This window comes from Eumetopias jubatus, unplaced genomic scaffold (genome assembly GCF_037043125.1).
Source record: "Eumetopias jubatus isolate StellerSeaLion01/CBP00866 unplaced genomic scaffold, mEumJub1_p1.0 scaffold_11, whole genome shotgun sequence".
Taxonomy (NCBI): domain Eukaryota; kingdom Metazoa; phylum Chordata; class Mammalia; order Carnivora; family Otariidae; genus Eumetopias; species Eumetopias jubatus.
In genome coordinates, this window is record NW_028274817.1 from 42,227,394 (window position 1) to 42,298,687 (window position 71,294).

At 42.2% G+C, this 71,294-nt stretch overlaps 3 protein-coding genes and 1 pseudogene across 5 annotated transcripts; 3 read left to right on the plus strand and 1 right to left on the minus strand.

The window, feature by feature from the left end:
* Positions 1-11,346: 11,346 nt before the first annotated feature.
* On the minus strand, positions 11,347-14,968 carry ZCCHC18 (zinc finger CCHC-type containing 18). Of its 2 annotated transcripts, XM_088028693.1 has the most exons (4): positions 14,860-14,968; positions 14,374-14,467; positions 13,952-14,007; positions 11,347-13,739 (listed from the first exon to the last, which is right to left on the minus strand). In XM_088028693.1, exon 4 carries the CDS (start codon positions 12,978-12,980, stop codon positions 11,769-11,771), a length of 1,212 nt encoding a protein of 403 aa, XP_087884819.1. In that variant the 5' UTR covers positions 12,981-13,739; positions 13,952-14,007; positions 14,374-14,467; positions 14,860-14,968; the 3' UTR covers positions 11,347-11,768. The 2 variants fall into 2 exon arrangements, with proteins under 2 accessions (XP_087884819.1, XP_027952761.1); XM_028096960.2 differs by having other exon boundaries at positions 14,374-14,968.
* Positions 14,364-24,247, plus strand: SLC25A53 (solute carrier family 25 member 53). Of its 2 annotated transcripts, none has more exons than XM_028096962.2 (2): positions 14,364-14,861; positions 21,705-24,247. In XM_028096962.2, the coding sequence occupies exon 2, from the start codon at positions 21,736-21,738 to the stop codon at positions 22,654-22,656; it is 921 nt and encodes a 306-aa protein (XP_027952763.1). In that variant the 5' UTR covers positions 14,364-14,861; positions 21,705-21,735; the 3' UTR covers positions 22,657-24,247. The 2 variants fall into 2 exon arrangements, with proteins under 2 accessions (XP_027952763.1, XP_027952764.1); XM_028096963.2 differs by lacking the exon at positions 14,364-14,861 and adding an exon at positions 20,110-20,993.
* A 22,113-nt stretch (positions 24,248-46,360) lies between these two features.
* Positions 46,361-49,341, plus strand: TMSB15C (thymosin beta 15C). The gene is made up of 3 exons (XM_088028959.1): positions 46,361-46,435; positions 47,874-47,990; positions 48,904-49,341. Exons 2-3 carry the CDS (start codon positions 47,891-47,893, stop codon positions 48,939-48,941), a joined length of 138 nt encoding a protein of 45 aa, XP_087885085.1. The 5' UTR covers positions 46,361-46,435; positions 47,874-47,890; the 3' UTR covers positions 48,942-49,341.
* A 4,373-nt stretch (positions 49,342-53,714) lies between these two features.
* Positions 53,715-54,110, plus strand: LOC114203945 (histone H2B type W-T pseudogene; annotated as a pseudogene).
* The last annotated feature ends 17,184 nt before the right edge of the window (positions 54,111-71,294 follow it).

A 71,294-nucleotide genomic window follows, 5' to 3' on the forward strand; every position in this document is an offset into this window, starting at 1 on the left:
TCATTCACTTAATTCTCACTAAAACCCTACGAGGGACTTCTGCTACTACTCCATTTTACCAATGAGGAAGCTGAAGCACAGAGAGGTTAACTACCTTGCCCAAGTTCACACAGCTTGTAAGGGAATGAGCCAGAGTTTTAGGAATGAATGCCCAAGTCATGTCCCTCCTCTCTTTATCCAACTGCCCAACTTTTCCATAGGCAAACTGGCTGTACACTTTTACATAAAGTGCAGTATTCAGATTGGAATCACAGTAGCACTATGTGAAGAGCTCAGCCAGTGCCCCACTCCCAAAAGCTGGACTGAGGAACATGGCTTAGTTGGTACAGTGTAGCAACATGTGTCACTTGAAACAAATTTGTGGTTATCTTATTTTTCATCAGTGTGTTATTGAGAGCAGTTTTATCCTTACAAAAGGATTTAGGATAGCCCAACACAGAAGGGAGTGATGCAGTATCATTCCAGAAAAAGTGAGTGAGGTCAGATTTTTTTCTTTTTTTAAGACTTTATTTATTTGAGAGAGAGAGAGCATGCAGCAGGCAGAGGGAGAAGCAGGCTCCCTGTGGAGCAAGGAGCCCGATGCAAGACTCAATCCCAGGACCCTGGGATCATGACCTGAGCCAAAGGCACATGCTTAACTGACTGAGCCACCCAGGCATCCCGATTGAATACTGATGTGGGAAACAAAGGCAAAAGAAAAAATTAAATTTCCTTATTGCCTACAGCCTATCAACAAGTCCTCAAAACAGGAAGAGTGGCCTTTCTCTAGGGACTCAGCTGCCTCAGTGTTAATGCTTTGCTAAGGGCAAAAGGCAGTCTTAGCCCCATCCCCCAGGATCCTGTAAATCTACTTTAACGTAAAAAAATTCCTGTGGAAACTTCCTTTATCCCTACCCCCCTAGATACATGTTGGCAATCATTCCCCAAGTTTATGGTCCACTGATATATATCTGAAGGGTCTCATGATTAGGGTTTTACTAGACAGTAATAAATGACCTTTTCCTAACAATAGCTAGCCCCGGGCGCCTGGGTGGCTCAGTCGTTAAGCGTCTGCCTTCGGCTCAGGTCATGATCCCAGGGTCCTGGGATCGAGTCCCACATCGGGCTCCCTGCTCAGTGGGGAGCCTGCTTCTCCCTCTCTCACTCCCCCTGCTTCTGTTCCTGCTCTAGCTGTCTCTCTCTGTCAAATAAATAAATAAAATCTTTAAAAAAAAAAAAACAATAGCTAGCCCCCTCAAGGTCCTAGAAACCTTGCTTCCAAAATTCCTTAGAGACTTGTACTATCTCTAACCCCCTCCCAACTTGAAAGTATATAATGGTCCACTCATGACCCCAGTGCAGCTTTTTCCACCCATGGGTCCTGTCCCCGTGCTTTAATAAAACCACCTTTTTGCATCGAAGATGTCTCAGAATTCTTTCTTCGTCGTCCGCTCCAAACCCGAACATTATCTACATCAAGTACCTCAAGATATAGTATTCAGCTAGGGTGAACGGTAAGTGTTTGGAGCTGTGAATCTGGAAGTTTACAGAAGTCTGTGTCCATCTTGAGACTAAATTCTGCCATGAGTCTTCACCAGAAAAGTGCCTGCATTTGCTGGAAATGGATAAACATGTAGAACTGAGTAATAATGAAAAATCTGCTTTTCAGCCAAGCTTGTAGAATGCACCTCAAACAGTACTCAAAAGCAAATTTAAAGCCAAAGTGCATATATTTAAAGTGAAGAAAGACTGAAAATATATGTTGCAAATGTCCAGTATAATAATCTAGGTAGGGTAGAAAGGAGGATGAATAAAGAGTGGAAATCAATGAGGTAGAAAACAGAAGAAACAGTAGAAGAGTCAGCTGAACCAAATGTGAATTTGTCCAAAGGATTAGTAAAAAAAAACCTCAAGAAAAACTGACCCAGAATAAAGAAAAATGCACAAATAAAACGAATTGAATATGTCCTAAATGCCACTGCATTATACACTTCAATATGGTTAAAATGGTGAATTTCATGTTATATAATTTTACTCCGATAAAAGAATATTTGGAATGAAAAAGGGGAGACAGAACTATGAATAAAGTATAGAAGAATCATACCATTTGATATGATGTCTATAATTGATTTAAAGTACACTATTAAGGGGCACCTGGCAGACTTCGTTGGAACATGCAACTCTTGATCTCAGCGCTGTGAGTTCGAGCACCACATTGGGTGTAGAGATTACTTAAAAATAAAATCTTTAAATGGGGACGCCTGGGTGGCTCAGTTGGTTAAGCCTTCCATTCAGGTCCTGATCCCAAAGTCCTGAGATCGAGTTCCACGCCGGGCTCCTTGCTCAGCAGGGAGCCTGCTTTTCCCTCTGCCTGCAGCTCCCCCTGCTTGTGCTCTCTCTCTCTCTCTCTCTCTCTCTCTCTCTCGACAAATGAATAAATAAAATCTTAAAAGAAAAACTGTTACAACTGAGCAACTTTAAAAAAAATCTTTAAATAAATAAAGTATCCTATTAAAAATGGGGGATTATAGACAAAACAAGATACGCAGTGTTGATAATTCTTGAAGCTGGGTGATGGGAACGTGGGGGTTTATTAAACCATTCTCTGTACTTTTGTGTGTGTTTGAAAATTCCGTTAAAAAAAGTTAAGGAAAAAAACCTAAATTATTTGAAAGTTTAAGTAATTTGGTGATTTCTTAGATCGGACTCGATCTCTAAATATTACATATTAAAGTCTAGGGGTGCCTGGGTGGCTCTGTTGGTGGAGCATGCAACTCTTGATCTTGGGGTTGTGAGTTCAAGCCCCACATTGGGTGTAGAGATGATTTAAAAAGCATAAAGTCTAAAAAACAAAAATAAAAGTCTAGTAGCCCAGAGTCAAAGAGTATTATAAGAATATTAAGAAATTGGGGCAGCTGGGTGGCTCAGTCAGGTTAAGTGTCTGCCTTCGGCTCAGGTCATGATCCCAGGGTCCTGTGATCCAGCCCCATGTCAGGCTTCCTGCTCAGCAGAGAGTCTGCTTCTCCCTCTCCCTCTGCCCCTCCCCCTGCTTGTGCTCTCTCTCTCTCAAATAAATAAATAAAATCTTTAAAAAAAAACAAATGTCAGAAAATTCCTGTTTAAAAATATATATATTAAGAAATGAAGAAGGGCCCTAAATGTGAGCCAGTGCTACCAAAGTCGGTCATGTCATGGGCCAACTCCCCTTCTGGTTCCTGTGGAACATAGTCCTTCATTCAGCAGCTCTACTTCTAGGAATGTGTTTTCAGGAAATAATTGGTCACATGTGCCAACCTGTATGTGACTGAGGATGTTCTTCTCAGCAGGTTTATAATAGTGAAACATCAGAAACATGAATATACAGATGCTGGTTCAACAAACCATGGTCATAAGCAAATAACTGGATATAATACAGATATGAAGAAGAATCTATTTAAACATCTTGGACCTCAGTTTTTTTGTTTGAAATGGGGAGAGCCAAAGGAAGAGAAAAAAGAGGTTGTACTCCTCAGCTAGTTTTATGAGGTCAGGAAATCTTTGATACTAATATCTAACAAGGACATTAAAAGAAAGGAAAATTACAGGCTAATATTTCTTATGGACAAAGATACAAAAATCCTAAACAAAATATTAGCAAATTGAATCCAGTAGTATACAACAATTATAGTAAATCAGGATCAAATAAGTCAAGACCAGGCCTCTGGGTGGCTCAGTAGGTGAAGCGTCTGACTTCAGCACAGGTCATGATCCCAGGGTCCTGGGATGGAGTCCCATATCAGGCTCCCTGCTCAGCAGGGAGTCTGCTTCTCCCTCTGTCCCTCCCCCCTGCTCATGCTCTCTCTCTCTCTCTCAAATAAGTAAATAAAATCTTTAAAAAAAATAAATCAGGACCAAATCCAGGAATGCCTAGTTGTTTTATTATTAAAAAAAAAAAACGGGGCGCCTGGGTGGCTCAGTCGTTAAGTGTCTGCCTTCGGCTCAGGTCATGATCTCAGGATCCTGGGATCGAGCCCCGCATCGGGCTCCCTGCTCAGCGGGGAGCTTGCTTCTCCCTCTCCCACTCCCCCCCGCTTGTGTTCCCTCTCTCGCTGTGTCTCTCTCTGTCAAATAAGTAAATAAATCTTTAAAAAATAAATAAAAATAAAAAACAAACAATGTAATTTAACATATCAAGAGATAAAAGAAAAAAGATATCATCTTAATAGGTACAGAAAAGCATTCAATAACATTCAACATCCACTGAAGATTTTAAAAACTCTTGGTAAATTAGGAATGGAAGGAAATATCTTTAATCGGATAAATGGTATACCAAAATTTGTAGCCAGTGTCCTGCTTCATGTTAAATTGTTGAAAGTGGTCCTCTTGAGTTCAGGAATAAGACAAGGATGTTCCCCCTCACTACTTTTGTACTCTAGGTACTTGACGGTGCAGTGAGGCAAGAAAAAGAAATAAAATGACTATGGATTGGAAAAGAAATAAAACTATTATTATTTGCAGATGAGATGCTTGTGTATGCAGAAAGTTCTAAAGAAGCTATAGATAAAAATTTACAATCATTCAGAGAGATTATAAATCAGTATACACAATCAACATCAAAAGATCAATTAGATTTCTATATACCCTCAATAAGCACTTAGAAAATGAAATTCACAAATAATACATTTACAAAAGCACCCAAAATCTAGTACCTTGAACTAAATTTAATAAAAGATGTCTAAAACCTTAAGTGAAAGTTATAAATATTTGTTGACAATACCCAGTATTTGTGAATATGTGGAGCAACAATAACTCTTTTTTTTTTAATTATGTTCTAGCCCGCATATAGTACATCGTTAAGTTCTTGATGTAGTAACAGGAACTCTTAAACACTGATGGTGGAAGTGGCAGTTGGTACAACTTTGGTAGATAGTTTGGTAGTCTATAGTACTAAGTTTAAAGTACACATACTCTATGAGCCAGATTCCACTCCTAAGTGTGGGGTGCCCTGATCGATGGGGGCTGTCAGTGCGGGCAGTGAAAAGAGTTCACCCAAGGCAGGACAAAAGAGCTAGAAGTTTATGGAATACACCACAAGGGTCGGAGAGGAAAGGACAGCAAAGGAGAGACTGTCTGCAAGGAGGCTGTGGCAAGGGGCCACAGTTATAGGGTGGAGTAAGGGAGGATGGGGATGATGAGGGAACAGAAGGCTGGCTGAAGATAAAGCATAAGCAGACACCCTGCAACCTCCCCCCATCCCCCACTCCTGGGTGGGACATGTGTGACATTCTTCCAGGAAGTTCCCAACTATCTTAATGTGAATGCCTACTAGAGGGGTAAACAACCTTAACTTGACAATGGCAAGGCCTCGGGTATCCGGTGAGTCTTCTTTAACATAAAAAAAACCTTTTAAAACCTCCCTTTTCCTTACCTTCCCCAACCCCATAGTATATAATCAGCCACCCCTCACAACCAGGGGGCAGCAGCTCTTTCTGCCCTCAGGTCCTATCCCCGTGCTTTAATAAACCACCATTTTGCACCAAAGATGTCTCAAGAATTCTTCCTTAGTCGTCAGCTCCGGACTCCACCCCATTGAACCTCATCTATATCCCAAAACCCCATCAGGGACTTACGGAATTTTCTTTTTTGGTAATCTTAGGAACTGTGCCTGGTTGTAATTGGTCAGTTAGGGCCTATGGCTATTTCCAGGTGGGTTATTTAATAAGCCAGTTTGCATTCAGCTCGGTGGGCGGTCACAGCCTTTGGCTGTTTTGCCTTGCTCCCATTTCCTTTGCTCAAGCCTGTTGCCTTAAAGTGGCCTCGACACTAGGTATATGCCCTGTGTGTGCACATGTGCACCAGGAGACAGAAAAAAGATGTTCATAGAAACATTTTTCATAATTGCCCCCAAACTGGAAACAACCCAGATGTCCATCAACAGCGGAATGGATCCTTTCTTGTAAACTCCTAGAATGGAATGCTGTAATGCAATATGCTGAAAATGATGAACTAATGCTACATGCAAAAAAAGTTGAATCTCAGAAAGATCCAGGATACATACATTACAGTTCTATTTATATAAATTTCTAAAGGGGCGCCTGGGTGGCTCAGTCGTTAAGCGTCTGTGTTCGGCTCAGGCCATGGTCCCAGGGTCCTGGGATCGAGCCCAGCATCCGGCTCCCTGCTCAGCGGGAAGCCTGCTTCTCCCACTCCCCCTGCTTGTGTTCCCTCTCTCACTGTGTCTCTGTCAAATAAATAAAATCTTTAACAAAAAATAAAGTTCTAAAAACAATATTGTTTGGGGATTTGTTTTTGAATGGTAAAACTCTAAAGAAAAGCAAGAAAACAACAGCCATAACTCATGAGAGTGGTTTGATGGGCAGGGACTTGGGGATTTCAGGAGTACTGGCAATATTCTATTCCTTGATCTCTGTGGTGGTTTGCTTTATAGTAATTTGTTAAGCCGTATATTTACATTTTTTGCATTTTCTGGGTTTTTCTCCCACTTAAGAAAGAATGTTTTAGAACCTGGAGATAATATTAGGATCTATCTCAGGGTTTATTGTGAAAATGAGATGAAGCCATGTAGAGCTCTTAGAATATGCCTGGCACTTTGTAGGACTTCAGTAGTGTTAGCTATCGAAACGCAATAGAACATTGCTGTTACCATGGTTTTCCTTATTTGTTGCCCGGACTTCTCAGCTTGCAGTTTCTCTTTTATTTCTATTAATGCTGTCTTCTGAGTTACTGGTGCTTCCTTTATCACTTCTGTCATCACTCTTAACCGCGGAAATCTCTCTCCAATCCAGAGATCTAATAAATATTTCTTTTCTTGCAGAATTAAAAGGGGTTGCTTTTGAACATTTGATTCTTATTCCTTTCATAACAACAACATATATTATTTCAGAATTAGTACACATTTGCATAAAATCTACATTTATTTATCAAACTGACCTGGAATTCATATTTAGTGTCATCAGGAGGGAAAGCAAACTGATCCTTTTTTCCAATCCGGTAGTGAAGTCTCCCTAGCACCACTAATTGTACAATTAATCCCTCCCCCACAGATTGCTGCTGCTTTCTCCTCTTGCATATGTTAAATTCACAACTATTTGCACCTAAGGCATAGGTGGGAAACAACACAGTGCTTGAATGGAATGTGATAATGCAACCGAAGATGGGGGATGGGGGTGGCTGCCAGGCAGCAGGAGATCTAGCTGCAACCCAGAGGGAAAGAAAAAGGTAGAAAGCCTCCTTTCTGTCAGAGGAAACGTTCTTTAGAAGATTCCATCCTTGTGTGTGACACGCAAGCCACTTGCTCTTATGACGTTTGGCCAAGCACTTCATATGTGTAGACCTGGTTTTGTGCAGATAGTAATAGCACCTGGGTCATGTGCAGATACATGTGTCATATGCAGATAGTAATAGCACCTACATCAGAGGGTGTTGTGCCTGAGAACTAACCTTAGGAAGGAGCACTGGCTTTGGAGTCAGTCAGCCAGGCATCTCATCCCTGGCTCCACCACTAATTAGCTGCATGACCCTAGGTAGTTTCCTAATTTTCCAGCTTGTTTTCTCATCAGAAATCGGTGGCAATTAATAGTAATTGAATTAGGGGTACCTGGGTGGCTCACTGGTTAAGCATCTGCCTTTGGCTCAGGTCATGATCCTGGGGCCCCGGGATTAAGCCCAGCTTCCCGTTCCCTGCTCAGTGGGGAGTCCGCTTCTCCCTCTGCCCCTCCCCCTGCTCATGCCCTCTCTCTCTCTCTCAAATAAAAAAGCTTTAAAAAATAGTAATTAAATTAATGTCATCTAGTAAATTAGAGGGGGCGCCTGGGTGGCTCAGTCGGTTAAGCCTCTGCCTTTGGCTCAGGTCATGATCCCAGGGTCCTGGGATGGAGCTCTGCATTCAGGCTCCCTGCTCAGTGGGGAGTCGGCTTCTCTCTCTCCCTCTGTCCCTCCCCCTGGCTCTTGCTCTCTCTCGCTCACTCTCTGTGTCTCTCAAATAAATAAATAAAATCTTAAAAAAAAACAACCCCCCCCCCAGTAATTTAGAAATAGAAAGTGATAGTAATAGCTATCTTAGTGGGTTACCAGAAGATTAAAGAGCTACTATATTTAGGGTGCCTGGGTGGCTCAGTTGGTTAAGCGACTGCCTTCAGCTCAGGTCATGATCCTGGAGTCCCGGGATCGAGTCCCACATCGGGCTCCCTGCTCAGCAGGGAGTCTGCTTCTCCCTCTGACCCTCTTCCCTCTCGCGCTGTCTCTCAAATAAATAAATAAAATCTTAAAAAAAAAAAAAGAGCTACTACATTTAAAGTGCTCGGCACAAGGGTACCTGGCACATAATAAGCTTTCAATAAATTACAGTTGTGGTAGTTTTAATTTCTATTGCTGTTTTGGAAGGATCAGGAAGAGAAAGAAGATTTAGCAAAGGAGACTGAGAAGCAGGCACCAAAAAGATCTGGGAGGGGGCTGTGAGACAGGGGTGTCAGAGACCAAGGGAAAATAGTACCTAGAAGAAGGGGAGTAATGCACAGGAAGGTCATGCAAAGGCTACTTTCTCCTGAAAAAAAGACTCATTTCATCTCTTAGCAATTACTGAGAGTGAAAGGAAAAGGAAAACAAATTCTCAAATGAAGGCTTTCAGACACAAAATTCTCTAAAAGGCTTCTTTCGGCTAACTCCCTTAGTTTGATCTGAATGCCCAGGTCCTGAATACTGGAAAAGCCAATGTTACACAAAGTGAAATAAAGTATCAGGTTTGCCTCGTTTTGGTGAAATAAAAAATTCAGACAATTTTAAGTGTACAGGACGAAGAGGAGGATGGGGGAGGGAAGAAATGGGGATGAATCATAGAACGGTTTTACAAAGCGGTGGTCTATACTGAACCTCCAAACTAACACCGGTGAAAAGGAGGGCAGTGGTAGGTGTCACGTTTATTTTTCTTTTTTCCCTATTTGATCCCAGAAAGAAGTTATGACAACATAAACTGTTTATTTGGGTAAATTATTTGACAAGCATTTATAGAGTAAAACTGAGAGAAGGTGATACTTTAATCTAGGATAGATGAGTGGGCAGATTCCTTGCAAGGGAAGATTTAGAGAAAGGGAGGAATAAAGGGCTTACAAACCAAGAGTCAGGGAATGTTGGCAGCCCCTGTGGCTTTGGGGCCTGAGTGGAGTTACCTTTGGCCTGGGGGTGGGGGGAGAGTCTCTTTTGGCTCTGGAGAGATGGAGGTGGCCGACAGGGGCCCAGCAGTGCCCACAGAGGGATGCAAGAAGTGGGCCTCGTTGTTACAGGATTTATTTTCCTTTGGTGCCCAGGGTTCTTGGTCATGCATCTTCTGAAGAGTGAAGAGGTAGACCAGATGCAGAGTAGTGGGCAGCAGAGCAAAGTTCATTGAGCGATAAAGTTTATTGAGCGATAGTAAAGTTTACTGAGCCATAGTACAAAGCTCCCGAAGAGGGAGGGGACCCAAGAGTGTTGCCACTGGAGTTTCTGAGTCTAGGGGTTTTGGGGGCTTGCTGGCGGGCTGTTTTAATCTGATTAACCCTCCATGCACCTGTCACACAATCAGGTTTTTGTCATCTACCTATCACATGGGAAAGGGTGGAGGGCTCCTTCCAGGGTGGTGTAAAATCCTTTTAAGGGTGGTTTCCTCTTAGGGCAGGGGCCCCTTGTCCCTGCCTGCCTGTCTTCCAACTATCCTTCATCACTCATGAGCCTTTGCTCTGGCCAGTTCTCAGCTAAAGGGTCTGAGGCAGAAGGGCCCTCCCAGTCTCCTTCTGCCCATGAGGTTAAGGAGGGGAAGCTTGAAGCAAACATGGGGTGCTAGGGTCAGGGGAGGGGTGCTGACAGAGCACAGGAGGCTGAGCCTCCACCTCCCTCCACTGGGAGAGTGTGTGTGGCTTGTGGGGGAGGCTGTAAGGTCAAATTAAGGGGTCAGGGATGGAGCAGGAGCAAGAAGCCAGGGAGGAGCTGAGGGGGACAATTCTGGAAGGAGAGGCACTTCTTGGCAGGTTCTAGGTGTGGCAGCCCAGAGAAGGCTTGAGTGGGCTTCTCGCATTACCTGGCTTCTACCCCTCCCTCGAGGCCCGAGGCCTGAGCCTGCACCCCTTTGTCCCTGTTGAGGGGCCATCGACTGCGAGCATAATTAGAGCCCCAAACACCTCCCTCCCCTCAGGACCACACGGCCCAGGGTTCTGTGTGAAAGCTCCAGAGTCTGCCATTCCTACCAGGCTCGATGTGAATCCCCTGCGCAATCAAGGTGTCCTCTCCGCCCCTGCCTGTCTTCTCCTCTCCCCTCCCTCTACAGCTCTGTGCTGCCTCACCTCCACACGCTGTCTCCTCCTGTGGCACACTCTGTCCTCTCAGCCCTATCTCCTCCCTGACAAACTCATCGGGTCTGCATTCATTGCACTGCATTCCCTGCCTTAAATAAAATCAGCCCCAATCAACCTTGCCCTGCTCACAAGGATAGGGACTGATATACCTACAAAGGGTATATAGGGTATAGGGTATAGGGGACCCTGTTCTTTGGACAGAGGGTCATTTTTTATCACCCTCCAATCTGAGGCCGTGAGATGGGCGGGAGCAGGCGTCCAGGAAGGTTCTTCTGTGCTCTCTTTTCCTATTAATGTCCTCAGTTCTAAAAGGGTATGTGGACTTTCTGATTCCCATGTTTTTTCATATGCCCTGGCACCCAGATGGCTTTTCATCCTTCCTTGGTTATTCCCATTTGTTGGATCAGGACAAGGTTAGCTGAGACTCCTTGAGCTCCTTGGTGTCCTCTAGCCTGTAACCAGGGGGAGGCTTGGGAGGTGCTGAGCTTCCTGGTACTAAATTCTCATGAGTGGCTGCTTTCTCAGTACTAAGGGAGGAAGCAGAGGGTAGTGTCAGCCCAAAGGACAGTCTTATTGATGCCACCAGCTGTTCTCCAGAAGCAGCAGTAGCCACAGTCTAAGGAATCTACCCTGCTCCTTCCCTAAGTGAACAGGAATGGAACCCTCCTAAAATACCCGTTTCCCACTTTTGCCCCCACCCCTGTCCATCATCACATTTCTCAGGATACATTAGAGAAGAAAGCATTGGAATATCAACTAGTGGGTGCAGATTTGACCCTGACCCTAGGAGACAGGTCAGTTGTGATAAGGGCCTTTTTGGGAGAAATTCCGCCAATTTCAGCTTCCCTTTTCCTCATCTGTAAATGAGGTTGGTGAAAACTCCACTTCACAGTATGACCCTCCCCCACTAAAGCTTCTATATTTGATTCTTGTTTATTTTTCCTCTATATTCTTAAAAGTAACATCAAACACAGAGACATTGAACTTGATGCTTATATATATTCATTGACACAGAACTCCACAATATATAGTTTGGTAAAAAATACACAGTATAGAACAGCACTTTTATTTGTTCACTTTTCTATACATATATCTATCTGGGTACACAGTTACAGGGAAATACCTAGAAGGGCATTCATCAAAGGACTGACAATGTTTATATAAGGATGAAGAGTTTTGGGTAATTTGTATTTTCCTTCATTTTGTGAAGGTTTAACAGAGTTCTACTCCTTTCATAAAAAGAATAGTCATCAAGGAATCAGACACACACACAGAATAGACCCTTAGGCAGACAGAGGAGGGAGCAGGGACAGAGTTCAGGCTATCCCCTCCACTTTGGTGATATCCAAGACCTCTTCTGCCCACAATAAAGCCACTTTGTGGATTAATTAATGCAGATAGAAATCTACTCCCACCCCTGCTCTTTTTCCCATCTGAATACAGTTAAGGGTTCACTTAGGGCTCATTCTAGCACCTTACTAGAGGCCCAGAGAGGTCATTGTGTTCACCAGGAATCTCTTTTGACCTCTCCTCTATATGTGTCAGCTTCTGCAGGGTGATGATCAGATTCTCTATCACCTGGGCCTTGTTGCTCTCACTCTTACAGGTTTCCTTTGAGTGGCCCTCCTCACCACAATAAGAACAGAAGATTGTGTAGTTTCGCTTCCTGGCTCTACGCGTATCCCCAGGACCATTATTCTTATACCCAGAACCCTCACTGGTGGGAGATTGAGCCCGGGAACTGTTGGAGGAATCAGTGACCAGTATTGGATCGAGAGGTCTGGCCCTGCCTCTGAGGGGCGGGGCATCGACGGATGTAAGTAGAGGGTCCTGAGACTCCACCAGGATCACATCCTCATCTGAGTCATCAAGGGTATCATCTACCTCTATCACGTTGCAGTTGGTGCTGCTGGTTGCTATTGGCTGGGGGCCCTGAAATGCTACAGGGCTTGCTGCCCTCTCTAAGATTAGCTCAGACCTTTTGGGCCGTTTCGGTTTCATAAAAGTGTCATTCCAATCCTCTTCTTCCCTTATCATCTTGATTAACTCCAAGAAATTAGGAAGATGCTCCTGATCATTTGCATACATCCTGAGAAGATGTTTCAGCCTAAAGTGCAGGTCCCTATTTAGCTCAGCTCCTAAAAGGAGCTGGTGCAGGTGAGTCTGGTTTGCATCTTTCTGACCTATGATCCCTGCCTGAATAGCATTCTGGAGCTGCACTTCTAAACGGATCACATAAAGGGAGGCTTTCTCCCCTTGTGCCTGCAAAGTGTTAAAAAATTTACCATGGGCGGTGACACTGCTTTCTGACTCCCCAAACACCAGTTTCATCGCCTGTAGGAAATCAGCCACACTTAGATTGGGGTTGGCGGCCTGGAGCAAACGCATGACTTCCTGGGCTGGGCCCCTAAGGGTTTTCATCAAGCGCTTGAGCTTTTCCTCCTCAGACATGTTCCAATCGGGCAGGACCCCATTGACTTGGATCAGCCAGTTTTCAAAGGTTTCTTCCCCTTGGGCTGGCACCACTCTCCCGGAGAAGAGCTTCACATTTCTTTCTGCCATGTGGACCCTTAAAGGACCAAGACTCCTCCCCAAGGACCTCAAAGTTGAATGGGCCCAAGGTGGCAAGGGTGTGTTTTGCCGCCGGCTATTACCCACACGTGCAATGATGCTAGCCATGACGGATGACGGTTGTCTATCTGAATATAACAAGATGCTCAGGCTTTTTAGAAAAGCCTAATCTGTAGGAGGAATCCCCAATGTTCCCAGGCTCTGCCTTCCTTGTATCTCAATAGGGACTGTAAAGAAAAAGGGGGGGAAAGGTCAATAATGTAGTAGATTGCAGGGAAGTGGTCTGCAGTCACGTCACTTTAATGAACACCCCGCAGTACATTTTATATTTGCCCACTGACCTAAAAATACCCTGCAGGAGACTGGCAATTACAACTTTCTCGAGCTAAAGGGTATCTTCCTGCTAGCAGGGTACTTTTCCATCCCCTCTGGCCAGTCCTCCAGGAGGGAGGGCAACTGCTGCTTTGAATTCTAGGTGAAATAGTGTATGTGGAGCTGTTGTTGGGCTCTCAAAATAGAGTGCAATGGTCTAAATCTCACAGATTTATGATAATAAATAAGATATCCGTGTGATTGTGTGTCAACTATACTCAAATAAAAAAATTTTAAAGACATCCGTTAAACTCACGTTTCAGATCTTAACCACACACCCTTCTCAAAGTTTCCCCCCTTATTTTTCGGATTATAAAACATAAGCTCGGAAACAAGTGCACGCCTTTATTTCACTTCCAGCCTCTGCAACAGGTGCCCTCCATGAGAAAGCTCGCCTTCGGGGTAGGTCGACCTCTGTCCACTGGGGGGTTGCAGATCCCAGTCTTGACCTCCGTCCAGTGGGGTTTGCAGATCCCAGTCCTCAGGGCGTCAAGACTGTGTCGTCGCGTAGGGCAGGACAGAGAAGGGAAGGGTCAGAAGCAGCCTCATCCCTCATCCCGCTCCCTTTCCCCGCCCCCACCTCCGCTGTAGCCAGATGGGAAAATTCCATCTCCCATCTTCAGACAGAAAATTCCCGCTCCCACCTTCTGAATACAAGTCAAAGTGACCCCTTCCATTACATGTCCCCTGGGAAATTGTTGGCCTACCAGCTCTGCAATCAGCTGCTCAGACAGAATTCAAGTTCGGATTTGGCTCTGATGGCCTGCCACGGAGAAAGGGAATAAGAATTGGACACGCACACCCTCATATTCCTCCCCAGGAAGAGATGGGGAAATGCAAAGGGGATTCAAAGCAGACAGCTTGTGATTATCTCCTCCTTGTCCCTTACGACCCCTACCAAAAACGCCTCCCCCCCCCTTTCAATTCTGGCAAATCCTGAGCCTTTGGCAGTATCCAGCAAAACCCCACCTCCTCCCTCAGCGCAGCGGGGCCGTGGGAGTGCTCCTTCCCCCGCCTCTCAGTTCTCGATTCCCCAAATGGGGAGCGGCCCAGTACTGGTGGAGCTTCCTCTTCCTCTCTGCGCGCCGGGCAATCGCGCTCCCCCCCGCCTTTTTTTTTTTTTTTTTACCTGTGCCCGGCTGGTGGGCAGCGGATGCTCCGGTGTGGACAGCGGATGCTCCGGTGTGGACAGCTGCGGCTACCGCCTTCCAGTCCCCGCGGCCCTGTAGGGGAAAAGGATGACGCCTCCTCCGCCACCGAGCGAACCGGAGCTGCTGGATGGAGCTGCACCGCACAGCCTCCCAGCCAGGGGTAGCGAAGTCGAGGCAGCACGGTTCCCACCGCAGCTGCGGCCTCCCCCAACCACCGGCTGAGCCCTCCCAGCAGCCGCCGCTTCAGTTAGCTTCTGCCCATTGACACAAAAGAGCTTGATGAGCGGGACGGAGCGGCCAATCAACGGGGCGCGGGGGCCGCCTCCCCTCTCAGCCTACGGCCCCGAGGCCATTGCTAGCAAAAGGGGGGAGCCGGCCGGCGGGGGCTGCGGCACACGGGCGCGGAAGCCAGCGCCGTGTCAAGTGCAGCTCGGACGCACCTACCGGGCCGATTTGCATTTTACCCGTGAGTTTGCTGCTTCCCCTTCGCTTTCTTTCTCCCTCACCCCTTCTTCCATCTCGACTCTCCTCCCTCCGCGCTTTGAGACCGGATGCGTTAAACACGAGGTGGGACAGAAATCAAGTGAACAATAAGAGCCCCTCACGTTTGTATAAGGGGAAGGGGAGAAAGCATTTACTGAGCACTTTCTGCGTGCGAATGCGCTTGCACGGACATCTCATTTATTCTTCTCAGCCGCGGTGTGCCAGTTTAACAGAGAGGGCACTTCAGCACTCAGGCAGTGTGGTTAGGAAGGGAAGAGCGAAGAGCTCACACCCGAGTCGACATACCCGATTTCAAAGGACGCCACTTGTAAACACTCCGCTTTAGTCTCAGATTGAGGGTTAGTAGAGAAAAGCCAAAGTGGAGATGGGAGCGCCCATTTGGAACTATATAGAATTAGTGAGCAAGGACTATTAATCTCCATTGTACAGATGGGGAAACAGAGGTTAGGTGTCTTGCCCAGCAAAACACAGCAAGTAAGTTTCAGCATCCGATTTTGCATCCAAGCCTGTTGTTCTAATGCTAACTATTTGCCCAGCTGAGCTGCCTACAGAGTATTTCTCCGTCGGTGGTCTCAAACCCACCAGCAGTCTTGGCCTGATGGTAGTGTTGAGTGAGGGGGGTTGGGGGAGGCAGTAGGGAGTAGGGAAAGCGGTAGGCAACTTTTGCAGGAACATTGTGCAGAAAAGGAAGCTAAGGCACTTTTCTTTCTCATTTTACACCATTTTTTATACTACAATAAGATGCCTGTTTATTTAAAAAGAAGTTAAACATTTCTACAGCTTATGAGCTCAAAGGAAACAAGGCTCAGAGGTGAGATGACTTGCCTGAAATTACAAGGTGAAGCCAAAATTTGGACCAGATCTCTCTGACACCAGACAGAGCCCATGCTGTTAACCAAAGTATGGGTACAAGACTGGCTGCCTCAAAATCATGTTGGAGAGCTTGTTAGAAAGGCAGATTCCTGAGCTCCACCTCTGGGGGATTCAGATTTACTAGGACTAGGGGTGGGGAGTGTGATTTACATTTTTAACTAGTGCTGTAGTTAATTCTGAGGTGTAGAGAAGTTTATGAATCACTGCTGGAAACACCACATCATGCTGAGGGTCATAAGTAAATGGCCTGCTGCCAATGTATCTGCCCGCAGCACATCTGTCATGACACGTAACTCCAGTGAGCAGAGGTTCCTACCTAGGGTCCTTTCTCAAATCGTTTACCAAGAATTTGAACTCTGTATTTTTCTGAGTCCTTCATTCTGGAGATTGTCAAGTAAGTCTGTGGCCCAGAAATGGTTTAACAATCATTCCCCTGCCATCTTTCTTGGTAACATCTTCCTCTTTCAACTTGCACTTCAGGAAGAAGTGTGAGGAATGAAACAGTTTGACCTAACCCCTGATCCTGTGCTCTCAACCGCTGATACAGCTCTTTCATTTCCTGGCTTGAGGACAGGTTGCTAGGTTGCCCTTCTGTGAGCTCTTGAGGGGCCCTCTCCTTTGCTGGATTTGGCATCACTGGCCCCAAAGAAGGAGCAACTCCATGGAAACGGCATGCAGGGCTGTCCTGCAGGCCCGCCAGCTTGAATGGGCTGTGAAACCAGTAGCTGGGAAACCTTCTCTACATTCTATGACTTCTGGTTCTTGGAGAGCAGGTCTTACTTTCCTGATGTAAATTGTGGTTAAAAGGCCCCCTGCGGGGCTTGTTCTGGCCTCCTGATGCTTGGAAGCAAATGAACAATCTAACGCCCTTCTACTGTTCTTGGGTTCGTTTTCAACCTGCCAAGGTACTTCTCCTGATGCTCTTTTCCGCCTTCCTTTTTTTTAAAAAACCCGATACCTAGGGTTCCTTGAAGTAAACACTTCAGATTTGGAGATGAGGACTTTTATCTGAGGACGGTGGCCTTTCTCTTGTGGATGGAACAGTGTGGGAGGGGTGGTGGAGGCTGGGGGGTATGGGAGGTAGAGAGAAGGCTCCCCTCACACAATCGGGGTGATGCTGGTGGTAGCTCTTGGGTTTCCTTCAGACTTCTGCTTCTGCTCCCCAATGCCATGACATCTGACCCTGGGTCTCAGCAGATTCTTGTTCTGTGTTTAAATTAGCTTCACTGCCAACTTAGGTGATCTGCCACTGGTGGAGGTGGGATCAAATAGGACAAAGAGCTAGAGCTCTGACAAAAAAAAAAAAAAGGTGAAAGGAAATGGATTGTGTAAAGGTGCCTGGATTGGACCCTTCAAACAAAGCGAGGATCTCTTTGGGCAAGGGTGGGAGGAGGATTTGGTAAGCTAAGCTGGCTCCATTTGGATACAGAGCATCCCTTATCTTTGTCCTCATGTGTGGGAGTGTGCTCTAATTCATGGCTCTAATGACACCACATTTTCTAATTTCAACAAAGAAATCTTAAAAGCCTGAAGGTTAGGGAGATAAAGTTTTCAGCTGAAACAATAATAGCTTCTCTTGGTTGCCTGCCTCCCCTGTGCCAGGAACTTTCCTTCTGTTCGCTCATTTAAGCTTCTCAGCAGCCCTGTTAGGCATCGTTATCCCATTTTGCAGATAGGGAACCTGAGTTTCAGGGAAGTTAAGTAATTTATATAAGGCACACAATTTAGAAGTGGAGACACTGGGACTCCAGCCCCCTCAGGGCTGTCAAACTCCGAAGCCGATGAACAACTTTGCTCTGCTGTCTCCCAAACAAGCAATTTAAAATGAATTTTGCGGAAGACCCAGAGCATTAGACTGATTTCTGCCTTTAGAAAAAGTGTGGTTGTAATCTAATCTTTATTTCTGGGATCTCTCTCTTTTTTTTTAATGAAACTACTAATATAACTTACGGAGCAATTGATATACTGTGTACTGTGCTAAGAATTTTATATGCTTCATCCTGTGCAAGCTTCATGACGATCATTACACAGATAAGGATACCGAGGCTCAGAGAGGTGAAGAGACTTGGCTGAGGTCCTAAAGCTAGCAGGTGGCACAGTGAAGTTCACATCCAGAGCTGTGTGACTCCAGAGCCTGTGTCTTTATGCTATACCGCGTTGCAGTGGGGAAAACAAATATGGCCCTTATTCTAAATCTGCTCCTCTCTGCCAGCCACAGCTGTATTTCCTTCCCACGGCCTGTCCCCAGAGCTGTGTACCACTTATGCTTTTAGGTCTCTGTGCCTTAGACCTCTTCCTCAGCCTAGAATGGCTGCCCTCACTCCTCCGCCTATTGGTGAAGGATCAAGTCAGATGCCCCTCCTCAGAGAAATTTCTTGGCTGCTCCCTGTCCCAGGTAGCATGAAGTGCTCCTGTCTTTCTGCTCTGACCTTGATTAGTGTGCCGTTTATTTTGCCTTCCAGTATAGTTTAGCTCATTGTTGACCCGTCTCTCCCACTACACTCCCAAGCCCTTGAAGGCAGGTACCAAGTCCTATTCACCTCTAGATTCGTAGTAATTTACCCACAAGTGATTTAGTAGACGATCAATATGGGTTTGTGAGCTGACCAAAGACTGGCGGAGGGAGGCACTGAATGAACAAATAAACATGGGGCTGGATCCTGGGGTGGTCGCACAGGCTGTCCATCTGGCCTAGATGAGCCAAGGCAGTCTGGAATGCCCTGGGCTCACTTTACTAGGCTATAAACATAGGAGGCACAACATGGAGTCTAGGTAATAACTACTCAACGCTGACCCCCGGCGCATTCTGTGGTCTGTACTTTGGAATTCATGTCGAGGGGCCAGACCATCCATAATGGTTTATAGAACATCTTTGTATTCGCAGAAGAAAGGTCTTTGCTGCCTCCCATGCGAACACAGGATTTATTCCGCTGTACCTCTTCATCTGGTTCTGGCTGATCTGAGAGTGTCCTGCAGGAGCATGTGCTCTGTGGAGACAGATGGAGAAGTCAGGAAGCATCTCTCTTTTTTTTTTTTAATACTTTTTATCAAGACCACTATGGCATGGATGCTTAACCACTTCATCTCATTTTATTTTATTAATCTTTGCAACAACCTTTGGAGGTAGGTTTGTTGTTGCCACTTCATGACTAAAGAAACAGAGACTGAGTGAAATGTCTTGCCTAAGGTCACACAACTAAGGGATAGAGACAATTCAGTGTTAGATCTCTGCACCACCCCCCCAAGCCTGGCATCATAGCAGGAGAATACAAGGGGAAAAAAGTGGATTCTCCTTCTCCCCCACAAAATAGGAAGAATTACATTTATAAAATGATGAATAGATATTAAAGCTAAGGTGTTTCTAAATTACTGTTCACTTTTAATTCCTGAAAATGACTGGCAAAAATGGCAGATGGAATTGGGGATGGGAAAGCATGATTCTGCTATCAAATATCGGCCTAAATTCCCCCCATGTCAGCCCCCAGTGACATGCACAATATGAGGATGCCTAGAGAGCATTTCACCCCCTCGGCTCATTTTATAATTGAGATGGACGAGGCTCCAAGATGTCAATGAATTTCTAAAGGTCATAAGGAAGTTGATAATGGAACTGGCACTCAGAGGGCTAGTCTGCCAAATCCTAGCCCGGTGTTTCTGCTAGGTCCACCTGCTTTATGCAGTCAGTCAACACATGTTTATAGGTTACTCAGGAAAATGTGGAGATGTGGAACATTACTGCACTTTGAGATAGAAGAAGGGACAAACCTTTCCTTCACTACCCATCCTTATTTAGGTGCAAGTAAGATTTGGGGGAAGAAATTCTTTGGTAGTAGATCTGGGGAATGTTGGGCATGCCTGTGGTTTTGGGGGCCTGAGTAGAGCTACCTGTGGCCTGGGGGTGGGGGAGGGGTCTCTTTTGGCTCTGGAGAGACAGAGGTGGCCACTAGGGGCCCAGAAGTGTCCCCAGAGGGATGCAAGAGTGGGCCTCATGAGCCTTTGCTCTGGCCAGTTCTCAGCTAAAGGGTCTGAGGCAGAAGGGCCCTCCCAGTCTCCTTCTGCCCATGAGGTTAAGGAGGGGAAGCTTGAAGCAAACATGGGGTGCTAGGGTTAGGGGAGGGGTGCTGACAGAGCACAGGAGGCTGAGCCTCCACCTCCCTCCACTGGGAGAGTGTGTGTGGCTTGTGGGGGAGGCTGTAAGGTCAAATTAAGGGGTCAGGGATGGAGCAGGAGCAAGAAGCCAGGGAGGAGCTGAGGGAGACAATTCTGGAAGGAGAGGCACTTCTTGGCGGGTTCTAGGTGTGGCAGCCCAGAGAAGGCTTGAGTGGGCTTCTCGCATTACCTGGCTTCTACCCCTCCCTCGAGGCCCGAGGCCTGAGCCTGCACCCCTTTGTCCCCTGTTGAGGGGCCATCGACTGCGAGCATAATTAGAGCCCCAAGCACCTCCCTCCCCTCAGGACCACACGGCCCAGGGTTCTGTGTGAAAGCTCCAGAGTCTGCCATTCCTACCAGGCTCGATGTGAATCCCCTGCGCAATCAAGGTGTCCTCTCCGCCCCTGCCTGTCTTCTCCTCTCCCCTCCCTCTACAGCTCTGTGCTGCCTCACCTCCACACGCTGTCTCCTGTGGCACACTCTGTCCTCTCAGCCCTATCTCCTCCCTGACAAACTCCCTCAGGTTCTCAGATCTACACTGAGCATTCATTTCTTCTTGATCCCGAGTGTCCTGGATCCCCAGTTACCTCTCATCTATCTACCCCCACTAGGGCTCCCAGCCCTTTCTGGGGTGGGATCAGTAGTTTGGGGCCCTTGTACTGTGTCTTCCCTCTAGCACAGGGATTCTGAACCAAGGATGATTTTGCTTCCCAGGGGATATATGGCAATGTCTGGAGATAATTTTGGTTGTAGTAGCTGGGCTGGTCCCAACAGGTGCTACTGGCATTCAGTGAGTGGAGACCAGGATGCTGCTAAACGTTCTATGGTACACAGGACCGGCACCTGCAACAAAGAATTGTCTGGCTGATGACGTCACGTGTCAAGGTTGTAAAATCCCTGCTCTCCTATACAGCTACAGGACTACAAGGATAGGCTTGGAAATTGCTAGGTGTGGAGCCCTGTGGTGCTGACCTTCCAGGAACAGCTACCCTTTCGGTTCCTCAGTTGAGAAGAGGGGGGCGGAGCGTTGCCATGAAACAGCCCGGACACGGGCAGGAATCTGCAGACAGAGGTGAGGGAGATTCCTCACTCCCCAGATTTACTACCGGCTTTTAGAGAGAGTATCAAATACAACTTCTGATTGCCTTTCTGCCTCTATGATATAGTGCCGCTCTTTAGAAAGAGAGTAGCAACTTATTATTCTAGTAGTTTATCAAATGCAAAACTTTATGTGGTGACTGTTGAGTGCAATAGGTTTTGGAGCCCTCTTTCCCCAATTTTGTTTTCTTCAGTCACAAACCTTCTTTGAATATTAGAATATTTGATTTGTTCGTAACACATGGTAGGGATGACTGTTCAGGAAAAAAAACTGCCTCTGTTCTAACTTGAGGTTGATGACTTCTTTTTTTTAAACTCTTTTTCTAAATTTTTTTAAGATTTTATTTATTTATTTGAGAGAGAGAGATTGAGAGAACGAGTGGGAGGAGGGGCAGAGGGAGAAGCAGGCTCCCCACTGAGCAGGGAGCCCAACACGGGACTCGGTCCCAGGACCCTGGGATCATGACCTGAACTGAAGGCAGATGCTTCAATGACCGAGCCACCCAGGCGCTCAAGGTTGATGACTTCTTAAGAGTGTGCCTATTTCTCAGAAACTGGCCTAAAGTGTTGCTTTTTTCCTTGGGCTGAGTTTCTTGGGGGCTGTTTCTAACTAAGCCATGAAAATGCCACTGACAAATTTAATGGGTTAGTCTAACTAATCTCTTTTTTTTTCCACTCTTGCCAGTTTCTTCCATCTGTACCCAGTTGTCTTCAGCATGGAGGAACAGAACCACTCTCCTGGAAAGGAACTGCAGCATAGGACACGAGCGGAGTCTCCAGGAAAGAAGAGCTGGCACTCCCAGGCCTATGCCCTTGGGGCCGTTTCCAACTTTATGTCTACTTTTCTGACTTTCCCTATCTATAAGGTTGTGTTCCGGCAACAGATCCATGCCATGGCAGTGTCAGAGGCTGTGCGACAGCTTTGGCATGAAGGCCCTCAATACTTCTACCGGGGAATATACCCGCCTCTTCTCTCCAAGACATTGCAAGGGACTCTGTTGTTTGGGACTTATGATAGCCTGCTGTGTTCTCTCTCTCCTGTTGGGCCACACTCCCTGAGACACCGCTGGGCTGCAGGGCTCATGTCTGGTGTGGTGGAGGCTGTGGCACTGAGCCCCTTTGAAAGGGTGCAAAATGTGCTCCAGGATGGTCGCAAGCAAGCCCGCTTCCCCAGCACCGTCAGCATTCTCAAGGAATTCAACTCTTACGGGCTTTGGGGGCGGCTGTCACTGGGCTACTATCGTGGTTTCTGGCCTGTCCTTCTCAGGAACAGCCTGGGGAGTGCTCTGTATTTTTCCTTCAAGGACCCCATCCAGGATGGCTTGGCAGAGCAAGGTCTGCCCCATTGGGTTCCTGCCTTAGTGTCTGGGAGTGTCAATGGAACGATCACCTGCCTAGTTCTGTATCCTCTGATTGTGCTGGTGGCCAATATGCAGTCCCATGTTGGCTGGCAGAGCATGCCAAGCCTGTGGGCCTCTGCCCAGGACGTGTGGGACACTCGGGGCCGAAAGGTGTTCCTGATCTACCGTGGAGGCTCCCTTGTCATCCTAAGGTCCAGCGTGACATGGGGCCTCACTACAGCTATCCATGACTTCCTGCAGAGGAGGTCTCATTCCAGGAAAGAGCTGAAAGACTGACTAGCTGCAGGAAGTGTGGCTATGGCAACTTTGTTATCCTAAGCCTTCCCAGGTCGTTCTACATAGCTTACTTCTTTGACTTGGTTACCTAATACAATCATTCTTTAGTGTCTTTGAACTGCCAATGCATGGGAGAAGTTCCCAACTACCAGCCTGTTGGGCACAGACAAAGCCCAACAGGGTTCCTTGGTCAGAAAGAGAAAGTCACTCTGTTCTGTCCACAGTTTCAACAGCCTCAGACCAAGGAGGCCCTTAAAAATCTTGTAACCCTGATGAAATGTCATTCCTTTAAGGAGTTCCTTGACAGTAAGAGGAACTGTTGAAAGATGACCTTAGTTAGCCACTGTGAGTTCTGGGATCCCTCCAGTTGTCCTTTGGACCAAACTTAGTGGAGGACCAGGGACTCCAGTGTCAAAGAACTAAGCTTGACACTTAGGATGTGGATTCCATAGAACTTCTCAGATGGCTACATTTCCACGATATTGTTCACTATCCTTAACGCCACCACTCTCACTTCTCAGGGCTGTGGGCTCTAGTTTCAGTCAGGCTGGCAGCTGGGGCTGGAAACCCTAAATTAGACTTGCCTCAACTGATCAGATGTCACAGGAACTGATGGGGCTGGATATAGGAGTGGGAAGAAGTGTTGTCCCTGGTTGGGTGGAAAGAATAGACTGTGGGGGAAGAGATTTAGTTGCATGAGAAAAATTTACTCTAAATGGCTTGGTGTTATCTGCCAGGATATTTCTGATAGCAAGGCAATAACATTGCCTGGAAACCACTTGAGTTTCCCTAGGAAATCTGGAAGTGAAATGACCATATCTCTTCACAAATAATTGCATATTTTATTGCTGTGGATAAATACAGTCACTGTGACAAAAAGATCAGAAATCTTAGCCTGTCCTTCAGAGCCATTCGACATAATGACCCCCATATAACTTACAGCATTTTATCACACCACTGCCACTTACATAGATCCCACACAACCAGCTAAACTGGACTATTGTTCTCTCCCCAAACATGCCATGAACTTTCCCGTGGCCTTGCTTTGGCCCACACTATTTCTCCACTTGGAATGCCCCTTCCTCACATGCCAGTCTGCCAAAATCCTTCCAGTTCCTCAAAGCCTAGCTCAGATGCCACCTTCTCTATGGAGACTCTTGATATCCCACAACTGTGACGTTAGTCTCTTGTGATGCCCCTTTCCAAGAACACTGCATACACGGCACTGATTCCATTATGTCACTGAGTTCATGTGACCCTGTGTTCCTGTTGGTGTTCTTCAATACCTCCTACTAGACTGTAAAACTCCTTGGAAGCAGGGATTCTTGTATACATTTTAAAATCTCCCATTGTGCCTAGGTGCTCAATAATGTTGGCAGAATTATTGAATTGATTATCAAGCTGTGATATGATCTTTATCCTCAGGGTGCTGTCCCTTGTACATGAAAATAATGTTATTGACTCGCTGTCAGCAAGACACATGTCTGGGGTGTGGTTTTGTTTTCTTTTATTAGTGGATTTAGTTTTATGCGAATTATAATGCTGCTGCTGCTGGTAATAATTAATAATAATAAATGACTTTCAACTGGAACATTCGATGACTTTGTGTTATTGATGGCATGTCTGCTATGAGCAACACCATAGGAAGTAAAATTTCACAAGCAGAAACACTGCATAACTGTCCCATTCATTTCAACTCTGGAGCTTTGAAGATTTCCAAGATGACATATGTTGCAGTTTTCCCCTTGTAGATGATAATGATAATGACCTCCACTTGCACCTCCTTACCTAACCGAATTTGTCATTTAAAATGACCTAATTATAGACCCTAGCTGGGAGAATTCCTCACTTTAATTTCCTCACAGAAATTAAAGACAGAGCAGTAGGCAATGTGAGATCAGAATGCATTTGCCAGCAAGGTCAATAGAAAATGGCTGGTCCAGAATAGCTGCAGATGAGTTCCCATGTCTGATCCTTGTGGAGACTTGGACGGGGTAAGATGGTACTCTGGATTCAAGGACAGGGAATACAGGGCCTGCACAAGGAAAGGTAAAATAGAACAGTAGCTAGTTCTGTTTCAAGACTAACTCTTTTAAGGAAGAAAATATTTACAAAAATCAATAGCTTATAGCTGTGGGTTTTTAAAAAATATTTTATTTATTTGAGAGAGAGAGAGTGTGCAAGCACGAGTAGGGGAGGGGCAGAGGGAGAGAGAGAAGCAGACTCCCCGCTGAGCAGGGAGTCCATGCAGATCTCAATTCCAGGACCCTGAGATCATGACCTGAGCTGAAGACAGACGCTTAACCGCTGAGCTATGCAGGCTCCCCCATAGCTGCGTTTTTTAAGCCGAAAAGGAGATAAACTACCATACTCCCCCCACCTTTTAATCCAAGAGATGCATTCATTTATTTTCAAGTATGCTGTGGATTTCCACTTACGTTGTTGTGTCAGTCCATGTTCCTTTCTCCATTTTAACTTCTTATTTAGAAATAATTTCAAATTCATAGAAAAGTTGCCAGCATAAGTCAAGTACAAAGAACACCTATATACCCTTTACCCAAATTCACCTACTGTTAACATTTTAGCCCATTTGCTTTACTGAGTACTCATTCCCTAGCTATACACACACTATTTTTTCCATGAACAACCCAAGAATTGCAATCTTAATATTTCTAGAGTCAATATTTGTATATTCAAATTACTTTTCAAAGACTGTGTTATATCTATGACAATGGCACAATTACCATATAGATGTTTCCCAAATTAACCGTGGCTCAATTTAGGATTTTTTGACTTTATGATGGTGTAAAAGCAATAGGTATTCAGTAGAAACTGCACTTTGAGTTTTGAATGTTGGTCTGCCAGGGCTAGTGATATGTGGTAGATAGTCTCCCGAGCTGGGCAGCAGCAAAGAGCCGAGGCTCCCAGTCAGCCACACGATCAAGAGGGTAGACAATCAATACACTGATAACCATTCTGTGCCCACACAACCATTCCGTTTTTCACTTTCTGTACAGTATTTAACAAATTACATGAGGTATTCAATATTTTGTTATAAAATAGGCTTTGTGTTAGATGATTTTGCCTGGCTATAAGCTAATGTAAGTGCACGGTTAAGTCAGGTTAAATTAAACTATGATGTTTGGTAGGTTAGGTGTATCAAATGCATTTTTTTTAAAGATTTTATTTATTTATTTGAGAGAGCGACAGTGAGAGACGGAGAGAGAGCACATGAGAGGGGGGAGGGTCAGAGGGAGAAGCAGACTCCCCGCTGAGCAGGGAGCTTGATGCGGGACTCGATCCCGGGACTCCAGGATCATGACCTGAGCCGAAGGCAGTCACTTAACCGACTGAGCCACCCAGGCGCCCCTCAAATGCATTTTGACAAAAGATATTTTCAGCTTATGATGGGTTGATCGGGATGTAACCCCATGTAAAGTTGAGGAAGATCTATAGAATATTAGAAAATGAAAATTCATGACCTATTTTAAATTTACATTGGTGGTAATTGTTTAAATTTACTACATTTGCCCTTATAGAAACTTTAGTTTTACATTAGTATGTTAATACTTAAAGCTATGTAATTATAATATTAACACGAATTTACAACTCAAGCTTGTTATAATTTAAACTATAATAGATTTTTACATATGCTTCATATGAGAACCTAGGCAAAATTACATAGACCTATCAACTTTTTCCATTTAAGTTTTCCAAGTAAAGTTTGAGTGTAATAGTTTTCTAGTAATTTTAAATATCAATATTTAGTTTTGTGATGTTAATGTGGTTATATTCTCTGTCATTTAAAAAATGACTTTTGGACTTGAGATTAATAAAATAAGGAGGTAATAAATACCTATGTCTGTTTAAACTTACAAAATGTAGAATTTAATGCTAAAGTTACTTAGTATGAGAAGTTGAAAGAAAAAGAATAAAAATCCCTCTACAAGCTCTGTTATTTTTGTCTTAAATATAAACCATCAGCTTTTCTAAAGCTCAAGGTGAAATAACTAATGTATTACTATTATTGTTATATGGTTTATTAAGACTTAATTTTGTTCTTAAAATTTATTTGTAAACATTAAATAGTATAATCTACATTTTTGGAACAACTGCATATAGTATAGTATATTCAAGCTAATAAAATAATGTTCCATATGAGAGAAAAAGCAGCATAATAAATCACGAAAAAAGTAAAAAGTTTTCATAAAGGAATAAATAAAAAATACCCTATTTCCCTATATTCTCCAACTTCTCTATTTCTTTCATACCACTTTCTTTTCCTCAAATCTTCAACACTTCCTCACCCGTCCTCAGTCCCAGTTGGCGACCTTGCTTTCCATTTCATTAAGAAAAGAGAAGCATTCAGAAGAGAACTTCCAGTTAAAAGAACATTTATAATCACCCATGTAATGACCATCCAAGACAGGAAATAGAACATCGTGATAACCCCCACCCCCTCATTGTTCCTGCCTCCAGTTCCCCACCAATGATGACATTCCTCTCTCCATCCTAGAGGTAACCCTTGACTATTGTGATATCACTGCTTTTCTTTATAGGTTTTTTCTTCTATATAACATTCTCTAAATGCAGTTTTGTTTCACAGATATTTGAACTTTATATAATTTATATATTTGGAATTGTGACTATCTTCTTTCATTCCACATTATTTATGAGATTCACCCATGTTGTTGCAGGTAGCTGTAAATGTTAATTCTTTTTAAAAAATTGTGACAAATTTACTTTAAAAAGTGTTGGTTTCTTAGAGCAGTTTTAGATTCACAGCAAATTTGAGAGGAAGGTACAGAGAGTTCTAATATACTCCCTGCTCCCACATATACATAGCCTCCCCTATTATCAACATCCCACACAAAAGTGGTACATTTGTTATGATTGATGATCCTACATTGATACATCATTATCACCCAAAGTCCATAGTTTACCTTAGGGTTCACACTTACTGTTGTATATTCTATGGGTTTAGACAAATGTATAATGACATATACCCACCATTATAGTATCATACAGAGTAGTGTCACTATCCCTAAAATCTTCTGTGGTTCACCTATTCACCCCCCACTTCCACCAACTTCTGGCAACCACTGACCTTTTAACTATTTCCATAGCTTTGCCTTTTCCAGAATGTCACATAGTTGAGATCATACAGTATGTAGCCTTTTTAGGTTGACTTCTTTTTTTTAAAAAAAGTAAATATTTAATATGCAAATATTAACACATTGTGTAAATATTAACACATTACTGCACAAGCAATGGGCCAAATAAAAAATCAAATGGCAAATCAAAATATGTCTCAAAACAAAAGAAAAAGAAAACATGATATTCCAAAACTTATGGGATGCAGCAAAAGCAGATGTTAGAGTGAAATTTATGCTATAAATGCATGTATTAAGGAAAAAATTCAAAAAAATAACTTAAAATTACACCACAAGGAAATACAAAAAGAAGAAAATTAGCAGAAATTTAGTAGAGGAAGGAAATAACGAAGAAAAAATCAGAAATAAATAAAATAGAGACCAGAGTAAACAATAACACTGAATGTAATGACCAGTTTTTCCAAGAAAACAAACAAAATTGGCAATGCTTTAACTACAGTTAGTAAGAAAAAAAGAGAGAAGACTCAAAAGCCAAAATGAGAAATGGAAAACAATTCTAGACATAACCACAGAAATACACAGTGTGATAACAGATTACTATAAACAATTATATACTAACAATCCAGATAATTTAGAAAAAAAACTCCACAAGATACCAAGACTGAATCATGAATCTTGAATCCAAGAAATAGGAAATCTTCTTAGACCAATAAACAAGAATGAAAGTTGAATTAGGACAGCACAGAAAAACCCAAGACCACATGGTTTCATTGGTGAATTCTACCAAACATTTAAAAAAAAATGATTAATGACAACCTTTATCAAAATCTTAAAAATAATGAAATAGGGGCACCTGGATGGCTCAGTCGTTAAGTGTCTGCCTTAGGCTCAGGTCAAGATCCCAGGGTCCTGGGATGGAGCCCTGGTATCAGGCTCCCTGTTCTGTGTTGGGGGGGCCTGCTTCTCCCTCTCCCACGCCCCCTGCTTGTGTTCCCTCTCTTACTGTGTCTCTATCAAATAAATAAATAAAATCTTTAAAAAAATAAATAAAAATAATGAAATAGAAGGAACACATACAAAATCATTCCATGAGGCCAGTACCACCCTGATAACAAAGCAGGGTAAAAACAATACAAGAACAAAAAAGTCTAGTTTGTCTGATATAAGTATTACTACTCCAGCTTTCTTTTGACATCCATTTGCATGCTGTTTCTCCCCCCACCCCCACCACTTTCAATCTGCAGCTGTTTTTAGGTCTAAAATTCTTCTCTTATAGGCAGCATACAGATGGTTCTTTTTTTTACCCATTCTATGTCTTTTGATTGGAGCAATTAGTCCACTTACATTCAGAGTAATTATTGATAGATACATATTTATGCCATTTTATTACTTGTTTTGTCATTGTTTCTGGAGATTTTCTCTGATCCTTTCTTGTCTTTGTCACTTTTGGTCTCTCCATTCCACTCAAAGAGTTCCCTTTAATATTGCTTGCAGGCCTAGTTTAGTGGTCAGGAACTCCTTTAGTTTCTGTTGTCTGGGACACTCTCTATCTCTCCTTCTATTCTGAATGCTAGCCTTGCTGGATAGAGGCTTCTTGGTTGCAGATTTCTCTCATTCAGCACTTTGAATATATCATGCCAGTTCTTTCTGGCTTGCCAAGGTTCTGTTGAGAAATCTCCAGGTACCCTTATGGATTTTCCCTTGTAAGTTAAGGACTTCTTTTGTCTTGCTGCTTTTAAGATTTTTTTCTTTATCACTATTATTTTGCAAATTTAATTACAATGTGTCTTGGTGTTGGCGTGCTTTTGTTGATTTTCGTGGGAGTTCTCTGTACCTCCTGGATCTGGATGTCTTTTTCCTTCCCCACATTAAGGAAGTTTTCTGGTATTATTTATTGAAATAAATTTTCTGCCCCCTTTTCTCTTTCTTCTGCTTCTGGATCTCCTACAATACAAATGTTATTAAGTTTGATGGAGTCACTGAGTTCCCAAAGTCTAATCTCATGTTGCATAATTCTTTCTCTCTTTTGTTCACCTTCATTATTTTCCATTATTTTATCTTCTAGGTCACTGACTCATTCCTCTGTTTTTTCCAACCTGCTATTCATTACATCAAGCCTGTTTCCAATCTCATTTATTGTGTTCTTCATCTCTAATTGGTTCTTTTTTTAACTCATCTCTGTGGTATGGGTCTCACTGATGTCTTCTTTTCTCAAGCCCAGTGAGTATCCTTATGATTGTTGCTTTAAATTCTCCATCAGGAATGTTACTTGTATCTGTTTTGATTAGATTTCTGGCCATGAACTTATCTTGTTCTTTCATTTGAGATAAATTCCTTTGCCTTGACATTTTGCCTAAATTTCTGCCTTCTTCTCTGTGTTAGAAAAGCCAGTTGTGTCTCCTGCTCCTGAAAGTAATGGCCTTATAAAGAAGAAATCTTGATGCACAGGGCCTGGAGCTTCAGGGAGTGTCTCTGGAGTGTCTCTGCTGCATGTGCTCTGCTATTGTTATGTTTTGGCTGCTCTGTCCTTCAGGCCAGGTGTCTGCAGAGGCTCTCCTTACCTGCTGTTGGCTCTGTTTGCTCCCTGGCTTGAATGTGGCAAATTTTAACTAGGTGTGCTCTGGTCTACTTGTGAAATGAGACCTGACACCAACTCCACCAGAACTGAGGCCCTGCAGAACTCTCTGGTTGGGAGACATGGTGTGGACAGGTGTTTGTGCTGTTGTTCTGGGGGAGAAGCCCACTGCACTGGGACTGAGGCAAGCTTGATTGAGAAGGGCAGTCCTGCCAGAGCACAAGGGTGTGGGGCTTGGTGCAAGCAAGTGACACAGCCAGTCCATGCTGCACAGCCTCCAACGGGTGGGTCTGTTTTTATGCTGTAGGGCAGGGGAGGGAAATGGCACTGGCCAGCTCCTCTGTTCCTGGAAAGGTATCTGTGAATCCTCCCAGGGATGCTTTCCAAGATGAGCAAATAATCTCCCCACTGTGGGCCCCAGCCAGATAACTGTTTCCACACTGTCTACCCCCAGGTTGTTTTCCTGCCTTCTCTCCAGGAGCAGGGTAGTGCCCTCCTAGCTCTATCCCAGCCAAGCCTACTGACCTTTAAAACTCCAGGCTTTAAGCCCTGCTATTTGTGAGAACTCACGAAATTCAGCCCCTCTCATTTTCCAAGCAATGGCTTTGGAAAACCTTCTCCTTGTGTGTTTCCTTGTGTGATCCTCTCTAGCCCTTCTCTGCAACCATGGCTCCCTCCCCTCTGCAGCAGCCTTGATCTGTTTCTCCCCTAAACCGCATCTCAGGACTTCCTACCTTTTTTGATGTGGCCTCTTCTCTCCCTTCAATTGTGGAGTTTGTTCTGTTAGTCTTCAGGCCGATTTTTGGGGTACTTAGGAAAATTTGATAGTTATCTAGTTGAGTTCATGGGACAAGAGAAGCCTAGGGTCCTCCTACTACTCCACCATCTTGGGGACTCTCTAGATACACTTCTTTCACTTAGTAATATTCATTTAAGTTTCTTCCATGTGTTTTTGTGGCTCAATAGCTCATTTCTTTTTAATGCTGAATAATATTCCATTATCTGGATGTATCACAGTTTATTTATCTATTCATCTACTGAAGTACACCTGGGTTGTTTCCAAGTTTTGGCAGCTATGAATAAAACTGTTATAAACAACCACATGCAGGTATTTGTGTGGACATAAGGTTTCATCTCCTTTGGATAAATACCAAGGAGAAAAATTGCTGGATTGTATGTAAGTGTATGTTTAATATTATAAGAAACTGTCAAACTGTCTTCCAAAGTGATTGTACCATTTTGCATTCTTACCAGCAATGAATGAGAGTTCCTGCTGCTCCACATCCTCATCAACATTTGGTATTATCAGTGTTTTGAATTTGGGTCATTCTAATAGGTGTATAGTGGTATCTTGTTGTTTGGTTACTTCACTTTTATTGTTGTACGTACCATTGTGTGAATACACCACAATTTATCCATGATAACTTTGAGGGACATTCTGATTTTTTTCTACTTTTTGAATGTTGGAAAAACAGTACTACCATGAATATTCTTGGTAGCATGCATAAACATAAGCCTCTCTAGGATATTTACCTAAGAGTGGAATTGCTGGTTTATAGGGTATGGGCACCCTCAATGTTAGTAGATTGTGCCTCACTTTTCCTAATAGCATGTACCAATTTACACCCCTACCAGCCATATTTAACATTCCCTATTGCTCCCCCTGCTGACCAACATTTATTAGACTTTCATTTTCACCAATATATTTAAGTGTAAAATGGCCTCTCATAATTTGAGTCTCCTGATTATTAATGATGTTGAAAATCTTTTTGAAAGCCTTTTGGATATTAGGGTTTATTATTTTGTGAATTATTTGTTCAAGACGTTTGCCAATTTTTTTCTTTTGGGTAGTGTGCCTTTTACAAATTAATTTGTAGGAGTTATTTATAGATCTTAACTTTAATCCTTTGTCCTTTATATGTGTTGCATATATCTTTCCCCACTTTGTCTCTTATGTTTTGATAATTTTCTTGATGGTTTCTTTCAATAAACAAGGGTTCTTAATTGTAATATAGTCAAAGTTATCAACCATTTTTCTTTGTACATAGTGCTTTTTGTGTCTTTTCAAAGAATCCTTCTCTATCCCCCAAAACAGAAGATATTCTGATATGAATATGAATAGGAATATGTTTTCTCTATTTTAACATTTCAAATTTCTAAATTTTTGCCTTTTACACTTAGGGTTTTTTTTTTTAAAGATTTTATTTATTTATTTATTTGAGAGAGAGAATGAGAGAGAGCACTAGCAGGGCGAGTGGCAGAGGGAGAAGCAGACTCCCTGCTGAGCAGGGAGCCTGATGTGGGGCTTGATCCCAGGATCCTGGGATCACGACCTGAGCTGAAGGCAGAGGCTTAACTGACTGAGTCATCCAGGGGCCCCTGAACTTAGGTTTTTTAATATATATGGCATTATTTTTGTGCAGTATGTAAGACTAGAGGCCCAATTTTATTTTTTCCTTAAAAATACTCAATTGCTCCAATTATCATTTGTTGAAAAATCTCTCCTTTCCTCACTCATTCACAATGCCAACTCTGTCAAATATCAAGTGTTCATATAGTCTTAGGACTATTTGTGGCCTCTCTATTCTACTCCATTGATCTATTTTTCTAACTTTGTGCCAATATTACATTGCATTAATTACTGCAGTTTTGTAATAAGTCTTGATATCTGATAGGGAAAGTCTTCCTACTTCACACTTGTTCTTCAAGAGTTTCTTAACAAAAATAGATGCTGAGACTTTATTTTCTATAAAAATTGTTTAGATTTTAATTTTATCAAAAGTAACTGTTGAGTTTTAATGTAAGCAAAAATTATGGTTGAGATTCTAATTTTAATGTTTCTCAAAGTTTTACATTTTTCTTAGTGTCTAGCATATCTTTTATTGGATTTTTATTAGTTGCTGAATTTTTTCAAAATTGCTAACTGTAAAGATAATTCTCAGGAGGAATGGGACTGTAATGAGTTTCTTATAGGTAATGCTCTTCTGTTTTGTTTTAAGAGACAATATATATCTTGTGTTAATAAACAGCTTATATGTGTTGATCCCTCATATTGACATTCTTAATTTAGTAAATATCAATTAATATAACATACCATTATCTATAAAGATGCCAATATTTTAATTAAGTCTTCAAAAAATAAACAATACACCTAAAACAAATTACTATGTTAATTGAGAAGAACTGTGGGATGGAGCACAAAAAAACTCAAAATGTCTATTTGCAACTGCTTACTTGACATTTCCAGCGATATCTTATTGGCAACCCAAAGTTAATATGTCAAAGATCAAACTCGCTATTTCCTCTACCAACCTGTCCCTAGTCTTCCCATTTCTAGCAATATCATCATTTTTTGATACTTTCAGCACCAGAGTCCATTTGTTTACAGCAGCATTAATTATAATAGCTATGGAAGCAATCTAAATTTCTGTTGATGGGTGAATGGATAAAGAAGATGTGGTATATATGTACAACGGAAAATTACTCAGCCATAGAAAATGAAAATCTCACCATTTGCAACAGGATGGATGGACCTAGAGGGTATTATGATAAGTGAAGTAAGTCAGACACATGGGGATCTTGACCCTCTCATTCACCACTGTATTTTCAGTGCCCAGAAGAGTGTCTCACACATAGTAGATGCTCAATAAATGTTTGTGGAATAAATGAATGATCCCTGCCCTCAAGAAACATTTGATTAAAAATTATTCAACAATACACACAAAGTAGTATATAGAAAAGGCCAAAGGATTTCTATCCTTTTTTTCCCTACTGTTAGACCTGCAGCCCTTGTTCAACCTTTCATTATTTTATAATTAAACAACTGCTACAACTCTTTTTAACAGGACTCCTTATCACCTTCTAACATGAATAGCTTATAGGATAAAATCCATACCACTTAACATGACATTCCAGGTTCTCCATGATCTGACATCAGTTTCCACCTTATTTTTCCCTACTTAAACATTCTAAATCCTGATGTTCTGACCACACAAGACTGCTGGATATTCCCTGAGTGTGCCCTATACTTCCCTTTTTTCTTATTTCCCCTCTGCCTGGAATTCTACTGCCCCCATTTCTTCCCTCACCAAATGATACCCATATATCATGACACAACTCAATGTCATTTCCTCTATGCAGGTACCCTGGACTCTCCCAGGTAGAATTTGGTTTAACCTCTTTTTCACTTTTCCCTGGTAGTTAGTAACCTTGATTTATCACTTATAATCATAGAAGTCACAGAATCATAATGTTAGATTTGGAAATAATCTTGGTGATCATGTGGTCCAACTTTTTCATGCTGTGGAAGACAAGAGTGAGTACCCAAGACTTTTCATTTGGCTTGCCTCATGATTTTTTGGTGTATGTATTTTATATCTTCTACTTGACAGGTCACTGGGGGCAGAGATAGGGTCTTATTCATTTTTGTGTTTTCCATGATACCTAATACTACCTATTACACATAGTGGATATACAATAAATGTGGGTTTTTAAAAAATATTTATTTATTTATTTGACATGTGGGGGGAGAAGAGAGCAAGCACAAGCAGGGGGAGTGGCAGGCAGAGGGAAAAGCAGGCTCCCCGTTGAGCAAGGAGCCCGATGTGGGGCTCAATCCCAGGACCCTGGGATCACGACCTGAGCCAAAGGCAGCCACTTAACCGAACGAGCCACCCAGATGCACCTATAATAAATGTGTTTTAATTGGCTTGAGAATTAATTCCAGAGAGATGGATAAAGTAGAGGTAACATTCATAATAGTTAATGTTTATTAAGTGCATGCTCTGTGCCAGGCACTATACCAAAGCTTTACAAGAATTACCTCATTTATCACACAATCCTATGAGATAAGCACCATAACTAGTTTTCATTTGCCCCAAATCTCATAGCCAGTAAGTTGTAGAACCTGAGCCAGAATCCAAATTTGTCTGATCCTAGATATTTTGCTTTTAATCATTGTGCTATAATGTAAAGCAATGTGGTGAGAACTCAAAGGTTATGAATCTGAAAGATGGTTAATCTATGAGAGGCTAATTTTTAATTTTTGAAGAACAGCTGAGTTTGGAAAGGTAGCTTGGGGATGAATTGTGTAAGGCTTTGAATGCCAGGCATGGTATGAGAAGTCATCTCCCTTCCCCTGTTTTCCATCTGCACCAGTCTAGATCCTAATTACCTTTTGAGGCCCAACTCAAACACTACTTATTGTATGAGAACTTCCAGAATCCTCCAAGTCACAATGAATTGCCCCTACTTCCATAATACTTTGTTTATATCTCTGTTATGATACATAATATTACTTTCTTAATGGTAATATTTTGTGGATGTGTCTGTCTTCTTCACATTTTGTAAATTCCTTGAGAGCAGGCACACTATTTAATTTTTTTCACACTATTTAATTTATGGTTATATGCCTCTATTCCTTATTTAGCAACTGATACATAGTAGATGTTCAATAAATGTTAATTAAATTTAATGTTTCACTGGAAGAATATAGACATGAATAAGGCATGGTTTCTGCTCTTAAGAGAAGTCAACAATCTATTGAGGGAAACAATACATTATTCCATATGAGTAGCTACACTAGTGACATGTAACCAGGATGTAGAATTCAAAATCAATTAAAAAATTCAATACAAAAATAAAACATTCACGGTAGTCCCCAAATCTATAAGGCAGCTAAGAAGATAGCTAACAAAAATGGACAAGCCATTATGCATAAGTGTAAAATTACACTAAAGGAAAGCTTTGAAAATATCTGAAAGTGGAAAAATGTTTGTTAAGAACTACACAGGGTCGGGGTGCCTGGGTGGCTCAGTTGGTTAAGCGACTGCCTTCGGCTCAGGTCATGATCCTGGAGTCCCTGGATCGAGTCCTGCATCGGGCTCCCTGCTCAGCGGGGAGTCTGCTTCTCCCTCTGACCCTCCCTCCTCTCATGTGCTCTCTCTCTCTCATTCTCCCTCTCAAATAAATAAATAAATAATCTTAAAAAAAAAGAACTACACAGGGTCTGGGATTTTACCCTATTTACAAGCTAACACATTAACTTGCCTAGGTTTATGAATTCTGGCAAAAAACATGAAAATCTTGGGTGAGAGATGAAGGATTTTTATTATACACAGCAAAAGCAGTAGTCAGAGTTTCATGTTAGTTTGTGTCTGTTCCCAATATCCTCTAAGTCCCAGAAGGGACTTGTAAAGGACCCAGGATGGATTACTGTACATATAACTGATTGCATTACAGGAGAGGAACAATGAGTTCGCTTTTGTAGAAAGCAGAAGCAAGCCTACTCTTTGTCTGTGGGGAGATGTTTCCTCATCCCTCAAGGTTGTTCACCACAAACAACTCAGATAAAGAGTTGTCAAGGACTTGCATTTTTTGAATATTCAGCAAGAACATGTAGGGATGCTCAGGGCCCATGGTGGATTGTCTCTCTCAACAATACTGCATTCATGCATGGGAAGACTTCATGTCAGTAAATTAGCAATTCTTTTCAAATTAATCCATAAATACAATAATATTCCAAACAAAATATTAAAATCTCATTTTTTGGTGGAAATTGACAAACTGATTACAAAATTAGAAAAGGCAGATACGGGAAATTGGTATATGAAAGATGTGACATTGCAAAGGGGTGAAGAAAGGATCGATAATTTAATAAATATGATTGACAATTGGTCTCCCATATGGAAAAAATCTAGATCCATGCCTTTTACAAAACAAAATCTGGATGTACAAAAGACCTAAAGTATACAACCCAAAATTTAAAGCCAATTAAAAATATAGACAAAAATCATAATGTCCTCATAGCAGAGAAGAATTTCCTGAACAAGACACAACTTTTGAAGAAAAAGATTGATACATTGGGTTTCATAAAAATTATATAATAAAAGGGGCGCCTGGGTGGCTCAGTCATTAAGCGTTTGCCTTTGGCTCAGGTCATGATCGCAGGGTCCTGGGATCGAGCCCCGCATTGGGCTCCCTGCTCAACGGGAAGCCTGCTTCTCCCTCTCCCACTTCCACTGCTTGTGTTCCCTCTCTGACTGTCTCTCTCTCTGTCAAAAAATAAATAAAAAATCTTTAAAAAATTATATAATAAAAGACAAAGTTAAAGTCAAAAGACAATCAATAATTGTTACACACTTGGGGTGCCTGGGTGGCTCAGTCATTAAGCGCCTGCCTTCAGCTCAGGTCCATCCCAGGGTCCTGGGATCGAGCCCCGAATAGGGATCCCTGCTCTGCGGGGAGCCTGCTTCTCCCTCTGCCACTCCCCCTGCTTGTGTTTCCTCTCCCGCTGTGTCTCTCTCTGTCAAATAAATAAATAAAAATCTTAACAAACAAATAGTTGGTACTCACTTTTTGGAAAATTAGTTGGCTGTACCTACTAAAGCTGAACATATGCATGTCTTATGAGATATATGCTCAAGAAAAATGCATATGTATGTTCACTAAAAGGCATGGGTATGTATGCTTGTAACAGCACTATTTATAATAACCCCAAACTGGAAAAAACCCAAATGTCCATCAACATTAGAATTAATAAATAGTGTTATATTGAAATGTGGTACATAAAAGAGAACAAACTAACTACAAATACACATGACAACATAAATGAATCTCACAAAACTAATATTGAGCAAAAGAAGCCAGACACACAAAAGTATATGCAGAATGATTTCATTTACTTAAAATACAAAAGAGGTAAAATGGTCAGAAGAGTGGTTAACATCCTTGGGCATAGTCACTGAAAGAGAGCACAAGAGAGGCTTCTGGGGGGCTGGTCATGTTCTGTGTCTTGATCTGGGGGCTGTTTATATGGCTGTCTTCATTTTGTGAACATTCATGAAGATGTATACTTAAGATATGACTATTTTTTCTGTATGTATATTATACTTAAATAAAATGTTTTGAAAACCTGTCTAATCGTATATGTTCTTATACATGGTTCCCACCAGTTGAGTTGCATGTGTACCAAAAGTCATTTTTTTTCCTCAAACAGGCTTATTCCAGTTACACACACTTGTTGTAAACCAACAAAATATGAATGCAGAAAAAATTTTGCAAGATATATTATAGACTAATAATTAGGCTATAGAATACGTAAAGCACGCATAAGAAGCAATACTAAAAGACAAAAGAAAAATGGATAAAGTATATCAGAAGGCAATTCATATGAGGAAATATGTATGCCCAGAAAACATGCTAACCTTGGGGCACCTAGGTAGTTCAGTGGGTTGAGTGTCTGCCTTTGGCTCAGGTTGTGATCTCAGGGTCCTGGGATGGAGTCCCATATCAGGCTCCTTGCTCAGTGGGGAGTCTGCTTCTCCCTCTGCCCCTCCCCCTGCTCATGCTCTCTCTTACTCTCTTTCTCTCAAATGGGTAAAATCTTTAAAATAAAATAAATTAAAATGCTATGATTCTGGAAGGTTTTTTTTTAAAGATTTTATTTTATTTATTTGACAGAGAGACAGCGAGAGAGGGAACACAAGCAAGGAGAGTGGGAGAGGGAGAAGCAGGCTTCCCGCTGAGCAGGGAGCCCGACATGGGGCTTGATCCCAGGGCCCTGGGATCATGACCTGAGCCGAAGGCAGATGCTTAACAACTGAGCCACCCACGTGCCCCAGGTTTTTTTTTTTTTAAAGAAAAAACATGCTAACCTCATGAAATAATCTGGGAAGTATTCAAACACCAGGAAAATGCTCATTTTCACCCATTAGATTGGTAAAGAGAAATCTGGAAATGCTTATTTGCAAGAATGTGGGGAAAGTGGAAACTCTTCTACATTGCAGATATACATGTAAATTGGTTCAATTACTGAAGCAAGCTATTTGGCAATCTAGTCAGGTTGAAGATGCACATACTCTGTCATTTAGCAATTTCACTTCCAAGAGACGTGTCTATAGAATAAAAGGAAACTATAGCAATATCAATTGCAACATTGTTTGTAATAGAAAAAAAGGAAACAACTTAAGTGTCCACAAGAATGGCAATATATAAATAAACTATAGGATATTCATAAAATGGAATATTATATATCAGTTAAAATGGTTGTATATATCTTACAGTATAAACACGGGTAAATCTAAACAATCATAATGTTGGGTGAAAAGAGCAAGTTGTAGAAGATTATACACAGTGTGGTATAATTTGTTGTGATGCAAAAATCACCAGAAAACAGAACAAGTTATTCAATAAATGCTATAAGACAATGGGATAACCAGTTGAGGGGGGAAAAAGCTGATTTTTTAAAAGATTGATTTATTTCTTTTAGAGAGAGAGAGGTAGAGTGTGGGGGGAGGGGCAGAGGGAGAGGGAGAGAGAGAATCTCAAGCGGACTCCCTGCTAACTGCAGAGCCCGTCACAGGGCTCAATCTCATGACCCTGAGATCATGACCTGAGCCGACATCAAGAGTTGGATGCTTAACTGACTGAGCCACCCAGGAGCCCCAAGCTGATTTTTATATAACAACTTGTAGTATAAATTCCAGAATGATCAAATATTTTTTAATTCAAAAAAATTTATTCAAGTAATCTCTACACCTAACTTGGGGCTCAAACAAATGACCCCAAGATCAAGAATCACATGCTCATCCAACTGAGCCAGCCAGGCACCCCAGAAGGATCAAATATTTAAATGTAAATAATAAAAACAAGAAAGAGCTAGAAGAAAGTGAGTAAATATTTTAATCATCTCAGGGTGTGAGCAGTCTTTCAGAGCATGGCAGGAAAGGGGGGAAAGTACCAGAAAATAATTTGGTTTAACAAATCTTCATTTTGTGCACAATTCTAGTTACTTGGGATCGGTGAACAAAATAGAACAAAATAGAGATCTTTGCCTTCATGGACTTTACATTTCAATGGGGGAAGGCTGAGATAAAACAATAAACATAGTAAATAACTTGTACAGTGTGTTAGTGATAAAAGCAGAGCAGGGTAAGGCAGATAGAACAGGGATGGACAGGTTGCAGTATTAAATAGAATAGTTCAGGTAGGCCTCATTGAAATGGTGAGATTTGAGCCTTGAAGAAGGTGAGAAATTTTAACCAAATGGATATCTTGGAAAAGAGCACTCCTTCCAGAGGTACATTGCAAAGGACTTATTTCAACAGTGGGCCTGGTTTGTTTGAGGAACAGTAGGGTAGACCACAGATGTAATGGAGTGAGTGATGAAGTGAACAGATGGAAAGGTCAGAGATATAATGGAGAGTGAGAAAATGTAGGGCTTTTGTAGGTACTTTGGCTCTCCTTCTGAGTGGAATTGGGTATCTTTGAAGGATTTTCAGCATAGAAGTACCATGATGTTATTTATATTTTAAAATTATCACCTTCATTTTGTGCTAAGATGCAGCATAGGAGATCAAGGATGAAAACAGAGAGAACTTTTAGAAGGCTATTGTTATTCAGATGATACATGATGGTGGACTAGACCTTATGATTAGCAATGGAGATTATGAGAAGTGGTTGGATTTTGGATTCATTCTGAAGTACAACCAAAATGACTTCCTGATGGATTGATGTGTAGTGGGAGAGAAAGAGAGGAATTGAAATGATGTCAAGATTTTTGGCCTGAGCAGAAGGGCTGATGGATTTGCCATCAATTCCGATAGAGAAGGCTATAGGAAAAAAGATTAGGAGTTCAGTCTGGGACATTTTTTAAATGTAGGCTCCATGCTGAGCTTGAACTCACCACCCTGAGATCAAGATCTGAGCTGAGATCAAGAGTGGGATGTGGTCCCCAGTTGGGGACATTTTGAGTTTGAGATGTCTATTAGGCATCTGAGTGGAGGTGCTAAGTAGGTAGTTGAATATATTAGACTGTAGTTTGGGATACAGTCCTGGTCTGCAGACATGAATTTGGGAGTTGTCATCATAGAAATGGTTCTACAGACCCTGGACTGGAAGAGACCACCAAGGGAGTATGAGTAGGTTGGAAAGAAGAGGAATTGGGAGCCATCAAAAAAATGAAATCTTGCCATTTGCAACAATGTGGATGAAACTAGAGTGTATTAAGCTAAGCAAAATAAGTCAATCAGAGAAAGACAATTATCATATGATCTCACTGATATGTGGAATTTAAGAAACAAGGCAGAGGATCATAGGGGAAGAGAGGAAAAAATGAAACAAGACAAAACATTGGGGAGGGTATGTGAGGGTATGTGTTGCAATGAGCACTGTGTATTATATAAGACTGATGAATCACAGACCTGTACCCCTGAAACAAATAATACATTATATGTTAATTAATTGAGTTTAAATTAAAAAAAATAAGAAAATTAAGTCCTGGGGATGTAATGTACAGCACTGTGGCTATAGTTAACAATACTGTATTGTATATGTATTTGAAAGTTGCTAAGAGAGTAAATTGTAAAAGTTCTCATCACAAAGGAAAAAAAATGTGTAACTATGTGTAGTGATGGATGTTAACTAAATTTATTATGGTAATCACTCCACAGTATATACATATATCAGATCATTATATTGTACACCTAAAACTAATACATTTTTAAATGTCAATTGTAGCTCAATAAAAATAAATGAATTAATAAACAAGAAAAAAAAAGAGAATTTGGGACCTTGCCTGGAGGCACTCTCGTTTTAAGAGGTCTTGGAGGAGAGACAAAGCCAGTAAAGAAGACTGAGAAGGAGCAGCCAGTGAGATTAGAGGAGAACAGGAGAGTGTGGGGTCCTGGAAGCCAAGTGAAGACCGTGAACCAAGGAGGAGGGGCTCATCAGCTGTGCCAAATGCTGCTGATAGGTCAAGTAAGACAAGGATTAAGAACCAAACATCGGGTTGAACAATGTGGATATTATTCATGACCTCGACAAGATAAATTTCAGTAGAGTAGTGGAGGTGGACCCCTGATTGGAATGTGTTCAAACGAGAATAGTAGGTGAAAAATTGTAACAGTAAATAGATACAATTACAAAGGAATGATGGAGTAGTCCAAGTGGATATCTGGGGGAAGAACATTCTTGACAGATGGAACAGACATTAAAAAGACCCTAGGCAACAGTGAATGTGGCTTGTTTGAGGAACAGTAGAGAGGCAATAGCTGGGACAGAGTGAGTGAGGTGGAGAGCCGGCAGAGACAGTAGTGGGCTAGGAAACGATGGTCATCTGGGGCTCCCTCTTGACACCAGATTGATGTAGGTAGAATGAGAAATTCAGTCTTAGACCAGGAACATTGGTTCAAACAACGCCTTCAAATATTGCACATGGAAATGTATACAGGTATATCTGTAAAAGAGATTTGCATCAAAAGGGAGCAAAGAAATGGGGTGAGAGTAGGTGGGGGAGTGGAGTCAAGAGAACGTATATATAAAATAATGCATATATAATGATGAAAATGTGTATATGTGAAGATAAGAAATAATAGCGTGATTGTATCCTGATAGAAATGACCTAATATAGAGCACAACATTGATGACGTTAGAGATAAAGGGGAGAAAGATGGTAGTGGTATTGTTGAATTGGTGTGAGAGAAAGAAATGTAGTGGGAAAAGAGAGGGGCTAGCTTTAGAGGAGAATCTGGAAATACTATATTAGTTTGCTAGGGCTGGCAAAACAAAGGACCACAGACTGGGTGGTTTAAACAACAGAAATTAATTTTTTTAAGGATTGTATTTATTTGTTTGAGGGAGAGAGAAAGAGAGAGAGCAGGAGGAAGGTGCAGAGTGAGAGGGAGAAAGAGTCTCAAGCAGACTCTGTGCTGAGCATGAAGCCTGATTCAGGGCTCGATCCCAGGACCCTGAGATCATGAGCCAAAACCAAGAGTCAGCCGCTCAATCAACTGTGCCATCCAGGTGCCACTAAACGAAAGAAATTAATTTTCTCACAATTACAGAGGCCAGAGGTCTGAGATCAAGATATCTGCAGGTTTGGTTTCTGGTGAGACCTCTCTCCTTGGCTATCAGGGCTTGTCGCTGTGTTTTCAGTCTCTGTTATCTGTGCCCTAATCTCTTCTTAGCAAGACACCAGTCATATCGGATTAGGGTCTACCTCTATGACCTCATTTCACATTAATTACTTCTCAAAAGAGGTAGAGTCACTTTCTCAGGTACTGGGGTTTAGGATTTCAACATATGGATTTTGGGGGATATAATTCAGCCCAAAGCAATCATGTATGATATCAACAGGAGGGCCATATATACAGATGCAGGTGCTGGTGAGTTAAGCATTATGGTAATAGGGGTCTGTGGAATTATGGTTTAAATTTTCTAGTGAAATAAGGAGCACGTGAAGAATTGGGATGTTGAAGTGGTGTTGGAAGTAAGGGACAGGATATCTATAGAGTGATTGCTTGGTAGCAGTAAGGGCCTGATTGACATTTGTGGTCATGAATTTAGTCATATGGTTGTGTATTTTCCTCTAGCTAGGTTTAGCTGTGTGGGTTTAGGTTTCTTGAAGTGTATTTGGACTTAGCCAGAGTAATGATTTTGCCAGGGAAGCAATACAAACTGAGAAAGGGGCAAGAGAGTGAAGGGTATATGTGAACAAGTGACTATAAAGACTGGCCATGACATTTGAACTAGGGAAGGAGGGGAGAGAAGGCATTAAGGGAGTAAGAGATGGTCAAAATATGGTAGGACCAATGGACTGGAGATTCTGGTGAGGTTGAAGGATAGTGGGGTCTGGATACCAAAAGGAGTGAGCTGGAAAAAGAGGAGGTGATGGTCATAGAGAGGGATGTTTGAAATTGATATTACAGAGGGGTTACCAAAATTGCTATGACAAGGCCTAGGGTATAACCATGTGAGTGTGTAGCTGAGGTGGGGTCAAGGACAATGTCACAAAAGAGAAATGGTCAGTGCTCGCTTCAGCAGCACATATACTAAAAAAAAAGAGAAATGTTCAAGGAACTGAAGGAGTCAGTGTGTCAGAATGATTATTCTTGAGCTCACTGGGAATAAAGATGGGACTACTATCATTGAGAGTGACTGTGCTCCAGGAGCTAAAACCTTTGAGAAATTGGGGTGGGGGATGAAGTTTGGTAGATGACAACAAAAATGAAGGCTATTTGGTGACAAGCCGTCAAAAACTAGAGGTTTTCAGGGATGTGGGAGAGGAATGGTCTAAAGGCAGCAATGAGAAGCAAGGAAGACCAAGGAAGACTTGAACTTCAGGCTCTGCAGTACAATGATGGTGGGGGAGAAAAATCATCTGCTCCTCTTGAGTGGGCTTCAGGGGACACAGAGTCCTCAGGAAAGATTGATTTCTGTTAGGGGAAGACAATGATGGGCACATTCAGAGAAGAGGTTGGGGATATAGAGGAATTACTGAAGGTGCATTGTGTTTTAGGAGTAGGAGAGGGGTGTGAGAAGTGAACGAAAGGGGAGATGCGGTCACAGACTTATGGGGGTTAATATGTAGGAGTTGAGGGGTGTTGTGAGGATCTTGGAGTTCTTTTGGTGACTATCAATAATGGGGATAAACATCATTTTTAGATGAGTTCTGATGGATTCAAGGCAGTTAGATTCAAGATAGATTTTGAGGTCTGGGCTACAGAAGGGTGTGTGTGTGTCTGGGACTTCCTGTTTACCCCAAGTGAAATGGAAGTTCAGTCTTATACCTAAAGCACTGGTCCATATAGTGCTCCATATTGTTCCTAGGAACAGAGATCACATAAATCTGTAATGATAAAAAAAATGATCTAGGAACTGTGCTTCACACTCAGGATAGGACTACCCCTGGGGAAGTGGAGGGTGAGTGGACATGGGGTGAGGGTCAAGGGAACCTATATTTTTCTTTGCTGTTTTTATTCTTAAAAAAAGAGTGAATATACTCAATGTTAACAATATTCAAATCTGAGTGGTGGAAACACTGGTGTTTATTATATTTAATGCCTGGGACACTATAGGTACTCAATAAATATTATTTGTTGAATAAGGGTGGCTTTCTGCTTTAAGTTTCTCCAACAAACACAAAACTCTCAAATTAACAGGAAATGCTACAAGAGCATAGAAAAGGGAATGATGGAGACAGGTGGGGAGGGCCTGAGAAATCCTTGTGGAAAGAGTGGGTGCTGATCTATGTAGAGTATCTTTACCACCATACATGAGCCATATGGCAAATATGGGATACAAGCTAAAGACAGTCTTATCTCCATCTTACCTTAATGCTCTAAGGTTCTGGGTGATCCAGAAAGTGACCTCGAACATTTGGTCCTTTCAAGTAACTACTGGATCCTCACTTTTCTCCCCCAACATGGACACTGGGTGGTGCTGCTGTCCAAAATTTCTGCTCTATCATGGATGTATTACCTCAATTTTTAGACAGGTACTTACCTAGTCTCCTGTGGGCCAAGCAAAGTGCTAGGGATTGGGGAGATAAAGATGAATAACCTCAGTAGATCCTTCTGTGATTACCCTACTGACTACTACCATGTTCAGTGGCTGAGAAAATTGAAAATGTGACTTTTACATAGGAGAGCACCACTGTTACAGAACTGTTCAGCTGTGGGGGTGAATGACTCTGAACTGCCCACCCTCTCAGTGAGCTCCCCTCCTCCATGACCTGGCCAAGGATTAGAACAGATGCCACTGAGCATTGCTTGCAAACCATTGTTTGGTTATCACAGTGTACTTAGGCTCTATGACTATAAAAAGCCAGTTCCAGATGTTGGAAGCTAACTGGGAAAGAAAGAAGTGTTTGCTTATATTGAGGCCCCAATTATCTTGGAGGAGTGAGTAAACTTGGGAAGGAGGGAAGTGGATCCTCAGCACGAAAACAGTGGGAGAAACCGGGGAGGCAGGCAGGCGATTCCTCGGCGAATCAGAGAGGGCTTGGACAGGGTCTGGGGAGGCGGCTCCGGTATGACGTCATCAAGACACTTGTGGGGGAGAGGTCCTGAGTAGAGGGGAGACAGCCTGCTCAAGCCTAAGAGACGAAAGCGGGGGGGGGAGGGGCGAAGAGGCGGGCCTGGGATCCCTCATCCAATCAGAGATGGCTGGGGGGGGTTGGGGCGGGGTCTGGGGGCGGGGACCGCTCCGTGACTTATAACTGCAGGGTTCCGCGCGGGAAGGCTAAGGTCGTCCTGTGTGTGGAGTGGCGTTGGTACAGCCGTTGGCCTTTCACCCGTCTTCAAGCCATCAGGTGAGGACCTGCGGTCCCGGCGGAACCAGAAGACTATGGGGACAGGAGGGCGCAGCGGCTGGGGGGCGGAGGGGGTCGGTCTCTCAGGAACTGGTGGGGCCGGGTCGGGACGGGCGTTTTGTAACCGCGCCTCCTTGAGAGTCCACGCCTTTGTCTTCTGCGGCGCCGCCTTCTGCGCGTTGCCGGGTCCTCCCCGGGTGGGTCCTTGGAAGGCCCGAGGGGGCGGCCCCTCAGAGCGGCCTGTCCGCTGTGGCTGCACGCCCGAGGCTGAGAGGACGAGGACTTTCGGTGCTGCCCAGAATGGGCCCTCTGGGGCAGGCCCTTCGCGCTCTCCCTTTGTGGCCAAAAGGTGGGCTGCGCGCCCGACAGAGATGATGGTTATTTTAAAATGTAAGCAAACTGCTCCTGACAAACAGACCCACGCGCCCAGCCTTTTATGATCTGTTAGTCCCTGTTTCCCTACCTTGGAGACTGGCATCTGATCCCTCGTCAGAGGAGGGTCTTAGGGTGACCTCGACGGAAGGGAGGCATACTCGGGACTTCTGGCTGCTTGGGGGCCTCTCCTTTCTACTCTGGGCACTAGACCTGTCTTACCCCTACCAGGGTGGGACCAGGCACGCGCTTGAGAGCTCTGTTTTCCGGTCTCTGGGGTCTCCTATTGTTTCTTGTTGACAAATCTGGAATGGTCACAGGGCACCTCATCTCCTAACCTTTCCCTTTGCAGAGAAAATACGGTGAAATAAAAATCAACTCTACTTGTTTACCTTGTTCTGCTGAAGTCCTTGGTCTGATCGTAATTAGCTGTGTCTTCTTACAGCATTTACAAACCAGTGCCATAAGGAGCTAGTATGAGACATGTAATTAGTTATGATCAGATTAAATCCCTTCCCCTCTCTTATTGTGGCTCCTTAATCTACTGTCTTTGGGCAGATAAAATGGAAAGAAACTAGTACAACTTTTTAACCACCCTTTTTTTGTGTGTGTGCTGCTCATATCCCCCAGGAAAAGTGCCCCCCCAAAGTAATTGACTAGAAAGTGAAGATGCTCAAATAGTGCTATCTCCTGTGACAATTCATCAGCTGGTTAAACCCAGTCCTTATTTTTTCTTCTCTCCCTATCTGCTCATGTGTTTCTATCACCTTCATTTTACCTTTGCTGTGACTTTAAGAGTCAGACGTATGGACTCCAGTTTCTAGAGCATCTTGGTTTCTGGTGCATCCTGATTCAGTGGCATTTACTGCTTATCAGTAATAGGGTAATGACATGGAATAAAAAGTATTCTAATAAAAACACGACATTTCTAAGATCTGCTGCTTGTTTCCTGTTGAAAATCAGCAGGTAAAATACACATTAATATTAAATGTGAAAATTTTGGCTATTACTCCTTAGACTGATAATAGTTCTACCAGATAGGTTTGTTAAATGTTTTCTTTTTCAGTCTTTCTTTTAGTCAAGATGAGTGATAAGCCAGATTTGTCTGAAGTGGAGAAGTTTGACAGGTCAAAACTGAAGAAAACTAATACTAAAGAAAAAAATACTCTTCCCTCAAAGGAAAGTAAGTCATGGGGGCTTTCTAGGTGAGACAAACAATGATGAAAGTTGATAGGTTCAGTAAATAAACTCTTCTTGTAAATTTTGCCACAAAGTAAGCAATAATTAAAGTACCAATGTATTTAATGCAACATCTAAAAATATCAAATAGTTGCTTCTTACCTGGCTCATATGAGTGGTTCTCACAAAATAGGCCCTAGTAGTAATGGGAGAATTTTTTAAAAACTTTTTTTTTTTTGGTTGTTGAAAAAAATTACTAAAAGCCACATTAAAACCAATCTTGGGATATTGGACTCAGTATTATAAACATCTTAGTTTTGTCCAATTTTTGGTTATTTGCCATTTTTATGCACCTAACAATTTGGGTCTTTGATCTCATCCCTAAAGAGCTGTATAAACTTTGTGGTTTTGGCCTTCTCTACCTGAAACCCAGTGTAGCTCTTGGGTATACTCAGGTCTCCCAGGGATCAAGGGATCAGTTTTGCCCTCCTGACTTACAATCTGCTGGAGAAACTCCAAACCAAGGGGCACATTTTTTCATGTCAGCATTATTTGAAAGTTAGTCAAAATTGTCTGAAATGGTATATCTTTCAAATTGTATAGGGATAGATAAATCTGAAGAAAATGCTCCAGTTCCTCTTCATTCTTAAAATAACATATGGAAAAAATGGCAACAGCATAGATCTACCTCTTAAATGGGAAAAAACCCTGCAGTTGATGTAGATTCTAATGAACATTCAGGTGGTTTACACACACACACACACACACACACACACACACACACACACACACACACACACACACCTGTAAGCAGGTATGGGAGCCTTCAGTGACTCGGAAAAGTGCTTTTGGGGAAGAAACTTAATCTTAGGAAAAAACCTTCTTAATGATTTTTTTATGTTTGTTTTTTCCCCCAGCTATCCAGCAGGAGAAAGAGTGTGTTCAAACTTCATAAGATGGGAATCTCCTTCCACAAGCGGTTTTCAACAATGCCTGAGTGTCTCGGTTTGGGGCTTGTTTTTTTGTAAACCTATGTGCTTGTAGAGATTTTAGGCACCTTCTGATGCTTCACACCCATACTCCCTGGCTAAGATGTCAGGAGTAGCCAATGTTCCCTTACATTCATTTTTAAACTTTCCATTGATGCATAAACTCCAGCTGGCAGATGTCCATAATCCCACCATTGATGACCTTTGTGTGTGATGTTCTTCTACCCCCTACAGGATAAGCTACTTTTCACCTTCTACAATGGGTGTCTCCATTGCTCCATAATCTTCATGAAGGGGCATGGGTTTGCAGATTTTCACAGTTTATTTTCATTTCTAATGTGGCAATAAAATAATAAATCAAATCAATACATTAAGGCTCCTGTGGTTCATTCCTAGTGGTCTTCTAAAGAATGGAAGTACCAAGGGTACTCTTTTTAGCCAAACAAAATGGTTGCAGGAAAGACACTTTGGCAGATCATTCACATGGATAGGCTCTCCGCTGTTCAGGTGCAGTGGGTACTGTCTTAGTGATGCTAGGTGCTTTTTCCTTAGAGTTGGAATCATACAATTCGAGACCTTGGAAGAAGAGGTCATGTGGACTAGTCCCCTAATCTCAGAAATGAAATGAAAACATCTGAAGTGATGATCTAAGGTGAATAAGAGCTGGAATTCTAGCTGGGCTGTCTTGCTTTCTCAATGTGCTTTTAAATTTAATGGAAGGAGATGCCTAAGGCTGGTAATAGATGCAGAAGGGCATAGGAAGCACATGCTAGCACACACTGTGCTAAGCACATCACATCTTACTATTGAGCAGAAACTCAGAAATATAATACCTGCTGATGACCCACAGCATTGAACCTCTTGGTCTCCTTGTCCTGAACAAAATTCACTATCTTAATGAATCAAGTATTGGGTATTCATGGTGAGCATAAGTGTTATGGACTAAATTGTTCTCCCCCACCCCCCCAAAAATTCATATGTTGAAGCCCTAACCCCCAATATGACTGGATCTGGGGATAGGGTATTTAGGAGGTAATTAAGGTTAATTGAGGTGCTAAGGGTGGGGCCCTAATCTGATAGAACTGTGGCCTTAAAAGAAGAGGAAGAAGCACCGGAGATTGCTCTCCCTGCCATGTGAGGACACAAGGGAGTGGCCATCTGCAAGACAGGAAGAGAGTTCTCCGCAGAAACTGAGCCTGCAGGACTTTGTTCTGGGACTTCTATCCTTCAGAACTGTGAGAAAATAAATTTCTCTTGTTTAGGCCACCCAGTTTATGGTGCTTTTTTATGGCAACTCAAACTAATACAATAAGGAATACATATAAATTGGCAAGCTCTGATATCTGCCCTTAAACAATACTTTTATCTCTTAAAATTTATAAGAACCAATCACCTATAATGCCACCAATTAAAAGTATCAATATTTGAGTGTATGACAATCCAGACTGGTCTATTAATATTCATATATTTTCCTACAAAAAGTGATTATGCTGTCTGTACCTATTTGCAACCTCAATTATTATCTTACCATCTCCTTTCAAGGGCTGATATCCTTAAATAATCACTGGGTTTACAGGAAGTGGAAGCTGTTTTCAATAACATAAATTTCAATAAGTAAAACGGTAGTTGGGTTCACTCTGATTAAATGTCAGTTAGGTAACACAGTCACGAGGCCAGAAGATTTCAGAGTTTGAAGTAACCATGTTGGTCATCAATACCTTACCTCTTGCCTGAAGTAATTATCTGGCAGAGTCACTCAGCTTCTTGCTGTGACAGGCTGCTTACACTGTGCCCAAACCTGCCTTCCTATAGCTTCTATACAATAGTCCTAGGACTGTGTCCTGGAGACCCAAACAGTGTAGTTGTCCCTCCTCAAATATTTGAAGTCAGCTGTTGTATGTCTGCCTCTATATCTCCAGGGCTTCTCCTGATGACATTTCCCCTATCCTTTGAATCCAACTTACATGAATGGGGAACATCCTGGTTGCTGATGTGCTCAAGTTTGCTCATGATGAGATCTCTTTGCATCCTGATTCTGTCATCCAAAACATTTGCTCTCCTTTCAACACTGATATTTGTAAATATGAGAAACATATTGTATATCCATGATAGATTCAGCAACCTCTGTATTTGCATATCATTTAGACTGCATTTGCACAAGATTAGGATTATTTCAAAGGGCCTGACAGAAAGAATGAATGTTGTCAGGTGACCTAGGATTGGATAATAACCCATTGTTCAGTTGCATCTGTTAATAATAGTTTCATTAACATTGATTCTATCTTGAGCAGTGTGTTAGGCTGAGATGAGAGGTACATGGTGGCAGGTGAAAGATGTAGCTACTGAGTACTCATACAGACAGGAGATGGGAAAAACAATTGCTCACCTAGAGTAGTTTTACTCAGCATTTTTTTTTTTTTAAAGTAGGCTCCATGCCCATTGTAGAGCCCAAAGTGGGGTCTGAACTCAAGATCCTGACCTCAAGATCTGAACTGAGATCCAGAGTGGAATGCTTAACCAACTGAGCCACCCAAGTGCCCCTCAGCATTTCTTAAATATATAATGTGGGGCAACCCTTCTAGTTACTAGATCCACTTACCTGTCTAACCAGAGCCATAGTTTTCCCCCAATAAACTCACTAATAGTAGGGATTGAGATTTAGGGCCCTGAACAAACAAGGGAGGAAAAATATATTTTTCCTCCTCAGTCTCTAAGGGCGAACACCCAGAACACTTACTGGTTCACACTTATCACCTGCTCCCCCTTTGAGCCAATGGTTGTGGTTCAGGATCTGCAGGTCCTTCATTGGCTGAACCAGTGGAGGGTGGGGCTTGGGCTACTCTGATTGGATATTCCCATCATCCCATGAATCATAACTACAGGTTCTGAAGCTTTGCATTTTAAAAAACAAAAGAATATTAAAAAAAATTCAAAAGAGTATAGACCAGAAAACAATAGAATTGGACAAATCTGAGCTAGTTAGACTATTCAGTTCTAGGAAGCTTGAAAAAGGCACTATTTTATGAGCTTCCTGATTTAGCTCATTTCTGTACTGTGTTTGGATCTTTGGTTATTTATTTAAATGACCTCCACAGTAGGGGTCGTGTTGAAAAAAAGTCTATATGGGGTATTTTGTTTTATGAACAATGTTTCCCCCAGTTTGATGCTTGTAATTTATTATCTACAGCAGTAAAGCTGTTTCTCTTACTTAAAAAGTCTTTTCTGTAATGTGACACCAAATTTATTAATATTTGAAGTAGAATTTTTGTATTATCCTTTATAAATGGGACTTCTCAGAAATCTGTTTAGCACACATTCTTCAATAGGTTTTGCCATCATATTATATTTTCTTGAAATAAGAAGGAAGGATTTTTTTTCATTATCTGGAACTATTTTATTAGCAGTAGAATTACCTGATCCTTGAAGGTTTGATAAGACACACCCATGGAAGCCAGGCCATTTGGGACCATAGCTCATTGATGACCTCTATTTCTTCAATTCTTCTTTGTTTGATTCAATTTCTATAATTGGTTTGGTTTTATAATTTCCTTGGTTCAAATTTTAAACTGTTTTGCATTCATACATGTAGAAATATGTTTGCATGTATCATAAAAGATTCCAAAAGGGTTGGAGTTTTAATTTTAAAATATTTCCCATTTTATTGATAACTTTTCTCTCCTTAAGGAGGTTTCTTAGAGAATTAGGTTAATATATATTTTTGATCCAATAGCTCTTATATGTATTAATCAATATTAGCATTTAAAGTATTTTTAGGAGCTAAGTTTTGATAAGAAAACTTTAAACGTGGTACATGTTTAAGGATTTAAAACTGTATCTGTAAGTATTTTCATTTCTGTATATGTTCTAATTTTGGAGATGGTGGTTTTGCCATTTCTTTCCCAAATCACGGAGAGTTCTTATCAGAACTGAGGACACTGGTTAGTAAGCAGTTCCCTTGATTGTGGGAGCACTCTGGTAGCTATGTCAGAGTTTCTCCTCGAGACATAGTGGCCACCCAGTAGATTGTGGATTAGAGGTGAAATGGACAATTTTTGGCACAGCCATAGTGCTGGAGGTATAACTTTGGTTAGGAAGGTCACATTCTACCAAGGGACTAAAACTGATATTCTACAATTTAGGTGATTTGAGTGATATATTTTTTAAAAGATTTATTTATTTGAGAAAAGAGGAGAAAGAAAGAGGTGGAGAGAGATAGAGAGTTAGAGCGCAGTGGGGAGGAGCAGAGGGAGAGGGAAAGAATCTCAAGCAGACACCCTGCTAAGGGGGGTGGTGCTCCACAAGAGGCTAGATTTCACCACCCTGAGATCATGATCTGAGTAGAAATCAAGAGTCAGATGCTGAAACAACTGAGCTAACCAGGCAAACTTGAGTGATATTTTTTTTAAAGTTTTCATTATATAGGCATCATTTAGCTGCTATTCTCAGAAGACATTTTGCTCTTTGTGGCATCTTACAAAGATTTTCTAACTGATGTCCCAAGAAGTTTAGAGGGCACCAGAATTCCCTCTCTGATTATCTGATGTGATGTTAAGCTCGAGGGTATGCAATCACAGGGGACACAGCCTGGCATAGAGCCCCACTTCCTTGCATTGCATTTTGTCCAATCAGATATGGAGGTTGCCTGTGACATCAGGAAATGCAGCAACTATAAATGGGCCAGCGCCCCTCAGCAGCCCCCATTGTCCTTCCTTCTGAGCTGTCGGGAAGGCGAGACCCATATGGCTGAGCCTGGCTGTGAGACCTCCTCTGAGGAAAGCCTGAGCATGGAGGAGCCCAAGGCAGTGGACCCGAAGAGCCTGAAGCAGGAGCAGCCGAGGTGCCAATACTGCCGCTGCCACAACAGTTTCACCACCTACTTCCCCAGGGTTCTGAAGCAGGTTCACGAGGGCCTGAGCCTCTCGCAGAAGACCGTGAGCACCTTGGATTCGTTCGTCAAGGACATCTTCGAGCACATCGCGGATGAAGCCTCTCGCCTGGCCCGCTCCACCAAGCGCTCCACCATCACCTCCAGGGAGATCCAGACAGCCGTGCGCCTGCTGCTGCCAGGAGAGATTGGCAAGTTCGCCATGTCCGAAGCCAGCAAGGCCATCATCAGGTACACTTTCCGCCAATGAGCTGCCTCAGGACCGCCTGACCACCTTTCAAACCAAAGGCTCTTTTCAGAGCCACCTTAATTGGCACAAAAAGACCTGTAGCTCTAAAAAGCGGGACAAACTCTATAGTTTCTGTTCTTGGGGCATTCTGCGGATATTTAAAGTATTTTTTTCTTCCTCTGCCACTCCCCCTGCTTGTGCACTCTTTCTCTCAGTCTCTCTCCATCAAATAAATAAATAAAATCTAAAAAGAAAAAAAACCCACTGGGTGGCTCAGTGGGTTAAGCATCTGCCTTGGGCTCAGGTCATGATCCCAAGGTCCTGGGATTGAGTCCTGTATTGGGCTCCTTGCTCAGCGGGGAGTCTGCTTCTTCCTCTCCTCCCTGCTTGTGCTCTCTCTTGCTATCTCTATTTCTCCCTCCCACCACCTCCGTCAAATAAATAAATAAAATCTGAAAAAATAAAGTACTCTTACCATGAACAAAACATGATCAGCCCTACGTTAATATATATTTGACTGCAATTTATTCCTTCGGCATTTGTGGACTCTCCTTAACCTTTCCCAAGCAGTCATTTCTGTTAGATATTTCTGTAGGTCAGCCTCAATAGGGGTTATTTTTGTTATAATGATATTCACCCTTTTCTCTCTCATTCTCTCATGAGCTTGTGGTGAATTTTCCAGAGGTTTGTTATGGATGAAATGGCGACAGACAAAGTGCAGAAGCTGATATAAGAATCCACCTGACTTCTATTAGGCGAGTTATTGAAGAGTTTTTTAAATATCTGAAGCAACATCAATCTCCTCTATGCTTTTATAGAAAAAAATATTTTCATATGCCTTTGAAATTTATGTTAACATGATATAATGGGTTCTTACTACAATTTTTAAATGGATTCTGCAATAAATTTCTGCCATAATGTTTTGTACAGTAAATATTGGCAGATATTATTGACATAATAGCTTCGGTGGTTCCTCCTTATTTATTTATTTTTTGTTTGTTTTGTTTTGTTTTATCAGGTCTTTTATTTCAACAGCAGAGAAAGTAGTACTCTCATATTTGTGATAATATCACCCTAGCACTATACAATATTTTTCAGTTTACATATATTTTCACAGGTACTATCTTATCTGGTTTTTAGAAAAATGCTATTATAACGACTTGATTACAGAAGACATTCAGGTCCAGAGAGCACAGAGTCACATTGAATTGGTCATCTTCTTAATCTTCCCCCCGCAACCCAACATTCTTACTACATAAAGATTGAAAATATGGCTCATTCATTCACTCAACAAAATTCTTGGTATCTACTATATGTCTGGAACAGACACTGCAAATATGTCTATGAGTAAAAAACCATGCCTGACTTCAGGTTGCCTTTGCTTAGAGTCTGCTAAGTTTCCTGTTTATTTTTCAAAGTGTAAAGTTTCCCAAGACAAAGTTGTTCTAGATATTTACTCATTTGCAGTGCAATCAGATCAACTAAAACTATTTAGGCTCTTTTATAGTGTTTAAATCTTTTTAAACTTTAATTTCCAAATATTTACAAATACTTTTCGACTGTAATGCTGATAAAAAACTTCCTTGTCACTTTCTGGTTCTATTAAGAAATGATAGTAGCATTTCATCATCAAAGGTGGTATTAAGATTTTGTTTGAGATCTATGTGCTTAGAATAACAATTTTGGTTTTCTAAGCCATTTCAGGTACTTATTAGGTATCAAACATACCCTTTCAGCAGCGTTAGCAACCATTGCGAAAACTATTTTCTCTTGGTTTATTAGAGTAAATTATAGATTTTCCAATATTAAAATTTCCTTAAATTTGTGGAAGGGAACCCCTTCATTGGAGGCACTTTGAAGAAGTATGTAGTAACTCCTGGGTGGCTCAGTCGGTTAAGCGTCTGCCTTCGACTCAGGTCATGATCCCAGGGTCCTGGGATTGAGCCCTGCATCAGGCTCCCTGCTCCACGGGAAGACTGTTTCTCCCTGTCCCTCTCCCCCTACTTGTGTTCCCACTCTTGCTGTGTTTCTTTCTCTCTGTCAAATAAATAAAAATTTAAAAATCTTAAAAAAAAGATGTAGCCCAGAGATTTTTTGTTTCAAAATCCTGTGAGTTTATAAAATAAGAGTATGCTCAATTGAAGTACCTTTTTTTATTGGCAGTCTACTGATGTTAAATCAAGGTCAACCTACTAAGTTGTTCCTTCCCTTCTCCCTTTCTTTATATGCATGCTCTAGAATTTTCATTTTTGCCCAAATGGCCTGTATTTGAATTAGGCTCCACTTGATATCAAAAGTTGTTTGCTTTCAGATGTTTTTCATCACTTTACATTCTTGTCATATTTTAAAATTCACACATAAATTATTTTACAACTTGCTTAACCAATCTTCATGTTCAATTTTATTAGAACTGTTTAATACAGTCATTTTAAGATTTTATTTTCCCTTGCTTGCTACTTCTGCATTGAGGTCTTCCTGATCACCTAATTTAAAGTACTACTCTTTCCCTCATCATGTATATAAATATATATTTAGTATATATAATAAATATATTTATTTTGTTCTCCATGGAATTATTTTGTTCACAATCTGTTTCCTTTTTTCCTTACTTATTATCTTTGATTTACACCTGGTATGTGAACTTCCTGAGAAGAGAGACCTTGTCTCATTTGCTGTCATATATCAGGAGTGAGAACCATGTATGGCACTTGGTAGGGACTCAGTGTTTGTTGAATAAATATGTGAAGATGGATAAGAGCAGATGTTCTAGGGTCCCAGAAGCAGCAGTGATGGGTTGGGAAAGAAAAGCCTAACTGCAGTAAGTTGAGGAGTGAGTGGTAGATGAGGAATGGAGATAGAAATAGGGTACACCTTCAAAGAAAAGGGATACCAGTCAGTAAGTAGGAAGAGAGTGTTAATGGTATCACAGAAGAGGGTTTTTAAAAAACTTTTTATTGTTATGTTAATCACCATACATTACATCATTAGTTTTTGGTGTAGTGTTCCATGATTCATTGTTTGTGCCTAACACCCAGTGCTCCACGCAGAATGTGCCCTCTTTAATACCCATCACCAGGCTAACCCATCCCCCTACCCCCCTCCCCTCTAGAACCCTCAGTTTGTTTCTCAGAGTCCATCGTCTCTCATGGTTAGTCTCCCCCTCCGACTTACTCCCCTTCATTCTTCCCCTCCTGCTAACTTCTTCTTTTTTTTTCTTAACATATATTGCATTATTTGTTTCAGAAGTACAGATCTGTGATTCAACAGTCTTGTACAATTCACAGTGCTCACCATAGCACATACCCTCCCCAATGTCTATCACCCAGCCACCCCATCCCTCCCACCCCCCACCACTCCAGCAACCCTCAGATTGTTTCCTGAGATTAAGAATTCCTCATATCAGTGAGGTCATATGATACAGGTCTTTCTCTGATTGACTTATTTCACTCAGCATAACACCCTCCAGTTCCATCCACGTTGTTGCAAATGGCAAGATCTCATTCCTTTTGATGGTTGCATAATATTCCATTGTGTATATATACCACTTCTTCTTTATCCATTCATCCGTCGATGGACATCTTGGCTCTTTCCACAGTTTGGCTATTGTGGACATTGCTGCTATAAACATTGGGGTGTATGTACCCCTTTGGATCCCTACATTTGTATCTTTGTGGTAAATGAAGAGGGTTTTTTTTTTTTTTTTTTAGGATTGGGAGAGATAGGACGATGTCTAGAGGTAGTCAGTAATACTGGCTGAATCTCAGTTAATGGTATTGCTGTTACATTATCATCACCATACCTCTACCATAGGAATTTCCATAAAATACCCCTTTCATCAGAACCCCAGTGCACCAGTTCTCTATTCCTCCACTTGGGCTGCGAGTTCTGCATCAAGATAGCATTCTACCGAGCTCTGTCATTTATAGGCTGTGTGGCATTCGGCGGCTTGCTTAATTTCTCTGAAACTTAATTTCCTTTTCTCTTCATTGGAATGACCCACACCTATTTTAACAGGATAAAGAAAGCTGGCTTGGGGCCTCTCTCCAACCCCACTCCTGGCAGTCCTTTAAGAAGGCCCAGCCTCCATGGCCACGGCCCTGTGTTTTGATTTTTACTGCAGAGAGGTGCTGGGCCCTGTCAATTCTGCATGAGTCCTGGGCAATTAAATGCTGCTTCTTAATCAAACTCTGACTGTAGAGTTCTTTGTTCCAGGCGCTGACAACACAAAGCACCAGCAATAGGGAACATTTCAGGAGGACTTACTAGGAGTCAGGTGTCAGGAGCTTTATATGCAGGTATTTTTAATCTAAGAAACACATAATGCCTCATATATACTAGAAATATTTCTAAGCACTTCAAATGTGGTAACTCATTTAACCCTCTAAGAGTCCCATCTTCCAGACGGGGAGACTAAGGCACAGAAAGATGAAGTAAGTTGCTCAGTGTCAAGCAGCTAGTCAGCAGAAGAGATAGGATTGGAAACCAGACCGCCTGGCTCTAGGTTTTGGGCCCTCACACCACTACAGTGTAAAGCTGGCTTCAGCTTGACAAGAGTCCAGTGAAGCTGCTACTATTATTCTCCTCCATTTTCCCCTGAGGCTCAGAGAAATTAGGTTACTTTCCTAAAGTCACACAGCTGGTAAGTGGTAGACCAGGTTTGAATGAGGTTTCTCTGACTCGGAAGCTTATAACCATTTGGATGGCATGTAAATTCCTTCCTCTAACAGTTTCAAGCTTTTGGTTCATGTGCATATCACCAATCCAATTGTTTATTGAATAGAGCTATTTTAAGGAACTTATTTGCAAGTTTGAAAACATTTTCCTAAGCCATATATCTGCAACGTCACAGGATAACATGGTGTTCGTATAATTTAAATTCACACTAAGTAAACTGCTTAACTGTAAGAAAAAAATGTGTGTGCCATTTAAAACCATCTCGTGTGCCTGCAGAGGCACGTATACCACACTTGGGGATGTATTGCCTTCCATAACACTTTTCACCCACGGCCCACCCTTCATCCCCAAAGTTCTGTTCAGACCCCTTTTCCTAAAAACCACAGGGGATGTTGGTTTCCTTCCTGGACTCAGAGAGACGTACATTGAGTGGAGTTCCTAGGCTGCTCACAACCCACTGGTCAGAACATTACTTGCATTCCAGTGATGTTTGGTGGGGGGAGGTGGACGGCTAGTTCCAGGGAATCATTCACCATTCACAGCAGAGCTAACGAAAAAACTGATCAACTCTTTTAGAACATTTTAGTTTTGTGGCAAAACACTGCTGTCTTAGGAAGGAGAAGAGTAGCAGAGTGGGCTCTCTATTAAAACATGTGCTGAAGAACAGGAGGGGCCAACTGGTTAAGGGCCTGCCGGGGTTGGCAGGATAGCCTTGGATGGTGCTCGAAAGATATGTCAGAGATCTCAACCCACCACAGTTGTCAGTAAAACACGTGTGGCAAGGAGTGCAAAAGCAAGCCATGTATACCTTTTCTGCCAAGGCTAAAACCTCACAGGAGAAGGGAGTGTGGGAGGGTGCTTAGCGTCCAACAAAGCCCTCCTTATACCCACTTCCCAGGGACCTGGTTGATGGAAATTAACCAGACTGTGAAGAGGAAGGCCAGGGCTGGCTGAATGGGCTGACTTCCTGTGCCATGTGGGAGGAAATTATACAGTCCAAATTTATTGAGTGCTCATTACCTCTCTTGAGCTAAGCATTTTACTTCCACCATCTCATTTAATGCTCATAACCACCCTCTGAGGTGGGTACTACTTTCATTCCCTTTTTTACCGATGAGACAACACAGGCTCAGGCAACTTCCCTAAGTGGCACACAACTGGTAGATTGTAAAGCTGGGATTTGTACCCAGGTCGGTCTGACTTCAAATCATGTAAAACCAGGCCATATCCTGCGGACTGAAACGGATACTTAGGATGTTTCCATATCTTGGCTGTCGTAAATGATGATGCAATGAACATGTTAGTGCCCATTCATTGTACCCGTTTTCTCTGGTAAATACCCCCAAAGTGGAATGGTTGCATCATATGGTACTTCTAAGTTTTTGAGGAACCTCCATGCTGTTCTCTACAGTGGTTGCACCAATTTATGTTCCATACATTAAATTACCAACAGTGCACGAGACTTCCTTTTTCTCTCCATCCTTACAAGCATTTGTTATTCCTTGTCTTTTTGATTATAGCCATTCTAAAAAGTGTGAAGTTTTACCTCATTTTGCTTTTGATTTGTCTTTCCCTGATTAGTGATATGGAAGACGTTTGCATGTACCTGTTGGGCGTCTGTAAGGCTTCTGTGGAAAAATGTCTATTCAGATCTTTTGCCCAATTTTTAATCAAGTTGTTTGATTTTTCTTTTTTCTGCTTTTGAGCTTTTGGAACTGATTATATATTTTGGATATTAACCCTTTATCAGATACATGATTTGTAAATATTTTCTCCCTTTGGGTAGGTTGCAATTTCATTTTGTTGACGATTTCTTTGCTGTGCAGAAGTTTTTTAGTTTGATGTACTCCCATTTGTTTCAAACAGTCCATGTGAAGTTGTAGTTTATTCCAGATTTCCAACATGAAACTTTTTTTTTTAGAAAAGGGAGAGAGAGAGAGAGAGAGAGAGGGTAGGAGAGAAGGGGGAAGGGCAGAGGGAGAGGGAGAGATTCCCAAGCAGGCTCCAAGCTCAGGCGGAGCCCGAAGTTGGGCTGGATTTCACAACCTTGAAATCATGACCTGAAATCTGTAGGTAAACTACACTTTCACATGGAATGTTTGAAAGTTTTTCTGGTGGCCATCTCAAGAAATTTAGAGGCTGCCTGATTCCCACTCTGATTGAAGTGACGTCAAGCTCCAGGGCTTGCAATCACATCTGACAAGACCGGGCTCAGTGACCCGCTTCCTTGCATTGCATTTTGTCCAATCAGGGCTTGCCCGTGACGTCAGGAAATGCAACAACTATAAATGGGCCAGCGCCCCTCAAGCCGCCGCCAGTGTCCTTCCTTCTGAGCTGTCGGGAAGGCGAGCCCCACATGGCTGAGCCTGGCTGTGAGACCTCTTCTAGGGAATGAGTGGGCACCGAGGAGCCCACTGCAGCCGACCGGAAGAGCCCGAAGCAGAAGCAGCCGAGGCGCCGAGCCCGCCGCCGCCACTGCCCCCACAAACAGCTTCACCAGCTACCTCCCCAGGGTTCTGAAGCAGGTTCACGAAGCCCTGAGCCTCTCGCAGAAGACCGTGAGCGTCATGGATTCTTCGTCAAGGACATCTTCGAGCGCATCGCCGATGAGGCCTCTCGCCTGGCTTGCTCCACCAAGCGCTCCACCATCACCTCCAGGGAGATCCACACAGCCGTGTGCCTGCTGCTGCCCGGGGAGATTGGCAAGTTCACCGTGTCCGAGGCCAGCAAGGCCATCATCAGATACACCTTCTGCCAGTGAACTGTCTCCAGACCGCCTGACTACCTCACAAACCAAAGGCTCTTTTCAGAGTCACCTCACTTGGCACAAAAAGACCTGTAACTCTCCAGAGACCCACCTACTCTAGCGTTTGGACCTGTGCCATTCTTCCCATCCTTATAACACTTTTGTCGTTTATGAAGCATTACCAGTTGTATCAACCCCACTTTAGTGTATGTCTTTAGTGCAAAATGTTCTGAGAAAAATCATTGATATACTTTAACTTTAACCATATTTCATTCACTTGCTTACCTAAAGTGTCATTCCTATCAGTTATGTTTCTAGATCTATCTGCCTTTACAAGTTAAATGTAAGGCCAAATCTGTTTTTGTAATACATTTTTTAAAGATTTTATTTATTTATTTGAGAGAGAGAATGAGATAGAGAGAGCATGAGAGGGGGAGGGTCAGAGGGAGAAGCAGACTCCCCACTGAGCGGGGAGCCCGATGCAGGACCCGATCCCGGGACTCCAGGATCATGACCTGAGCTGAAGGCAGTCACTTAACCAACTGAGCCACCCAGGCGCCCTTGTAATACATTTTTAAAAACCTTTCCACTCTCATTAGTCCAAGAACATATAGTGAAATCATCCAGAGTTTCTTTCTTTTTTAAATTTAAATTTTAGTTGGTGAACATAAGGTGCAATATTGGTTTCTCGAGTAGAATTCAGTGCTTCATCACTAACATACAACACCCAGTGCTCATCACATCACATGCGCTCCTTAATACCCATCACCCATTTAGCCCATCCCCCACCCACCTCCCTCCATCAACCCTCAGTTTGTTCTCTATCCTTAAGAGTCTCTTATGGTTTGTTTCCCTCTCTCCTTTTTTTCCTTTCCCTCTTCCCATATGTTCATCTGTTTTCTTTCTTAAATTTCACAGGAGTGAGATCATACGCTATTTGTCTTTCTCTGACTGACTTATTTCACTGAGCGTAATACACTCTAGCTCCATCAATGTTGGTGCAAATGGCAAGATTTCTTTTTTTTTTGATGGCTGAGTAATTGTCCATTATATATATATATATATATATATATATATATATATATATATATATACCACCTCTTCTTTATCCATTCATCAGTTGATGGACATCTGGGCTCTCTCCATAGTTTGGCTATTGTTTATAATGCTGCTATAAACATCAGGGTGCATATACCTTTTGGAAGCTGTATTTTTGTATCCTTTGAGTAAATAACCAGTATGCAACTGCTGGATCATAGGGTAGCTCTATTTTTAACTTTTTGAGGATCCTCCATATTTTTTCCAGTGTGGCTGCACCAGTTTGCATTCCCACTGACAGTACAAGAGGGTTCCCCTTTCTCCACATCCTCGCCAACTTCTGTTGTTTCCTGTGTTGTTAATTTTAGCCATTCTGACAGATGTGAGGTGGTATCTCATCATGGCTTTGATATGTATTTCCCTGATGGTGAGCGATGTTGAGCATCTTTTCATATATCTGTTAGCCTTCTGGATGTCTTCTTTGGAAAAGTGTATCTTCATGTCTTCTGCCCATTTCTTAACTGGATTTTTTGTTTTTTGGGTGTTGAGTTTCGTAAGTTCTTTACTGATTTTGGATACTAACCTTTTACCAGATACGTTGTTTGCAAATATGTTCACCCATTCCACAGGCTGTCTTTTAGTTTTGTTGATTCTTTCCTTTGCTGTGCAGAAGCTTTTTATCTTGATGAAGTACCAATAGTTCATTTTTGCTTTTGTTTCCCTTGGCTTCAGTGACATGTCTAGTAAGAAGTTGTGTATGGTGATTAACATAATAAAAAAAAGAAAATAAAGAAAAAAAGAAGTTGCTATGGTTGAGGTCAAGGAGGATTCTGCCTGTGTTCTCCTCTAGGATTTTGATGGTTTCCTGTCTCACATTTAGGTCTTTCATCCATTTTGAATTTCTTTTTGTGTATGGTATAAGAAACTGGTCCAATCTCATCCCTCTGCCTGTTGCTGTCCAGTTTTCCCAACACCAGTCGTTGAAGAGACTGTCTTTTTCCCATTGGATATTCTTTCCTGCTTTGCTGAAGATTAGTTGACCATATAGTTATGGTTCCATTTCTGGGTTTTCTCTCCTGTTCCATTGATCTACGTGTCTGTTTTTGTGCCAGTACCATACTGTCTTGATCACTACAGATTTGTAATGTAGCCTGAAATCTGGAATCATGATGACTCCAGTTTTGCTTTTCTTTTTCAAGATTGCTTTGGCTCTTCGGGGTCTTTTGTGGTTCCATACAATTTTTAGGACTGTTTATTGTAGCCTTGTGAAAAACGCTTGTGGTATTTTGATAGGGATTGCATTAAATGTGTAGATTGTTTTAGGTAGGATAGACATTTTAACAATGTTTGTTCTTCGAATCCCTGAGTGCGGAATACTTCTCCATTTCTTTGTGTCCTCTTCAATTTCTTTCATAAGTGATCTATAGTTTTTAGAGTACAGATCTTTTACCTCTTTTGTCAGGTTTATTCATAGGTATCTTATTGTTTTTGGTGTAATTGCAAATGGGATCGATTCCTTGATTTCTTTTTATGCTGCTTTGTTATTGGTGTATAAAAATGCAACAGATTTCTGCACATTGATTTTATATCCTGTGACTTTGCTCTATTCATGTATGAGTTCTAGCAACCTTTATGGTGGAGTTTTCGGTTTTCTACATAGAGTATCATGTTATCTGCAAATAGTGAAAATTTGACTTCTTCCTTGCTGATTTGGATGCCTTTTATTTCTTTCTGTTTTCTGATTGCTGAGACTAAGACTTCCAGTACTATGACTTTTCTTATGTATTTTATTTTTTTAAGGTTTTATTTATTTACTTGAGAGAGAGAGAGCACGAGCAGGGGAGGGACAGAGGGAGAAGCAGAATCCTCGCTGAGCAGGGGGCCTGACGCGGGGCTTGATCCCAGGACCCTGGGACCTGAGCTGAAGGCAGATGCTTAACCAACTGAGCCACCCAGGTGCCTTTCCAGTACTATGTATTCATGATTTTATCTATTTGGGTCCTTTCTCTTTTGTTTTTGATAAGTCTGGCTAGGGGTTTATCAATTTTCTTAATTCTTTTGAAGAATTAGCTCATAGTTTTCTTAATCTGTTCTACTGAGGTTTTTTTGTTTCTATTTCATTTATTTATTCTAAACCTTATTAGTTCATTTCTTCTGCTGGCTTGAGACTTTATTTGCTGTTCCCTTTCTGGCTACTTTAGGTGTAAGGTTAAGTTGTATATTTGAGACTTTTTTTGGTTCTTCAGTTAGGCCTGTATTGCATTATACTCTCCTGTTAGGATGCCTTTGCTTCATCCCAAAAGTTTTGGACTGTCGTGTTTTCATTTTCATTTGCTTTCGTGTATTTTTTGTAGTTCTTCTTTAATTTCCTGGTTAACACATTCTTTAGTAGGATGTTCTTTAACCTCCATGTATTTGAGGGCTTTCCATTTTTTTTTGTGGTTGACTTCAAGTTTCATGATGTTGCATTCTGAAAATACGCATGGTATGGTTTCGATCTTTTTGTACTTGTTGAGGGCTGGTTTGTGACTCAGTGTGATCTATTCTAGAGAATGTTCCTTGTGCCCTCGAAAACAATGTGTATTCTGCTGCTTTAGGATGAAATGTTCTGAATATGTCTCTTAAGTCCATCCGGTCCAGTGTCGAAATTTAAAGCCATTTTTCCTTATTGAATTTCTGCTTAGATAATGATCTGTCCAATGCTATAAGTGGGGTGTTAATGTCCCCTACTATTATTGTATTATTATCAATGAGTTTCTTAATGTTTATTATTAATTGATTTATATATTTGATGCTCCCAAATTAGGGGTATAAGTACATACCATTGTTAGATCTTCTTGATGGATAAAACCCTTAATTGGGATATAATGCCATTCTTCTCTTATTACACTCTTTGGTTTAAAATCTAGTTTGTCTAAGTATGGCGACTCTGGCTTTCTTTTGATGTACATTAGCCTGATAGATGGTTCTCCATTCCACTCACCATCTGTAGGTGTCTTCAGGTCTAAAATGTGTCTCTTGTAGGCAGCATATAGATGGATCTTGTTTCTTTATCCATTCTGATACCCTATGTCTTTTGATTGGAGCATGTAGTCCATTTATATTCAGAGTGATTATTTAAAGATATGAATTTAGTTCCATTGTGTTACTTGTAGAGTTGGTGTTTCTGGTGATGTTCTCTTGTCCTTTCTAGTCTTTGTTGCCTTTGGCCTCTTTTTTTCCACTCAAGAGTCTCCCTTAAAATTTCTTTCAGGGCTGGTTTAGTGGTCATGAACTCCTTTAGTTCTTGTTTGGGAAACTCTTTATCTCTCCTATTCTGAATGACAGTTTTGCTGGATAAAGAATTCTTGGCTGCATAGTTTCCCCATTCAGCATGTTGAATATTTCCTGTCACTCACTTCTGCCCTCCTGCCATGTTTTTTGTGGACAGATCTGCTGTGAACCTGATCTGTCTTCCCTTGCTGGTTAAGGACTTTTTTTTCTTTGCAGCATTCAGGATTCTTTCCTTGTCTGTGTATTTTGTGAACTGGACTATGATATGTCTAGGCGATGGTCTGCTTCTGTTGAACTTAATGGGAGTTCTCTCTGCTTCTTGGATTTTGATGTCTGTGTTCCTCTCCAGATGAGGTAAGTTTTCACCTCCAATTGTTCAAATAAACCTTATGCCCCATTTTCTCTCTCTTCATCTTCTGGGACTCCTACGCTATGAATGTTATTACATTTTAATAAGTTGCTAAGTTCCCTAAGTCTACCTGCATGGTCCATTACCTTTCTTTCCCTCTTCTTTTCAGCTTCATTATTTTCCATAATTTTATCATTTATATCACTGAATTGCTCCTCGGCTTCGTCCATCCTTGTTTTTATGGCCTCCATGTGGGAAGGCATCTCCATTATAGCATTTTTAATTTCAGCCTGACTAGACTTTACTTCTTTTATCTCTGTAGTAAGGGATTCTCTAGTGTCTTCTATGAGTTTTTTAAGCCCAGCTTGTATCCTGAGAACCGTTGTTTTCAATTCTAGTTCAGACATTTTACTTATGTCTGTATTACTTAAATCCCTGGCCATGAGTTCTACTTCCTGTTCTTTCTTTTGGGGTGAATTTCTCTGTCTCGCCATGTTGTCCAGAAAAGAAAAGAAAGAAGAAAAAAATCCCCAAAATGAAAAAACAACACAAAAACCAAAGAAACAAAAAAGGAAGAAAAGAAAAACACCCCCCACACACAAAAAACTAGATCCTGGGTGTATTTTGGTCTGCTTGTTAAAAGAATCTAGATCCCAAAATAAAAGACAAAAAAAGAAAAGAAAAGAAAACTGAAAATAAATGAAAAATGAAATACATATGTCTAAAAATTTTTAAAAATCAATAATAGATGCCCATGGGTGGCTCAGTCAGTTAAGTGTCTGGGTGGCTGTTGGTTTCAGTTCAGTTCATGATCTCAGGGTCCTGGGATTGAGTCCTGACTCAGGCTCCATGCTTAGCGGGAACTCTGCTTGAGGATTCTCTCCCTCTTCCTCTGCCCCCTCTAAAATAAAAAAGAAATCTATAAAAAATAAAAAAAATTAATAATAAAAAATTTTAGAAAGGGAATTAAAAATAGAATAGAAAGGAAGTATGATAGTAAGAAAATAAAAATAAATGTGAAAAGGAAGCTAGATCCTATTTGTCCTAGAGTTGAAGCTTTGTAGCACTCTGATCAGTTGACTTGGTGCCATCAAATGGTTTGTGCTGGTCTTCTGGGGGAGGGGCTTGCTGTGCTGATTCTCAGGGGACTTGTTTCAGTGCAAATGCCCCTCTAGGGCACGGGGGGCCAGGACTTGGTGTGAGCAGCGCTGTCCTCCACTAGGTGGCGCCGTTTTTTGTCCTGAAGGCTTTCAGGGTTGATGGGCAGGGTGAATATGATGGCGCCCTGCTCTCTAGCCCTTGAGTTGAAGGTTCGCGCCCCTCACTCTTCAATGAGCCCTCACAGAAGAAAAATCTATCACCGTGCTAATGTCCCCGTTTCCATCTGAACCCTGGTTCAAGATTTTTTTTTTTTTTTGTCCAAGCTTTTTTATCTCAGGCATGTGACTGAGTTTCAAAACTCCCGTGGCACAGACCCATGCTATTCCTCTGGGGGGGGGGTGTCTTGCTGCACTTTTGCCATTTGCTGGTCAGTCTCAGGAAAGCAGGTGCATGATTGCCTGGCGGTTCACAGTTCATGGCAAAACAGAGCAGAAAGCTGGCACCAAGACCCAGGGCTCCCACCTGACTTCCCTGCTCTTATGCCTGGGAATAGTGCAGCAGGAGGCACCCCCCACTCTTCATGGGACCCAGGCGTTCCTTGGACCTTGCTGTGCCTCCTGGGACTCCTCCCCACTTTGCCACCTGAGCGCCTTTAGGCCAGGCATGTCCTCTGTGGTAGGAGACTTCGAAAAGTTCGTGTAATTTTGAAAGAACTGATTAGACCCACCAGAATAGAGAATTAGCATATGGGAAGAGAGATAAAAGAAATTATGGAGAATGGCTCCCAGAGAGATAAAGAGGAAAGAAAGATAAAAGAAAGGTGAAGAGACATAAGGCATGGACCAAAAATCTAAAAATTGCATCTCATGGGACTCGGTGAAGGAGATACCGGGCAAATGGCAGAAGAACAATATTCAAAGAGGAAAGAGCTGGTAATTTTCCAGAAGGGAGGAGAGCCATGGTTCCCTAAATTCAGGACACACACCTGGATGCGTCAAAGTAAAGCTGCAGAGCAATGAAAGCATAGGTACATAAAACATGGGTACATAAAAGCAAACAGTGACTGTGTGAAACAGTTCCAATAATGGTGAAGGGTAAGGGCCACTTAGAGGGGATTCTGTGGCTTAGCGCTTATTAACGTTAGGAAGGCTTGACCAGGCATTTTACAAAAGAGTAAGCATACATGTACCACCCCCCCAAAAAAAATTACACAGGAAGAGCATCATTTTATAAGTAGACTGAGAATCGCCTCCTAAAACCACGATGAGATACCATTTCACAGCACTGGAGTTCCAAGGAATAAAAAGACTGATCACGCGAAATGTTGGTGAGGAGCTACAGCAACGGGGACATCACATGCATCGCTAGTTGGAGTGCAAGGTGGTCTGACTGTTTTGGACAATATTGATAGATGTGCAGGAGATAGATGCACACACTGCTGACTGTAGCACTTCACTCCTAGGCACCCAATCCAGAGACCTGAGCACAGGGAGACATGTATGAGAATGTTCTTAGCAGCTTTGTATTTGTTAACCAGAGATGTAGAAGCCATCTAATGATCATCAACAGTAAAACGGATGAGAAATATATTCATACAATGGAATGCTATTCAGCAATGAAAATAAGTGAACCAGAGCTATTGGTATCATTATGGCTGTACCTCACACACAACAGTGAGAGAAAACAGCATGTTACAGAAATATACCTCTATCATGATGTAATTTATATAAAGTTTAGAAACATGCAGAACAATGCTATCAGTGTATGTTGTTTAGCAATTAATATCTATGGGTAGAAATTCACGGAAATGAGAACCATCAGTTTAATAGAGGGGTTACTTCTGAGGGGGTCTGGGAGGGGTGCAGGGGAGGGGCACATGCAGGTTCAGTGGTATCTGTCATATTTTATTCCTTAAGCTGGGTGGTGGGTAGATGGATGTTTGGTTATATTTTTCTTTCTATATTTTCTCTTATCCAAAATGTGTGTAAAGTTTTTACTAAATTGGAGTGATCACTGCCAACTCTGCTGTCCCTCTCTCCCCATGTCCAGTTAGTCACACTACGTTACCAGTTTCACTCCTCAAGCAGTCCCTGAATCTCTCCTCTCCACTCTGTCCCTACTGCTTCTTACCAGGCCTTCAACACTGTCACCTGGATTAAGGCAATGACCTCCTGCTTCCAGCCGTGGCCCTTTCAAATCTAGCTTCTATACCTACAGCCAGAGTGATCTAATGAAAACACAAACCAGACAGCCTGTCACTTCCCTGCTTAAAACCCTGCAAGGCTCCCCGATGCCTAGAGAACAAGGTACTAGTTCCAATTCCTTAATATAGCACACCAAGCCCTTCATGATTTGGTCCCTGCCTTTCTCCCCAATCTCATCTGCTACCACTTCTTGCCTTGCATTTGAAGTTCCAGAGATGCTGAACTCCTTGCCATTCCTGCAAGGGTGACTAACTCCTCCCGGTTTGCTTAGGGTTTTTCTGATCTCAGCACGGACAGTTCCACATCATGGGAGCCCCTCATTGATAGGCAACACGGGACTGACCTGGTATTAAACCTGAAAGTCCTGCATCCTAGGAAGCCCTTCAGAGGTACCTGGCAGGCTGGGACAGTTGGTCGCCCTAGTCCCCCAGCCTCCAAGCTGCTTCTGCAGCAGAATCAGCGCCTACTGTTTCTGCACTTGAGACATCTCCCTTTCCTCTTGCTTCCTCATTCTGAAAACAGGACTGAAAACAAACAACAAACAAAATATGATGTGAAATGTGAAAAACACTACAAAACCCACATAACTTACACTTTACCTCTTCCAGAAAGTTTCCTGACTAGCCACTGGGCTGGGTTCGATGCCCTTTCTCTGGGCTCCCGAAATAACCTGAGCACGTCTCTGTCATAGCATTTAATATATTATAACTCTGTGGCGAAAGTATCTGCCTCCCCCCTCTAGATTCTAACCACTTTATGGGCTCTCAGCTTATTCTTCTGTGATTCTCAGCACCTAGCAGTGCCTGATGTAGTAGGTACTCAGCAAATGTTTCTTGCATAAATGAATAGATGAATGCAGACTGTGCTGTAAACCCGAACATGAAATTTCCTGACCCTTCTTGGGGATAGCCTGGCTAAACTATGGTGGGTGGAGAGCTGAAAATTACTTGAAAGTGGCGATTCCAGGTTTTTCTTTGTTTTTTCCCGATCTTAAGGGAAAAGGGGAATGTTTATCCTGTTGCAGGGAACGACAAAAAATACTATCCCAAGTTGTACAGTTTAGATAGATGACCTCCCCCAGATGTGACAGTTTTATTGCATTTCTGCCAGTGGATTTTCCTCCCTTCTGGGAAGTTAGGTGGGGAGGGAGGGCATGATAACGTCCCTCATGGACCTCTAAAGCCCTATGACGTAAGGACTGGCTAGATCCCGGATGGACAAGGAATAAACCTAGGATTAGAAAGTTGAGTCAATTGCCATGCGTCACGCAGTTCAGGAAGCAGGTGAGCCAGGATTAGACCTCTGTTCTACCTAACACGCAGCCTAGATTCTTCCTGCTTGCTGCTTCCCGGACTGGGGTGGGGGCTGGAGGGGTCCTGTGAATGGAAGCAGGTAGTGTAGTTGGATGCTGCTGTGGCAGGCCAATTGAGGCAGGGGGAGAGCCTGGATATCCTGGGCTCCCTCGCTGAGGCTGCCAGCATCCTAATCCCTGGGAGGCAGGGCAGGGATAGAGCTGGAAACCCTGGAGCTCAGCCAGAGAAGGGCTTTTCCCTCTGACCCGAGTGAGGCCTCTGGAAGATCTGACGGGACCAAAGACACAGCTCGTGGACCCCTGAAGCACTTACCCGTAGGAGGCCTAGCTCTACTAGATCTAGGTGAAGCCTGGCTGAGCACAGTCCCATGACCCCGAAGTGCTCAGGCTCCAGGCTGGAGGTTTAGGCCTCACACTGTGTTTTAGCCTCAGATTACCAGCCTCCTAGCCTGCTGTGTGAGGTCATAGCCACGGGTTCCCAGGTCAGTCTGAAGTCCTACCAGATTTG

What these genes read in the sequence shown, in the direction of transcription:
- ZCCHC18 (XM_088028693.1), bottom strand. Translation starts at nt 12,980, where the DNA reads ATGGCTAGCATCATTGCACGTGTGGGTAATAGCCGGCGGCAAAACACA.
- SLC25A53 (XM_028096962.2), top strand. Translation starts at nt 21,736, where the DNA reads ATGGAGGAACAGAACCACTCTCCTGGAAAGGAACTGCAGCATAGGACA.
- TMSB15C (XM_088028959.1), top strand. Translation starts at nt 47,891, where the DNA reads ATGAGTGATAAGCCAGATTTGTCTGAAGTGGAGAAGTTTGACAGGTCA. An exon ending in TACTCTTCCCTCAAAGGAAA is followed by an intron (nt 47,991 to 48,903) that starts GTAAGTCATGGG and finishes TTTTTCCCCCAG; the next exon opens with CTATCCAGCAGGAGAAAGAG.